At 40.3% G+C, this 72,089-nt stretch overlaps 2 protein-coding genes and 1 pseudogene across 2 annotated transcripts; 2 read left to right on the top strand and 1 right to left on the bottom strand.

Annotated features, from left to right (window-relative positions):
- The first annotated feature begins 7,763 nt into the window (after positions 1 to 7,763).
- On the top strand, positions 7,764 to 8,234 carry LOC114691278 (annotated as a pseudogene).
- An 8,978-nt stretch (positions 8,235 to 17,212) lies between these two features.
- Positions 17,213 to 49,799, bottom strand: LOC114691279 (olfactory receptor 8D4). The gene is made up of 3 exons (XM_028866541.2): positions 49,667 to 49,799; positions 20,464 to 20,539; positions 17,213 to 18,268 (listed from the first exon to the last, which is right to left on the bottom strand). Exon 3 carries the CDS (start codon positions 18,167 to 18,169, stop codon positions 17,234 to 17,236), a length of 936 nt encoding a protein of 311 aa, XP_028722374.1. The 5' UTR covers positions 18,170 to 18,268; positions 20,464 to 20,539; positions 49,667 to 49,799; the 3' UTR covers positions 17,213 to 17,233.
- A 102-nt stretch (positions 49,800 to 49,901) lies between these two features.
- On the top strand, positions 49,902 to 52,510 carry Tmem225 (transmembrane protein 225). Its single transcript, XM_028866542.2, has 4 exons — positions 49,902 to 50,280; positions 50,808 to 50,954; positions 51,223 to 51,357; positions 52,062 to 52,510. The coding sequence occupies exons 1-4, from the start codon at positions 50,100 to 50,102 to the stop codon at positions 52,289 to 52,291; spliced, it is 693 nt and encodes a 230-aa protein (XP_028722375.1). The 5' UTR covers positions 49,902 to 50,099; the 3' UTR covers positions 52,292 to 52,510.
- Positions 52,511 to 72,089: the final 19,579 nt, after the last annotated feature.

Raw genomic sequence — 72,089 nt, 5'->3', positions numbered from 1 at the left:
CCTCCCTCCCATCTTCCCGAGGTGAAATGTTCTGCTAATCTCTCTAGCAGCCCTCCATTCTTACTCTTCTGTGCCACATTAATATTTGATTACTTCAATTTAATATCTATATCCATCTCTTGCATCATGTATTGATTTCTCCATTCCTAAAAAAAAATCATTCTAATGAAGGTCTTCTGTGACATTTTCTGGGAAGATTACAGATTCTTCTAGTATGATTTTTCTGACATCAAGAAATTACTTTTCTTGGCTAAATATGTCACACTAAAAAAATCTGGGAATTAAATACAGTCAATACATGTAAAATGTCAAGAAGAAACAATGTATTTCATTTATTGTATATCTTTAATCACCTACAAAATTCATAACAGCTGCTACTTAAACTGATGGACAAATGATGCCAATTTAATGTATAATATGATCCATAGTCTCAAATGTCATCAAACAATGAGTGTTTGCCATTCTACCAACCTGCAACATCTTAAATGCAGACTGTCATTTCCAAATCAGAAAAAAAAATCTACATAACACATAAAATGATATCAATAAATTCCAAAAGGAAAGGGTTTGTGGGAGAATCCTCAGCATTAGTGAAGTAGGCTCTATTCCTGTGCTCCCTTCGATCATGCCACCCTTTCCCATGAATCTTACTTCATCACTCCAGAGATGAATCACAAGAGTAGAGGTGGAGACCAGCACTAATGAGTATTTCAATTGTATCTCATACCGATAAACTGCTAGATGAGATTTATTCTTGCTCACATGTCTGCTCTGGAATATCACAGGGTGAGAAGGTAAAATTGTCTCCTGCTTGGTTTCACTTGAACCCTAGCTCTGCTCCTCAATGAAAGGTCTCCATTCTATACATGTGTACTTCTATTTGTATGCTAAGCCTTTCTTCTTGATTCCTTAAATATTATATATACTTATCATGTTGTAGGTATTGAGTTCCTCAATAGCAATAAAATAATAACCTGACTGAAAAAAAGTAAAAGAGCACCATAAAGATTTCTCAAAAGAAGCCATACATATTGCCAATAAACACATGAATAAAATGTCTGACATCATCAATCATTAAGGAGTGGCAAATTCAAACCACAAAGAGATACTGCCTCGTTCCTGTCAGAATGGCTATTTCAAAAAAAAAAAAAGGCAAAAGTCAGCAAGCATGTAAAGAAAAGAAGTTATTGCATACTTTTGGAAGAAACGTATGTTAATAAACCTATTGTGGAAAAAAAAACTGTACTGTTTTCACCAAAAAATAAAAAGAACAAAAGAAAAAGGGAAGGAGATCTGGAATAAAAAGGCTAAAGCCTAGGCTAGGCAAGGATGAACTAGTATCCTGGAAAGAGACATGTCAGATCACCTGGCTGGAAAGCCTGGAGTCTACAATGATGGGTCAGTGGTGGGCAGGAGCGTGCCTTGGTCAGAACTGTTTAGCTATGCACAATGCTGACCATCTTCTTAAATCTAACCCTCATGCCGGGAATGTTAAAGATTGACTTATGAGGTCATCGAATCTCTTTGTTCCTTTTTCCAGTGTGACCATGTTGAATAAATATACTTTTTCTGTGTTTCACTGTGTAAAAAGATATATCTACCATAAAAACTAACAATTGGACGTCTAGCTATTGATCCAAATGACTCAAAATTAGTATGTTGGAGAGATGCCTGCATTCCTATATTAATGCAACTATGTCTGTCACAGTCATGTTACAGAAATAGCATCTACCAATGAGCTCAGGGATAAGGAAAATGTGGCACATATTTACAAGGAAATACTGTGTAGCCTCTAAAAGGGAAAAAAAAATCTGTCCTTTGCAACAATGTGGGTTAATCTAAAGAAAGATACTGTGTTTTAGAGAGCAAACCATAGTCAGACAAATTCTAAGTCTTCCCTTCTGTATGCAATCAACAGCCATTTAACGCGTAGAGTGGAAAGGTGGTAATCAGAGATCAGAGCGTGGGGGAATGGAGACAGATAGTCAGAGTTTATGAAATTTCATTTGGGCAGGAAGAATAAATTTGTGAGACCCACTGCACAGCATTGCAACTATACTGAACTATTATACATATATATCATAATATACTATTACCTCACTAAATACATGGGATTATACTTTGTCAATTTACATGAAAGTATCAACCAAATAAATTTTAAAAAGGGTTTTCTTAACATTGTGCCAGCTGTATTTCAAGTGTTCTAATGGCCCCACATGGCTAGGGGATGTTATATCAGTCAGCACAAACAGATAGAAGTGCTTCTGAGGAAACCATGCTGCAATTTCTCATGCTCCACACCACACTCTTCCAAGTTAGTCAAGTCACAATGATGTGACATCACCCAGGACCCCCTCAACACTGTCCACCTCACACTGAACAAAACACAGGCAAGAGATACAGATGACTTAGTGCCTGATGAGAAACACATGTAAAAATCAGCCACAAGCCCTTGAGAGTACCAGCCAGGGGACAAGATTGTTGTCTGGGATACCAAAGAATACACCTGTTCACAGTCGGCAGACCAACAAAAACCTCTGCTTATGGAAACTATATCACAAAACTTGAATTCTAGTTCTGGCTTCACACTCAAATGTCTGTGGCCCTGTAAAATGTACTTAATTTTCTCTTTAGATTTCCTGTGTGTAAAATGATAATGATAACAATATAAGCAGTTTGCCTCACTGAGCTCTTTTAAGTATCAAATAAGGCCAAATATGGAAAACAAATGTAAGGCATTGAGTTTTTCCAACCTCTGCCTACCAGGGCTGCCCAGCCTTTGAAAACTGTAGCATGATATTGTGTCAACAAATAACAAATATAAATGTGTTGGGCCATACTTATAGCTATCCTGGTTGCATAGTCAGTGGAAATATAAATTCATATTTACATAAACCTGTAGACTGAGGGCTGAATTGCCTAAAAAGGAAATTGCCCAAAAGTAACTCACTGTTGCAGATAAGACTAAAACAGGATGCAAAGGAATTACTGCTTCGCTCTACCTGAAACCTCCCTAGACTCCATCGAGCTTCACTGTAATGTCCTATTTTCAGAAATGTGAGTGTAGAACTCAGATTTGAACTGACTTGTCTTGAGCACACATTTCTGTGTGTAATCCTGTACACATATGTGTGAAGTGTCCATTTCTTTTACTCAGCAAACAGTTCCTTCTCTGAATCCTTTGTGTAGAGACTGCTGGCCACCAGAGGAGTAACACAACTGAGCATAGAGAGGTGCAGCTGTAATCCATCACTTGTAAAATAGGCGTTGGTGAGAGGGACTCAAGATCACTCGAGGCTGTTCACTAACATTATGACACCCCGTGCTGAAATAGTAATAATGCCTCCACGTTCTTTACCTTCTTGGATCATATTTTGGGTGAAAAAGTAAGGAAACCATCACTTTTGTGAGTAAGTTAAAAATCAGGAATAAATTTAATAACTGGTAACTATTTATACAGGATGATAGGTAAAGTTCTATCAGGGAAGAAGCCACTTCTACCTGAGCACACTGGACTCTGTTTCCTGCACCTCAGGCCCTCCGTTCCTGTCAGCCTTGGGTTCTGAATAACCGTAGCATTTGATGACCCTCATCAGCAGGTTTCATGGGGAAGCTCACACTGCCTTGGAGGCAACGCTAACTATAAGAATGCTGGTTCCGGCACCTGTGGGTCGGCGCGCGCGGCCGCGGCTCGGTTGAGAAAAAAAAAAAAAAAAAAGAATGCTGGCTCTTGAATTAGTCGTGAACATCTGGGCAAACATTCCTAATTGTTCTGGATTGGCTCTGCCAAGGGTTAGCACTGAGGTCCACCCTGCAGTTTTCAAAACTGCAGAGTGGAAATAACATTTGCTCTGTAGGGGGTTAATCACGAAATTAGGTAATATAGAAAAGGCATTTAGCCTATTGACTAGAAGAAGGTTAACCACCAGCATCTTGAACACAAGCATGTGCATAGCTAAATCTTGTAATTTGGAGAGGATAGTTGGTTGTGGAAAGAGGGTCGGAGATGGTGAGTTTCAGTTTCAAAGAGAAGAGAGATTAAGAAAGTGTTCAAGAGTGGAGAATATGCAGGAATACAGCCAAAATGTCGGACCGGGAAAAGAAATCTGGACAAGAGTGGAAATAAGTAGATAAAGGGCAGGTTGTGCTCCAGCTAAACGTTAGATTAAGGAGTCCCTGATCTAAATGAGGATTTTTGAAAAGGAAGACAGGCAATCACACCTTGACTTTAGTGTCACCTACCTGTGGCATTTGAACATTCAATTTAAGTAATGATTTAAAATTAGCTAGTCACATCACAAATACTTAAATCTATTTTAGCAAACAGGCATTTCTATTTGAAGGGAAATAGTAATGTCAATCTTATTTTTCATCCTGAAAATAGATATCACACACACACACACACACACACACACACACACACACCCCACACACACACACTGTATTATGAAATTGTTCAGAATGATGACCCAAAGAAGGGCAATGACACATAGTCTCCAGAGTCACTTAGCACAGCCTGAACTGGAGCCTTCAGTGTGCTCTTCTAGTGGGTGATCGCAGGTTCAAACCCTCCAAATGAATGAGGAAAATCTTAATACACTAAACAGCTGTGATTCACTCACCTGCGGCTTCCCACATATCACTGTAGAAATTGGTGAGGCATAAATTTGGATCAAAATGTTGCAGCAGGCCCTCAAGAGAGCTTCAGGACTTGAAGGTCTATTGCAAAGGGGTTTTGGCAAAACAGAGGTAAATGCCAGCTGTGGGGCATGAAAACCTCCCATGCTATCCTCAGCTAAATGTCACTGGGGACCACACCAGGGACAAAGGCAAGGAAGAGCAGTGACCCACATGAACCATCCCTGAAGGATAAATTAGCTACACTCCAGCACCTCCACATCACAGCTCCATAGTTCAGTGAATAAAATTTTCATGATTTTTTTTCAAAATTCTTTTCTTCATATATTTCTTTTGTGTTTGATTATTAACTGCACCAACCTACTGAATGGATTACTGATGTAATACCAACAAATAACGTAAAAGAAAGAAGTCTACTTACCTAATACAAATACACTTCAATATGGCTTTACTTTCTTGGTTGCTGTGGTTGAAGCCAGGTCCTCATACATGAATGGATGCTCTAACCACTGTGAACTCCATTCTAAGCACTATATTTTGCACCATTATCCCTGTTGAAGATTTTAATAGTCATCTAGATAACTGATGGAATTCAATGCATGTTAATAAGGTCAATTTTCTGCTGCAGAAAACACTTAAGCATGTTGATATCTTAGAAGCATCTCTCCGAAATAGGGCAAGTCGAGGCTGGAGAGATGGCTCAGTGGTTAAGAGCACTGGCTGCTCTTCCAGAGGTCCTGATTCAATTGCAGGCAGGCATGCAGACAGAGAACTTGTATATTCTGTCCAGCTTTGCCTTTTAGGTTTTTATTTCCCAGTTAAATCTAACAAGAGTTTAGATTTTTTTTTTTAACTTAAAGAGCTATCTGTTTTATTTTTTTTCTGGGGAAAATTCTTTTTTTTTTTTTTTTTTTTGGTTTTTCGAGACAGGGTTTCTCTGTGTAGCTTTGTGCCTTTCCTGGAACTCACTTGGTAGCCCAGGCTGGCCTCGAACTCACAGAGATCCACCTGGCTCTGCCTCCTGAGTGCTGGGATTAAAGGCGTGCGCCACCACCGCCCGGCCCAAACTCTCTTCTTTTTCAATCTTATATCTTTGAGTTTGTTATAAACAATAATATTGATTTGATTATTAACGAATGATTCTATCAATTCTATTATCAGTATGACCTAACATTATTTACCTTTAAAATAATACACTTTAGCTGTGTTTTTTACCTGTTTTAAATTAAATTTAATCACAAAAAATTATATAGAAATGTTGATATCAAGTAGTTTTGTCTTGTACTTCTCATTCTAATGTAAAATATGGATTTTTCTTTGTTATGATAAGATTATTTTATTAATAGAGTACTAAAATATGGATTTTAATCACTGGTTTATTTCAAATTAGAAACTGGAAGCATGAAAATATCGCTATTTTGTAATGTAATTAATACATATGAAATAAATCTTGATATATTATTTAAAGAAACATACCCTAAATTTTCTGGACTATGTTTTAGTTTCAACATTATGTTTAGTTAATACTAGTTTTAATGTTTGTGGATATGGGTGTTTTGTTTGAATGTATTTCTATACACCATGTGTGTGCCTGGTGCCCACAGAGGCCAGAAAAGGGTATCAGGTTCCTTGGAACTGGAGTTACAGATGAGTGAGAACCATGCTGAGAACTGAACCTGGGTCTTAAGGAAGAAAAGCAAGTGCTCTTAACCACTGAACCATCTCTCTAGCCCCTTGAACTAGATTTTTTTTTAAACTATTGCTTGGGGTTGTTAGGATAGCCTCTTTGCATCTACCAGGCTTTGGTTCCAGGACCCCATCAGGTACAAAAAGTGTTGGGTGCTCAAGGCCTTTATATAAATGACATATTCTTTCACTCTAGCATGTGCATATCCTCCTGCAAATTGTCAGACATCTCTAATTGCTTATACTATATACAGTCAGATCAAAGTTGATCCTGTGTAAGTAGTTGCTATTCTAATTTACTTAGGAAATAATGGCAAGAAAAGAATTTGTGCTTGTTCAGTATGGACACAGAAATTATAGACCTACTTAGTTTTTCACTGAACAGACAGCTCTATAATCACATACATGTGGGACTGATTCAGTTTCAGGGCTTTATGGCGCTATCCATTGAAAAATTGGTCTTTTCACCAAATTTGAACAATTGACCTTTCCTACTGTCTCGATGGGCTATCAGGACTATTGAAGTTGATACACATTTCTTAAGTGTGTATTTTACTTCATTTCACTAAGATTTTTATGCTATCATAGGGATCTGTGTATTTGTGCTATTAATAATTTTTATAATCTCTCATATTTCACTTTGTGCTTTGCAAAGTGGTCTTTCACTGATGAATGACAATTTGTCAAGTGAAAAAATTACACATTTTTAAATTTTGTTTGAAATTTTTGAAGTTAAAAAAAAAACTAATTTTGAAAACTTAGTTTCCAAAGAACTAGGTTTCATTACTGCATTTTACAAACAAAATCTTTGCTGTTTCTCTCCTGCCCTTTCCTTTTCTGCATCCCCCCTTCCTCCCTGGTTTCTCACCCCACCCCAGTAGCCTCTCTTCTATTTTCAAGTTTTATGCTATGGTTTCCTCCTCCTTCCTTATTTTTATATTGTCTTCTCTTTTTTCTCAGCCATCATCACAAAGCTTTCTTTATAGTTTTCTGGGTTGTTCTTTTCCCCCAAGCAGACTGGGGCCGGAGACTCTGTTGCTTTTTATTACCTGGGTCACATCTACTCAGTCAAACCTTTGTTGCTTCTTCTCTTCTGCTACTGCTTTTAATTCCATGGATGTACAGATAGGACTTCCCTGTTTATTAATGTGCAACATAAATTTAAATTTTGCATCATCCTATAAACTTTAACATATCTTACGTTTTGTTTTCTATTCATCTCAAAGTACATCCTCATTCCCTTCATTTTCTTCTTTGACACAGCAGGTACTTAGAGATACACTGTTTAATTCCCACATCCTCTTCATTTTCAATTTTTTATTATTGTTCAGTTAGTTTTATTCCACTATAATTAGAAAATACACTGTGGTGTCCTGGGGGGGCAGGGATGGCCCCCAAAGGGAGCCATTAAGAGCACTATTAAGAGGAGTGGGTCTTAGATCCAAGATGGCAGCCAGCAGGAGGCCGATGAAGGAGCTTGAAGAGATCCGCAAATGTGGAATGAAAAACTTCCGTAACATCCAGGTTGATGAAGCTAATTTATTGACTTGGCAAGGGTGATTGTTCCTGACAACCCTCCGTACGACAAGGGGGCCTTTAGAATTGAAATCAACTTTCCAGCAGAGTATCCATTCAAACCACCCAAGATCACATTTAAAACCAAGATCTATCACCCTAACATTGATGAGAAGGGGCAGGTCTGTCTGCCGGTTATTAGTGCTGAAAACTGGAAGCCAGCCACCAAGACCGACCAAGTAATCCAGTCCCTCATAGCACTGGTGAACAACCCCCAGCCTGAGCACCCACTCCGGGCTGACCTAGCTGAAGAATACTCTAAGAACCGTAAAGAATTCTGTAAGAATACTGAAGAGTTTGCAAAGAAATATGGGGGAAAGCGACCTGTGAACTAAAATCTGCCACGAGTGATTCCAGGAAGTTTGAGCAGAGCCCGGAGCAGTACTCAGATACCCCGCAAAGTAGGACTCTGTGGAAAATTGACACGGGCCACCACCTGGGTCCGCTTCTGGCAGTTACTAACTTTCTACAGTTTTCTTAATCAAAAGTGGTCTAGGTAACCTGTAAAGAAGGATTAAAAAAAATCAGATGTTCTAGTTCTGCTTGCTGTGTTTTGAAAATCACTGCTTTAGTCTACTTCAAAAAAAAAAAAGAGGTGTGGTCTTGTTGGAGTAGGTGTGACCTTGTTGGATGAAGTATGTCACTATGGAGGTGGACCTTGTGGTCTCATATATGCTCAAGATACCACCTAGAGTGTCAGTTCATCTCCTGTCTGCCTGCATGGTGTAGAATTCTCAGCTACTTCTCCAGCATTATGTCTGCCTGCATGCCATCATCATGCTCCCAGGTCATGACAATAGTGGACTAAACCTATGAAACTGTAAGTCACTTCCTCAATTAAATGTTTTCTTTATAAGAGTTGCCGTGGTCATGTGTCTCTTTACAACAATAAAAACCCTAACTAAGTCATACACTGTTAGTTAGAATTAATTTTATTAAAATTTGTTTGTGACTTAGAATAAGGTTTATCCTGGAAAACAATCTATATGTATTTGAGAGAAGTATGTCTTCTGCTGTAGTTGGATCCTGTATGTAGGTGACATGTATGCCCTTTTTATCTACCATGTTCAAATTGTTTAGCCATCATCAAAATTGTGGCTTGCAGTCTCTAAATACTATTACAAAACTCTTACTTTATATGTTCTGGGACTCTATTGTTTGGTATGTATCTGTCTGTGATTGGTATAGGTGCTTGATAAATTGACCCTTTGGTCACTATATGAGTCTTCTATATCTCCTACAATAGTCTTGATTCAAGGTCTATGCTGTCTCATATAACTGTAGCCTCTCTTCTGGTTCTTGGTTTCTATTTCCATCAGTTATTTTTCTGTTCTTTCTCTTTTAACCTATTTGTGAGATCTAGCTTACAAAAAAAATCATATTGTCTTTCTTCATCCTCTATAGAAACACTGCCTTTGGCAATTTAACTCATTTACATTTAAAGTGATTACTGATATAAAAGGCTTTCTGCAATTCTTCCATTTTATATCAGTAAGTTGTATAATTTTTATGCTTCTCATTCCCACAATTACTGTTTCTTTGTGTGTTTAGTTGATTTAATGAAGTCCTGTATGATTTGGATAGTAACCATTCTCTAAAGTAGCATTTTGTTAAAGGCTTGGTTTCCAGTGTATTGAGAGGTACTGCAACATCTGGTAGATGGGATCTAGCAGAAGGAAGTCAGTAGAGGAGATGCCTTAATGGGATGTTAAGACCTCAGCCTTTTCCTCTTTCTTTGCTTCTTGGTCACAATGATATCACAGCTTTCCTCCATTGCGCTGTCCCCACCATGGTGTTCTGCCACAGAATCCCAAGAACATTGCAGGAGCTGAGTGTGGACTGCAGCCTCAGAAAGTGTGAGCCAAAATAAGGCTTCCCTGCAGGCTGGCTGGCTGCAGTACTTTTCCCTGGCAAAGGAAAGCTAACACAGCTGCTTCTGGGTTCTTCCCTGCCATCTCTTCTCATAAACATTTTCGATATTTACCTAATGATCACCACAAGATGATAAATAACATCCCAAATGTATAACAAGTTGGTTAAAGAGATAGAGATTTGATGTCTAAAGCATGATAACACTACCTTTCTATATAGAGATATCTGTCTCTTTTAAAGAAATTTTTGTGACAAATTACATCCCTAAATATTCTGTACTCGATAGGGTAAATTTACAGTTCTTTTCATGTATGTGTCTTTAAATCTTGTACATAGTAAAAGGTATATTTTTAAAACTACAGCAACACTGGATTTTGTAGTTATCTACAGAGATACTTCCCTGAAAATATTGTGTTCATCATTTAGCTTTGTGTTTACATTTAGTCTCTTTTCTTGTCACTCCATCCTTTCTCATAGGACAGGTGAGTGCTGACAGCAAATCCCTCGGCTTTTGTTTGTCTGGAAATAATCAAATTGCTATTTGTTCACATCTTTGATTGTTTGTCTTCAGCTGATGTTTTGCCAAAGATCTTGATGGCCAAGAGCCAAAACCAAAGTAAGAAAATACAGAGAAAGAGAATAAAGGGAGCAGGGAGTTGGACGATGGGTGAGAGGAAAGAAAATATGTTTCTAAGAACAGCAGAAATCTGTGTCTTTGCAGATTGACTCTGCAGTAGGCACTGCTACTCTCCCTCAGCCACACTTCCTGCTGGCCGATCCTAGAGACCAGTCAGAGATAAAAATTTAGTCTTCTTTTTGTAGTTATTCACACATGTCTTGCCTGGGGGGTGTGAATGGCTCTCAAAACTCCATGGTACCAGGCTAGAGAAATGGTTCAGTGGTTAAGTTAAAAGTACCTGCTGCACTTGCAGAGGACCAGTGTTCAGTTCTCAGGACCCACATAGTGGCTCACAATCATCCATAACTTCAGTTCCAGAGGTTGCCCTGTTTCAATCTCCATGGGAACCAAGAACACACATGGTATACCAACATGCATGCACACAAAACACTTATACACATAAAATTAATAAATTTCAGATATATATAACTTATAAATATTTTAATTCTCCAAAAGATTTTCTTTTCAGATTTAACTGTTCAGCTTTCAATGTCTTTGTATTTGCCACACTTTCTTATTATGTGCATGTATGTGTGTGCATATGTGTGTGTGCACATGTATGTGTGCACACATGTGATGCTTGTACATTTTTTTGTCAATGTGGACACTCATGCTATGCCACATCTGTGGATGTCAGAGGATAATCTGTCTGAGTCAGGCAAAAACCTACATATGCAAATCTCAAATTATATTCTACCCTGTGTGGTGACATTTCTGTTACTTTTGGCAAAGGGGAGGAAAATATCGTATCTCCTGTCATGTGGCCCCCAGAGGTTAGGTCACATAAACATAATTATTTTATAATAAAATCTAATCTGTTTCTTCCAGGTCTGAGGACTAGGGCCCCACAGTGTGGTCACAAACTAAAGACTCAGCATCTACCAGGAAGCCCCAGGAGTACTGGCATGTTAACCTAGGGTTTAGTGCCTGTGAGGCAAGTACTTAATTGCTGAAAAACAGCCACATCTGCCTCTTTATTGGTTCATCATTTACTTGACCACTACAGACCAAATTCTAACAAAGTTGATTCTGACAGTTTGGGCAACTTTTCAATGTTCATGTAGTAGGGTGGGCCTTCTTTGCTGGTTTAACTGATGTCACTCCTTTTGGGATATTTATAATGCTTTTATTGCTTCCTCTACAAGCTTATTTTGTAACCTTACATCATTTTTACACTAGCCATTTCATGGTTCCCCCCATCCTAATTCCATCATCTGTTTTTTCTGTCCATTTCCTATTAATTTTCCCTTGCTTATGAGACATAATATGCAGCTCCTTGCATGAAATGGCCTTCATGAATTGTTAACATTGCACTGGTTCATATTCAGATTTTCTTGTCTTACTTTAATGGGTGTTAAATTTATTTTAAGGTCCAAGCATGGTGATGCACACAAGTAATTCTAGCATGTAGGAGGCTGGACTGGAGCATCACCAGTTCTAGGCTAGGTTAGCTTAAATTACATAGCATGATCCTGGAGAGGGAGAGGGCATAGACTTCAGTTATGTTTGGAAGCTATTTGCTAATGAGGTTGAGCCATTAAGAGCTTTAAGTCCAGTTTTTAAAAGACAGGTCTACCCTGGCTTCACTCCTCAGAAAATTGAGCTGTACTATTGTCATAATATTTCTGATTTCTGATTATGCTAATTGCTCAAAATAATCTCTGTCCTATTCCCTGGATGGATGGATCTGGCACAGCTAGCTGGTCACTACAAGCACTAGCAAGATTTCATCTTCCAGCTCCACAGCAGTTACTATTCTCATAGTTTCATATGCTCTCTCCCTCTCCAGGCTCATGCTATATAACTTAAGCTAGCTTAACCCTGCTCACTGGTGCATGTAGCTCTTTCTCTGGTCAGTTCCTCTCCTCATTGATATCATGGACCAAATACTGAAAGAGCCTTCACTTTCTCAAACCCTGATATCTAACTCCTCAAAGCAGCAAAACTACTCCTCTGTGCCTGGGATTTCCTTCTGAGAATTGTATCTGGAAGGTGTGTACAAGAAGAAAGCCAGGATACTTCAAGTCTCACCTTATTTGTTTGGATTTAAAAAAAAAATCTTGGGAGCATCTCAACTCATGAGTAATAGTAGGGAGCTATTGAGAGGGCAGGGGGGGAGAGATGAGCCAAAAAAGAATAAATACTAGGTAGATTATAGACAGTCAGAAAGATAAATAGGTGATAAATAGATTAGATAAATGATAGATTAGATAGATAATAGAGATAGATAGATAGATAGATAGATAGATAGATAGATAGATAGATAGATGATAGATGACAGATAATGACAGGTGGCTGCACACATATACTGATATATTCAGAGATACCTGTGCTAATGTGTAAACCTATTTTTTCTCCTGTTAAAAGCTCAAACTGCTAGCATGTTTATATATGTATATATGTTGTGTATGTATATATAAATGTGTGTATACATGTATATGTATGTATACATATAAAAACAAAGATATATGTATATATATATACATATACATACACACACACACACACACACACACACACATCTTTGTTTTCATCCCATTGTGACAGAGAGAAAGAGCTGGAGATAGTTATAACCCAGAGCTAAGGAGCTATTGACAATTGTTATCTACTGGGAGAGGGAGAACCAGTTTTCTTTCAGGGTGTCACCCCAGGTAGGTTGACTACACTCCAGTGGAAGTCCACACATGCAAGAGTATAAGACCAGCACAACTGTAATTGATGGGTTATAAAAGAAAAGAAAACAAAGTTGGGTAGGTAGAGAAGGAGGTGGATCTGGAAGGAGGTAGAAGAGAGGTGAATGCGATCAAAATACACTGGACACAGTTCTCAAAGAATTTTTTAAAATGACTAAAAGAAAACTTAGCTTTCTATAAATAATTGGATACTTTGTCCGTCATAATCGTGAGGATTATGTGGTATCATTACGGGGTCCTTCAATTCTTGTCTTCTTAAAGGATGACTTCAGTCAAGACAGAGATGATTCGAACTCACATTTGTTTGGCAAAGCAGCACAAGCAATGAATGCTAAGGAAAGTAAGCTCTCCCAAGATGGAGTGGACTCAGGAAGCACAGCATTGTGGGTAAACTAAGCTGGAGCTCCAGAGACTGAAGGGAGCTGCCCCAAGGCTGGAAGCACAGCCTCGTGGGTAAACTGAGCAAAGCCAGCAGTGCAAGGAGTTAAAGGAGTGTCTGCCCCAAGGCAGGGAGCGCTTAGTGGATTCTGTGTTGTGGGACTTGATGAATATTCATGAGGAGGGTGGAGCATTCGGAAGGTGAGTTGACACAGTTCATGTCTCAATCATGGTGGGCCAGACATTAGTTTCATAGTGTTTTGTTTTGTTTTGTTTTGTTTTCATGATCTCCACAAAAGGGAAACTGTTGCAGAATATTGGTTTACACTGTGTAAAGATGTGCCACTATAATTGATTTAATAAAGAGCTGAATGGCCAATAGCTAGGCAGAAAGAGGTTAGGCGGGACTTGTGGAGATAGAGAGGTCTCTGGGAAGAAGAAAGGCAGAGTCACCAGACAGACAGAGAGGAATCAGGATGGGCAGAACAGAGTAAAAGTAACTAAGCCACATAAAAGAATGTAGATTTAAAAATATGGGTTAATTTAAGTTATAAGAACTAGTTGGGAACAAGCCTAAGCTAAGGCCAAGCACTCAAAATTAATAAGAAGTCTCCACTTGGTAGCTGGCAGGCAGGACAGAGAAAGATTGGTTACAGGAAACTGTGTCAAAAACAAAACGTCGGATTCTTGAGGTTGAAAGCCCTTCATTAGTGCACATATCAGGGTAGGAGATGCTCCAGTGTTTTAGCTTCCGGAACAATCTAACTGCAGCTTCAAGGATGTTTAACCACAAACGGGCTTTTTTGACAGACACAGCAACCAAGGTGCAGCTGTAGTTTTCCTTGGTTCCTCATAGTTAGTTGTTAGCCTATGTGGTGGTCTTCTGTGTCTATTCCCTGGAATAGGTGGAGACCTAATTCCATCATGGTTAGTTGTTAGCCTATGTGGTGGTCTTCTGTGTCTATTTCCTGGAATAGGTGGAGACCTTTTAGGTGGAGACCATCCTTACCATTTACTCTGTTGCAGGTAAGTGAATTAGAACATGCGAAAGTTGGCAATGTCTCGAATGTGTTCCTCTGGGGAGAGAGCTGTTCCGAACCTGGAAGCCTGCCTGTTTGGAGCCTGGAAACCTGCCAAAATCAGCTTTCTTTGTCTTCCAGAGCACTGTCTTTCCTCTTATCTGGTCTGTCGGACAGTCTAACATTCAGCAAACCCTCTCATTTACTTTCCTGGGTATTCCTAATCCCACAACTATAACCCTAACATTTTTAATTGAAAATATTTTTTCATATAATACAAATCGTGATTTCCCCTCTCCCAACTCCTTCCAGACACTCCCCACCTCCTCACCCACCCAAATCCACCCTCTTTCTCTCTCTTTCATTAGAAAACAAACAGGCATCTAAAAAGTAATAAGAAAATAAAAATCAGAATAGGACAAAACATACAAAGAAACAAACTGTTTAAAAAATAATAGAGCCAAAGGAAAAAAATACAAACACAGAGACACACACATTTGCACACACAGAAATCCTATAAAAAAGGCAAAATCAGGAAACATAATATGTAAACAAAAGACCTGTAAGCTAGAAAAATGCCCAGACAAAGCATTATGAAAAAAAAAAAAAAACCTCCAAAAATACCACAGTTCATTTTGTGTTGGCTGTCTACTGCTGGGCATGGGGCCTGTCCTTAGGTGTGATTTGATATTCAGTGAGATTCCATTGGAGAAAACTAATTTTTCCTTTAAGAGAGGTAAAACCCTACCATTATAATATCTACTTCCCTAAAGTGTGTTTCCTCAGAACAATTAGATAACTAACTCTACCATGTTCATATTTATTTCAGCCCCAAGGGAAAATCACACATGTATAAACTCCACACTTATTTCAGCCTCTCATCTAATTTTGCTTTTATTTAAATAAGACTCAACTAGCGCTTGTGGTTTATATTTTTCTTATTTACAAATTTATTCTAATTGTACAAAATGATACCACTGTTGGACACAGTATTTTCTATTCAATGATAAATCTTGATTCAATAAGAAGTTTCAATCCACTCATGTTTCCATCCCTAATTTAAATCTGATTTAAATAATTTCAGTAGCCTAGAAAGTGTTCTGTACATTTCTATGCTGACCAGCAACATGTTTTACTTATCCAAACAGCCCCTCAGATGAGCATGCATAAATATACCTTTCCATCTACTATCACTTCATCCCAAATGTCTTTATTTACACAGTTGTACTGATTAAAATCCTTAGGCAACTGAAAATCATCTAAGTCAGTTTTTTCTAAATTCATGTCTATGCCTGTAAGTAAAACGTTTGCTCGTTTAATTGCTGACATTTTAGCTATTAATGTCATCCATCAAAATAAGATCCTGTCTATCATATATCCCATACTATTCCAATACTTTATGTCTGGTGTGTTCAGTCTTTTATTCAGCACAAACTGAATAAATGAATTGATGTAATAAATACATCACACCCTCCATGCAGTGGGCTCTCTTGCCTGATCATGAGTTTAAAGACACGGGGGACGAGGGATCTACAAACCCCAAATGGACCTGACAGATGTGGTTTTTCAGGCGGCAATCATGTGCACCTGGATTTCAAACTCTTGTGATCTGGTTAATTTTAACCTTTAAGATCAGTTCCTTGCAGACATACTGACGCCGTTGAATTAATAAATAACTTGGAGAATGCCTTCTTTAGCTTATCTCAATTCTTACCTGGAATGCAGAACATCATTGAATGACCTCCAGTCCAGATCTGGTGCTGTTCTTCACAGAAACCCACAGCCACCACAATTACATCCACTGCTTTGCAGCAACCCTTTTGAAGTCTTTTGTTTGTTTTGTTTGTTTTTTCCCCAGACATGCAGGATGCCTTTTCGGTGCACTTATTCTGATCCAACCTTGTTTGGGCTCAGATGAGCTCTGTTTATATTCAGTGTGTCTCATTTTACTTTTCACACTGACAAGCTCATTCTTGAAACTGTTTAATGTAACTTTTCATTCAGAACATACTATGAACTGAAAATTAAAGATGCCTAATTTATGGCATAGAGAAAAAAAACGTCCTCTCAGAGAAACCAAACAGAAAGAAGTAAAATACTGCATACACACTGTTCAAGATGAGGAAAAAGTATGACGTTTTTATTAGATTTAAATATTTCCTAATCTCGATATGCTATGTCTTCTGCTCGGATGATCAGATGCCATGTATTCTCAATGAGTTCATATTCGCTTGATTATTTGCTTAACTTTCATCCTAGAACTACACTTACATTGAGTGTTGGATTTTAATGAGCCCCTTACAGTAAACACACAGGAAAACATCCTCCACATTTGTTATAAAATGTTTTGTGGTGAATTCCATCACACATTGGTTTTGTTTTGTTTTTAATGACTATGCAGTGCACTGTGTTTTTTCTTCCTCTTTGGACTAGATTTAGGAAAACAAGGGTTAAAAAATAAAATGTTTAATTCTGGTAATGATATGAAACTTTAAATTTAAAATATATGCTACTGCTTGCTTTCATATCTACTATATTATACCATGTTAATCATATGTGTGTGTAATTCAGTAATCTGAATATTTGTAATACAGTTACGTAGCTAACCTCAGCTCAGCTCAGATTGCTTTTAGGGATCAGAGTATAGACATGATTAGGAATACATAAATACATCTCAGTATAAAGCACATTTATTATGAAGATGTTTTTCTTCTTACAAGCTTCACCAATGCATTTTTTACTTCCTTGTTTCTCAGACTGTATATCAGTGGATTTAGCATGGGAATCACTGTAGTATAAAACACTGAGGTCACTTTCTCATGGATGAGTGAACCATTCGAAGCAGGTTTCAGATACATGGACATGAGCGACCCATAAAATATAAGAACAGCTGTCAGGTGGGAGCTGCAGGTGTTAAAGGCTTTGGATTTGCCCTCTTTCGAGTGGATGCGGAGGATGCTGGCCAGAATAAACCCATAAGATATGATTATTGTCAGGCTGGTGGCTACCATATTAAATCCACCAATGATAAAAATCAAAAGCTCATCAATATAAGTGCTGGAACAGGAGAGTTGAATAAGAGGTACGATGTCACAGAAATAATGTTTAATGATGTTGGATTTGCAGAAAGATAACCTTAATATACAGCCCCCATGAATCACAGCGTCAGTGAAGCCCACTGAAAAGACAGTGGCCACCAGTAAAGAACAGACCCGAGGGGACATGATGACAGCATAGAGCAACGGACTGCAGATGGCCACATAACGATCGTAGGCCATGGCGGCCAACATGTAGCATTCAGAAATGACAAAAATACAGAAAAAGAAGAGCTGAGCCATACAATCGGAATAAGAGATAGCTTTATCCCTGCTTAGAAACCCCACCAGCATTTTGGGAGTAATAACAGATGAGTAGCAGAAATCTAAAAAGGACAAACTACTGAGGAAATAGTACATGGGGGTATGCAGTTGAGAGTTCAGCTTGATGAGCGCCATCATGCCAAGGTTTCCCACCGTAGTGACGATGTAAATCACCAAGAAGAGACAGAAGAGGGGCAGCTGAAGAGCTGGCTCCTCAGTTAACCCCAACAGCAGAAACTCAGTCACCGTGGAGTGATTTCTTAAGCTCATTCTCCTCTGAGAAATTTGTAAAGATGAGTCGGGGAGGAAATGTCAAATAAGAGCGAATCCTTGTTGTTCTCAAGTCCTCCAGAGCCCAGGTGTTTCTAGCTGTGAAAAACAAAGACTGTTGTAAAATTCAAAGGGTCAGCATATACATTGGGAAGTCAGTAAGCACCTACTACCATCGGTTTTATGAACCACCAATACACTTCACCTCCAGGGCCTCAAATTCTCTGGGCAAAGGATCAAACATTCCACCCTAGAATCTAGGACAGGAGTCATGCTAAGGATTGTGAAGGCATTCTCCTGAAGCAAATCAGCAGAAGTTCATAACTAAGAGGATGGAACCAAGACATTTCTCAAAAGACTGTGTGACTGTGGCTCACTCTGCTTTACCAACACAGCAGTTGTCATTACTATCAACTATTTTTTTGCATTCTAGATTTTCCAGCATTGATAAGAGAATACTGACTAAGTGAAAGTATTAAGAGGTATTGCATGAAATGAATACTCAAGGATCATTTACTAGAAACATCTGATGAGTTACAGAGACAATTCCTCAGTTCTCCTAAAGGACTATATAGAATAAAATATTTCCAAGTGTTTAATGATAGGCCACTTGAACACTTTTTTTTTCTTTTTGTATAGCAATAGTGTGACTTGGGAAACAAGTTCTCGTGGGTTAGCAGTATTTTCAAGTGGACTTTAAATGGTTTTCCTGCTTGAAAGTCTGTTCTCCTCACACTTACAGATGATGGGAGAATGCTGACCTCTCAAAGGAGTTCCAGGCTTCTTGATCTCAGCTACTGTCTGGGCTCAGACTTCACCACTACTGCTTCCACTATGGGAACATCAGCAACCTGGAGATCTGTATCTCTTCCTGGAGGCTTCCGAACAGCACTCCTTCTCTATTCTCATTCTCTGGTGAAGAGCCAAGATGGTAATCTTGAAGTAGCCTGCCCTCAGGTTGAACAAGGCCTTGTCTCTGAGGTCTGACTACTTTTTCCTTGGTGTCCTGCTGACCACAGAGCTCTGTCTGAACTTTCACATATGGAGTCCTTCCCAGGCTTGTAGCTATCATTTTCTCAACCTCTTCGGTTCTGGATCTGTCTCCCTCCATGACTCTTCAAGAAGCTGTTTCATTTTGGTTTCCAATCAGTTATTAACATTAAGGACAAGATACTATTTGGCTACCTGAACTTCCAAAGATGCAGGAAATCCTTATTTCCCAGAACCTTCTCTCTTTCTGAAGAAAGGGAGCTTAATGACATTCAACAGGTATTTTCTTAGGGGGATCAACTCTACAAAGCACAAATCTTTTGTATCATGAGCAAATGGGGGTACCCAGTTGCCCTTGGCCTGTTACAGAAATACCTAGGTGTCTTCCTGTCCCATTACCCCTTACCAGTTAGGGTATACATATGCAGACTAGTCATAATGACTGTACAGAAAGACAAAGAAAGGGGGTGTTCAACAGGATTCGTATTCTCATGTTTTATTTTTCCTTTAATCTCATGGATGTTTCCATACCAGTCTTTAATCTGCCCTGAGGGTCACACACACACTAACCATTCTCAGTACATATCTAATCCTCCCACACAAGCCCCTAGTCTTACCGGCCTTTTGATCAAAGGAAAATGTCTCTCATATTTCCTGTTTCTTCTTTTGTTCTAGTGTCCTATATATTTCTGACTTCTGTTCAAATCAGTTCTCTTTTTTATTTTTCCTAATGTCCATGGAAATTTTAGGTTTATGTCCTTTCTCCTCAAAATGGTCCATTGTCCATCAACATCTGCATCACTTGGGAGCTTGTTAGGACAAATCTTGAAACACATAGTGTATTTCAACTTATGGTGCATATCCAATCAACCTAGCTACACTTGAAGTGCTCAGTAGCCACTTAGAGGCTATCTTACTGTAATTTTTTTCTAAATATGAAGTCTCATTATGAATGCAGAAGGCAACAGTGAGCACACCGTTACAGCTCTGACCAAATCTCTAAGACTTGTAGGGAAGCCACTAATTCACAAAGCAGTCTTTGTGAACTTTTTTCCGTAAAACTTAGAAATACTGCAAAGCATTGTTGTATAAGCGACATAAGACCAAAAGTATGAGCGGATGCTAACATTGTAAGGTCTGCAAAGCACGAGTTAAAGCTCAGTCTAACAGCATCTTCCCTCCACTCCTGCCACTGACTCAGCGGGGCACAAGTACACGAAGACTCTAGAGCTCGTAGGGCAATCAGGAGTGGATGTTAGACCATGTTATCACAGTCAGAAGATACGACCACTTCTGAAACTCACCTTCCTCCTTCTGGTGGCTTCAGGAGACTTCTTCCTCCTGGTGGTTTCAAATAAGAATCTCTTTCTTCCCTCTTCTCTAAGAAATAAAGGTGGGTTAATATAGCTTCTTCCCTAACTAGCAAAACAACAGCAGATAACAAGAAGCTGAGAGTTTGATTCTTAGTTCAAGCATTTTATTTGAGTTAAAATAAATTTCTACATTCATTAATGTAGAAATATAAAGACAGTCATCCCCGGGGTTTCTTTTCTCCTGGGGCTCATCAACCTGTGAGTTTGTAAGACCTGGTCCCAAGCTGCATGATACATCATTTCATGCATCTAGTATAGATGAGGCACACTGAGCAAAGCTTCCAAACACTCCCTTAGAGCTTTTGCAACCCACTGGGTCTGAAGGCCACTCAACACAGACCCTTCTGGGACATGCTGTTGAATTACTGGATCATCCTAGGAGGCACCTACATGCTCATAGGTGTTGTTTGAGCTCAGAAATGGAAAGCCTCGTTACTATAGAATATGTTAGATTACAAATTATGCCTTTAAAAGGTGGATGAATTTACTTAAGCTGAAGGGATGTGATGAAATATTCAATATTTAGATAAGGATGTGAGCAAAGAAACTAAGACACAGAAAATATAAGCTTATATAAAAGTCATCAGGAATGGTTTGTACTTCCTGGGTAAAGGAGCCCCAAGAGTGTCACGGAACTGGCCTCTGGTTCCTAGGCATGGATCCCTGGGATATCTGGCAGAGTGCCTCATGATCTTTGGATGAGCCTCTTTCTAGTGACCTTAAAACAGTATATGTACTTGAAACTTCCAAATTTCAGGGAAAACAACCAGATCTTGCTTTGGGAATATTTGTAAGTTATCTCATAATTAGTTATAAAGTATATACTACATTAAAACTAGTAACTCTAGTGGGTGGAGAAAAAAAATATGTGGCCCTCATTTATATCATTTTGGTATTAAACTATGTCCTCAAATAAACCTATATTTTTAGAAAACACACCCTTGGGATCGTCCCTATCCCCCTGTCTACCCTCCCTTTGAGGGGTAAGCCATTGTAGAACTTCTTCTAACACACACACACACACACACACGCACGCACGCACGCACGCACGCACGCACGCTCGCTCGCTCGCTCGCTCGCTCGCTTGCACACTCACGTGTTGATCTGTCCTACCATTTTAGAGCTTGTTGAGATAAAGCATAATTTCTTATTTCTCAATGTGTTCCCACATCTGGCACATACAAGTATGTATTCTTTCAATAGCATGTTCATCCCCAAATACTTTTAAAAAACAAATTACACTTGTTTATTTGTTTGTGTTTGGGGGAGACATGTGGACACATATGGGGGCCCATGGATGACTTGTAAGAGTTGGTTGTCTTCTTCCACCATGTGGTTCTAGGGGGAACAAACTCAGGTTGTTAGGCTTGGCAGCAGGCACTTTATTTGGTCAGCTATCTCACCAGCCCTCAAGAATCATTTTCAATCAGACTATATTGTTCTTGCCTGTTTAAAAATATTATTTTTGGTTGTGAGCCTAGCCAGGCGGTGGTGGTGCACGCCTTTAATCCCAGCACTCAGGAGGCAGAGCCAGGCAGATCTCTGTGAGTTCGAGGCCAGCATGGGTTACCAAATGAGTCCCAGGAAAGGCGCAAAGCTACACAGAGAAACCCTGTCTCGAAAAACCAAAAAGAAAAAAGAAAAAAAAAATATTATTAACCAAAAAATCAATGAAAATGGGCTCCCAGAGAAATATTTTTATTAATATTTGCCAGGAAAGTGACAATATGAATCTGATTCTTTTGTTTTCATTTTATTAATAATATTTAAAAGAATACAAAGTAATGAGTTTTGTTATGGTACTTTATATACTTACGTCATTTTGTTTTTTCTTACACTGCATCCCTTGCCTGATGCATAATTGGAAAAGTTTTTTTTTCCATTCTGTAGTCTGCCATTCCACTCTGGTGATATTTTTCTTTGCTATGCAGAAATGTTTTTAATTCATTCATCAATTTTGGGCTCCCATCAATTTAGAATTATTTCCTGAGCTAATGATGTGATTTTCAGAAAGTTCTTGCCTCTATGTGTGTCTTGAAATGCTTTCCTCTAGCAGTTTTGATGTTTCGGGTTTTACATTAAGGTCTTTGACCCACTTTGAATTAACTTTTATGCAAAGAGAATGATATCAGGCTAGCTTTATTCTTCTACATGAACATACCTAGTTTTCCCAGCACCTTTTGTTAAGGAAGATCTTAATTTCCAAAGTTTGTTTTTGATGATTTTGTAAAAAATCATGTGACTATAGCTGTGAGAATTTATTCCTGGGTGCTCTGTTCTACTCCATTGGTCTACATGTCTGTTTCTGTGCCAGTGCTTAGCAATGTTCATTACTGTGGCTCTGTGGTATAATTTGAGATCAGATATGATGATGCTTCCAGAATCATGGTTTCTGCTTAGGGTTGCTTTAGTTAGTCAAAGTTCATATGAATTTTAGGATTTTTTTCCAGTTCTGTAGAAGATGTCATTGGAATTTTGATGGGGACTGTGTTGAGTTGGTAGAATATTTTTAGTAATATATCCATTTGTATAGTATTAGTTCTGCTAATCCGTAAGCAAGGACAGTCTTTCCATCATCGAGTTTGTCTTGTATAGATAGATCTTTCACTTCCTCAATTAGGTTTATTTATGGGTATTCTTAAGCTACAGTACATGAAAATTTTCTGATTTCTTTTCAACAAGTCATGATTGGTATATAGAAAATCTCCCAATTTTGTACGTTGATTTTACATCCTGCTAGTTTAATGAATGTATTATCAGCCCCAAGAGTCTTTTGGTCATGTCTTTAGGATCTTCTAAGTATAAGATCACATTATCTGACAAGACTACTTTTTTTGGACTCTTCCTTTTTTATTTATATTATTTTTAAGTCTTTCTCTTCTCTCACTGCTCTAGCTATGACAAGTACTAATGGGGCAAGAGCAGAAAGGGGAGGCACCATTGTTTCACTCTTGATTTTACAGCAAGTGTTTGTCTGTCCTCATCTAGTATGATGGAGGATGGAGATAAGTCTATCAACTAAACACTTTATTACTTTTAAATCTGTTATAGTTTCAAGTTTTCTTTTTATTCTCTAATGATGTTTTAGAGCAGAATCTGTTGTAATGTCTTCTTTTTATCTCTCATTTATTAGTGTGTGTCTTTTTTTCTCTTTCCTTTAGTTACTTTGTCTCTGAAGTTCCTATGTTGACCTTTAAAGGTCACAGTGAGGCACTGAAGTCACTCACTGCTATCATGGCTTTGGTGTTTGTTTTATGAAATTAGAAGTCCCAACATTTGAAGTATGTGTATTTGCAATTGTTATAAATCCTTAAGGAATTGCTTTCACTATTATGATGTAGTGGTGGGTTTTTTGTTTGTTTGTCTCTTACAGATTTAGTTAGAAGATTACCTTATCAGATATCATGACAGCTTTGCCTCTTCTATTTGTTTGATAGATTCACTATTAGCCTCTGACATTTGTTTTTACTTTTATTTGTATGGATGGATGTGTGCCTGCCTGAGATTATGTGTACTTTGTATGTGAAAATGCCAAACTATTGAAAGTCACCTCATGTGGGTACTGGGAAACAAACCTAGGTGCTCTGCAAGAGCAGTAAGTGCTCTTACTCTTAATCTATGGGTGACTTTGTCTCTGAGGTATCTTCTTGGAGGCAATAGACAGTTGGATCTTGTTTTTGTTTGTTTGTTTTTCAAGTCTCCATAGTCCATTTTTTAATTGAGAAAAATTTTTATTCATTTTACATACAATCAAAGATCACACTCTTCCCTCCTCCTGACCCTCCAGCCTCCCCCTCCCAACCCACCCCCCATTCTCTCCTACAAGAAGGTAAGGCCTCCCATGGCGAGGTACGTGTAGTAAAGACAAATCCAAGCCCCTTCCCCTGCCTCAAGGCTATGTGAGGTGTTCCATCATAGGTAGTGGGCTCCAAAAAGCCTGCTCATGCACCAGGGATGGATTCTGATCCTACTGCCAGGGGTCCCTTAAGCAGATCGAGTTACACAACTGTCTCTCTATGCAGAGGGCCTAGTCCAGTCCCATGCAGGCTCCACAGCTGTTGATCCAAATTTCATGAGTTCCCATTAGTTTAGTTTGGTCGTCTCTGCAGGTTTCCCCATCATGATCTTGATGCCCTTGCTCATAGAATCCCTCTTATCTCTCTTTGACTGGACTCTTAAAGCTCTGCCTGGTGTTTGGCTGTGGATCATCCTGCATCTGCTTCCATCAGTTACTGGAGAAAGACTCTATGATGACAATTAGAGTATTCACTGATCTGATCACTGGGGTAAACCAGTTCAGTTCAGGAACCCACTACACTACTTCAAGTAGTCTAAGCTGGAGTCATCCTTGGGGATTCCTGGGAACTTCTCTAGCACCTGGTTTCTCCCTGTCCCCATGATGTCTCCCTCTACCATGGTATCTCTTTCATTGCTTTCCCACTCCATCCCTGTTCCAGTTCAACCATCCCGTTCCCTTATGTTCTTGTCCCCCATCCCCTACCTTCCATTGTCCACCCCTCATCCCCAGTTTACTCATGGAGATCTCATCTATTTCCCCTTCCCAGGGCGATCCATACAGGATCTTGTTTTTTAATCCAGTAAGTCAGTCTGCATTTTTTTATTCATTAGTTGGGGCTATTCATGTTTAAACATATTATTAAGAAATGTTAATTAATTCCTTTAATTTTATCAATTGTTTTTCTTGTTTTTTGAATTATTGTTCTTTTTTTTCTTTTCTATTAATAATAAGCAAAATAAAATTAAATAATTAAAGAAAATGACCAAGAAGAATCTTGTGGACTGGAAAAGAGTGAAACATTAGAAAAGGGAACAAAAAATGGGAAAATAAAACAAAACAAAAAATAGCATCTCAATAATTAAAGTGGTAAAAAACAAAATTAGATAAAGATAAAAAGTACCTTACAAAATAAAAAGTTTTTCAAATTAGCCAATATGATAAATGCAAAATACCACTAAAAGCATAACAGAGAGGAAAACAGGGAATGGAGCAAAAAAAAGGGAAGAAAGAAAGAAATGAAAAATGTGAAGAAAACAATATTGAAAACAATGTGTGAACAATTATATGAATGTGTGAAGGAGAGTGAAAAAATAAAGGTAGGCAATAAAGAAAAATTACCACTAAAGGTATAGTAAAAAGAAAAATGAGAGTCACAATAGCAAAAAGAAAAAAGAAGGAGGGAAGGGAGGAAGGGAGGAAGGAAGGAGGGAAGAAGGAAAGGAGGGAGGGAAGGAAGGAAAAAGGAAGTAAGGAAGGGAGGGAGGGAAAAAGGAAGTAAGGAAGGGAGGGAGGGAAGAAGGAAGGAAGGAAGGAAGGAAGGAAGGAAGGAAGGAAGGAAGAAAGGAAGGAAGGAAGGAAGGAAAGAAGGAAGGGAGGAAGGAAGGAAGAAAGGGAAGGAAGGAGGGAGGGAGGAAGGGAGGGAGAAAGGGAGGGAGAAAGGGAGGGAGGGAGGAAGAATTGATGCAACTTCCTCTCAGGACTTTGGAACTTGGAGAGTGCTGCCAGCTACATGCTTGAGATGGGACAGAGAGGGCATAGGTTGGACTTGGGAGCCCCTGTCTTTCCCGTGGCTTCCGCAACATTGGAGACTCTATTGAACAAGTGGGGGCTTCTCTTCAGGCTTCCCTTCGCACACCACGGCTCTGGGCTCCCATGCTCAGCTTTACAGTCTGTGAGCTGGTCAGGTTCTGCCATCCGCTAGCCAGAGTTTCCCCGGGTCAGACTCCCTGGAGTCTCTCAGATTCTAGCTCGAGAGGAACTTCCAGGTGGGAGGGAGTATGTGGAGCAACCAGAGCACTGGGACCTGCACCTGTGGAGCATCCTTCTTAAGATTTTCAAGATTTTGAAGTGCTCAAGTATTAATCACCCTGCTGGAGGATTGCACTTCAGTGTTCCTGGTTCCACATCAGGGGCTGGCAGAGAGGTGGTTCTGGAGGCTGATCTACTTGCTGACCCGAGGCTCAGCCCTTTCATCTACAATGTCATTCCCAGCCGATCAGACCTGCTCCAGGCCACTGAGGGCAGGGCTGTATGCTTCACTGCCCAGATTGAGTCTCATGGAGTCTGCATGCTTCAACTTGTCAGTGTTCAACACTCCTACTCTCCACAATTGCCTCCTTGGGCTGTGTCTCACACAGGTACTGTGACAGATTAAATTCTAGCTCCCTGGTTTGTGTGTGTTCCTTGTTCCCAGGGCTCAGGGAACTTGGTTTTAACAAAAAGATTCCCTCTCTTAATGGCCCCCAACTACAGTGCTCTGACTGACATGACATGATGGAATGGCTCTCCACTGACTTGCCTTCTGAAGGAAGCACTGTTCTATCAACTTGATTTGAGGTTTGTGAGGGCTGTGAGCTTGCTCTATACCACTGGTTCTCTATCTGTGGGTCACAATCCTTTGGAAGTTGAATGACCCTTCCACAGAGGTCTCCTAAGCCCAATGGCAAACACAGACACTTACATTACAGTGCATAATGGTAGCAAAATTACAGTTATGAAGTAACAACGAAAATAATTTTATGGCTGGGGGGTCTCCACAGCGTGAGGAACTGTATTAAAGGGCCAGAGCCTGAGAAGCACTGTTCGAGGACTGCCGGTCTCTTCACCAGAGATGCCCAGCTAACTGTTTACATGAGGCTTCCACTTCCCTTCCGGGCTGTGTTGCTGCACAGCCGCAGGCAGCCGAGGCTCACTTGGCTGATTCCTTTTCCGTGAGTCATTCATCCTTTTTCTCAGCTGTGACAGTTTTGTGTCACTGCTTTTGTGAACTTCTGAAGCGCTTCCCCTAGCTCTCTTCGGAATCGAGTCTAGTGTTTCTCATTCTCCTCTTCTCATTAACTGGATCCTTAGAGGAAGCTTCTAGTCTGTCATCATTTATTTAGAGTGTTTTCATACAATTTTTTTTGTTTTTTTGTTTGTTTGTTTTTCTACTTTTACTGAACTTTTTGTGGTTTCACATCATGCATTCCGATCCAACTTATCTCCCCATACCCTCCCATCCACCCTCTGCCCTTGCAAACTTCTCCCAAAATGAAACCAAATTTAAAAGAAAAACCAAAAACAAAACAAAGAGATAAAACAAATCAAAAACAAAAACAAAAAGAAAAGAAAAAGAAGAATCTGGTCATGGAAGAATCTGTTGAGGCATACAAAGTTGACCCTTTAGTCTGTTCATCTTTACCTGTAAGTGTTCATTGCCACAAGTCATTGGTCTGGCACGAGGCTTCTGAATTCTGCTACACCCCTAATAATGAGTCTCACTGGGGCGCCTCTTGGATATCCTGTTGTCCTGTGTCATGGAGATCCTGTTGTTTTGGATCTGTAGGTTCGTCTCCATATGTTCCAACAGTTTATGGATTCAGTGGATGTTGGGGTGGGCCACCTCATAGCCCTGGTTCTGGGCCTGGGTGGCAACTGGATTAGTCAGCTTGCTAGCTTTCCCTCATCACCACTACTCAGATAAGCTCTTCAGCACTGCCTCAGCCAGTGCAACCTACAGCAAGGAGCCAGGCCAGTTCTCCTGCTCAGATCCAGGTCCCCCTCACCCATATCACCAGGTCCAGCTCTACTGCTTTTCCCAGGCAAGATACAGGACCCTCTCTCCCAATTGCTGTAGGGGATAAGGGGGTGGAGGAGGGAGTCAGGTCTCTTGCTCTCACACCCTCAGGGTTAGCTCATCTGCATCCCTGAAAGCAGGGTCAGCTCTAGTGTGCTGCCCAGATGGGAAGCTGAGGTTGCGTCCTTGTGCACTGCAGCCCGTGAGGGTCAGGGCTAGCTCTCCCACTCTTGTGACCCCAGGGACAGCTCTCTAATCTACAGCAGGTGGTAATGGGTAAGGCAGGGGAGAGCATCTTAATCTTGGTAGTCTGGGGGCGGGGACGAATCAGCTCTCTTGCTCTCATGTCATCAGGGTTGACTCACCCCCAACCCAACCCCAGGATCAGCTCTGGTGTGCTTTCCAGGTGAGGTGCACACCTGTATGAGAAATGAGGTTAGGTAGAGCCAACTCACCTGCTGAAATATTCAGCAGGGGCCAGGACCAGTGGTCCCAAGGCTAGTGAAGGATGGGGCCAGCTCAACACAGTGTGGTCCCAATGACCCCCACGCTAACACAAACCATGGACATCCATGCAGACCTGTGGTAGGACCATGGATACAGACATGGTCCTAGGCAACAGCCCAGGCCTGGATGTCACCATAGTCCCAAGTGGCAGTGCAAGCCATCCAGACTGGGATGGCCCCCTAAACAGCATGATTCTTGGACACCAACATGTCCTCAAGTGGCAGTCTAGACCCCCAGCATCAGCATGTTCTTTGATGGTCTCAGGAGCCACAGACATCAACATAGACCCTGGATGAGCAGGGCTATGGAACTAGACATGGCCCTTGGCCACAGCCATGGTCCTGACAATACCATGGCCCCAGTTGACAGCCATGGCCACCCACATCAGCCTGGCACCAGCAGTGGCACAGTCCTCGGACACCAACAGGATCACAGGTTGTAGCCCAGACCTCAGGCATTCACATGGGCCCTGGCAGCAACATGGGCCAGAAGCATCAACACAGACCCCAGCCTTGGCAGGACTATGGACCCAGACATGGTCCTCAGCAGCGGTCCAAGCCAGGTTGTCACTATGGCCCCAGGTGGCTGTCCAGGCCACCCAGATTGGAATGGCTCCCATGGCAGTGTGGCCCTCGGACATCAACATGGCCCCACCACAGAACTCCATATAACCCCCCAGGGACAACAGGAGCCACAGACATCAACACAGGCCCTCTTGGCTTCTCCAGAGGCCTATATCAAGACCCTGCCCTTGGTGATACTCCAGGCCCAGACATCTCCCTGGACTCAGATAGTCCAGGCCCAGACATCTCCCTGGACTCAGGTGGCCACCTGGCCATTTACATCAGCCCATTCCTCACCACCCTCACCTCTCAAATCCATCTCTCTTTTTTTTTTTTTAATATATTTTATTTTACAATACCATTCAGTTCTACATATCAGCCATGGGTTACCCTATTCTCCCCCCTCCCACCCCCTCCCCTTATCCCCAGCTTACCGCCCATTCCCACCTCCTCCAGGACAAGTCCTCCCCCGAGGACTGAAATCAACCTGGTAGACTCAGTCCAGGCAGGTCCAGTCCCTTCCTCCCAGACTGAGCCAAGTGTCCCTGCATAAGCTCCAGGTTTCAAACAGCCAACTCATGCAATGAGCACAGGACTTGGTCCCACTGCCTAGTTGCCTCCCAAACTGATCAAGCCAATCAACTGTCTCACCTATTCAGAGGGCCTGATCCAGCTGGGGGCCCCTCAGCCTTTGGTTCATAGTTCATGTGTCTCCATTCATTTGCCTATTTTTTTCAATAATTGAGTAAAACTGAAATTTATTATAAGCCACAGTCGAACTAGGGACCTCCATGCTATATATATATAGCCTCCATGGTTCTATGGGTTGTGGTCTGATTGTTCTTTAGAATCCACCTATGAGTGAGTACATACCATGACTGTCTTTCTGGGTTTGGGTTACCTCACTCAGGATGATTTTTTCTAATTCCATCCATTTGCCTGCAAATTTCATGCTTTCATTGTTTTTCTCTGCTGAGTAGTACTCCATTGTGTATATGTACCACATTTTTTTCATCCATTCTTCTGTTGATGGGCATCCAGGTTATTTCCAGGTTCTGGCTATTACAAATAGTGCTACTATGAACATAGCTGAGCATGTATCTTTGTGGTATGAATCAGCGTTCCTTGGGTATATATGCCCAAGAGTGGGATGGCTGGGTCTTGAGGTAGTTCGATTCCTAATTTTCTGAGAAACCACCATACTGATTTCCACAGTGGTTGTACAAGTTTACATTCCCACCAACAGTGGAGGAGTGTTCCCTTTGCTCCACATCCTCTCCAACATTGGTTGTCATTGGTGTTTTTGATCGTAGCCGTTCTAACAGGTGTAAGGTGGTATCTCAGAGTCGTTTTGATTTGCATTTCTCTGATGATTAAGGATGTTGAGCATTTCTTTAAATGTCTTTCAGCCATTTGTAGTTCTTGTTTTGTGAATTCTCTGTTTAGCTCTTTGGCCCATTTTTTTAATTGGACTGTTCAGTACTTTGATGTCTAGTTTCTTGAGTTCTTTATATATTGTGGAGATCAATCCTCTGTCAGATGTGGGGTTGGTGAAGATCTTTTCCCATTCTGTTGGCTATCTTTTTGTCTTATTGACTGTGTCTTTTGCCCTGCAAAAGCTTCTCAGTTTCGAGAGGTCCCATTTATTAATGGTTGTGCTCAGGGTCTGTGCTGTTGGTGTTTTATTTAGGAAATGATCTCCGGTGCCAATGCGTTCAAGAGTGCTTCCTATTTTCTTTTCTATTAAGTTTAGTGTAACTGGATTTATGTTTAGGTCTTTGATCCACTTGGACTTGAGTTTTGTGCATGGTGACAAATATGGATCTATTTGTAATCTTTTACATATTGACATGACATCCAGTTATGCCAGCACGATTTGTTGAAGATACTTTCTTTTTTCCATTGTATAATTTTGGCTCCTTTGTCAAAAACCAGGTGTTCATATGTGCATGGATTAATGTCAGGGTCTTCAATTCGATTCCATTGGTCCGTATGTCGGTTTTTATACCAGTACCAAGCTGTTTTTATTACTATAGCTCTATAGTAGAGTTTGAGGTCAGGGATGGTGATGCCTCCAAGGGTTGCTTTATCGTATAGGATTCTTTTAGCTATCCTGGGTCTTTTGTTTTTCCATATAAAGTTGAGTATTTTTCTTTCCAAGTCTGTGAAGAATTGTGTTGGGATTTTCATGGGGATTGCATTGAATCTGTAGATTGCTTTTGGTAAGATTGCCATTTTTACTATGTTAATCCTACCTATCCATGAGCATGGGAGATCCTTCCATTTTCTGATATCTTCTTCAATTTCTTTCTTTAGAGATTTAAAGTTCTTATCAAAAAGGTCCTTCACTTGTTTAGTTAGTGTTATCCCAAGGTATTTTATATTATTTGTGGCTATTGTAAAGGGTGATATTTCTCTGACTTCTTTCTCAGCCCTTTTATCATTTGTGTATAGGAGGGCTACTGATTTTTTTGAGTTGATCTTGTTTCCTGCCACTTTACCGAAGGAGTTTATCAGCTGTAGGAGTTCCCTGGTAGAGTTTTTGGGGTCACTTATGTATACTATCATATCATCTGCAAATAGTGAAAGTTTGACTTCTTCCTTGCCAATTTGTATCCCTTTGATCTCCTTTTGTTGTCTTATTGCTCTAGCTAGAACATCTAGTACTATATTGAATAAATATGGGGAGAGTGGACAGCCTTGTCTTGTTCCTGAATTTAGTGGTATCGCTTTGAGTTTCTCTCCATTTAATTTGATGTTTGCTGTTGGCTTGCTATAAATTGCTTTTATTATGTTTAGAAATGTTCCTTGTATTCCTGATCTTTCTAAGACCTTTATCATGAAAGGGTGTTGGATTTTGTCAAAGGCTTTTTCAGCATCTAAGGAGATGATCATGTGGTTTTTTTTCTTTCAGTTTGTTTATATGGTGTATTACATTGACTGATTTTCATATGTTGAACCATCCTTGCATCCCTGGGATGAATCCTACTTGGTCGTGATGGATGATTGTTTTGATGTATTCTTGGATTCGGTTTGCCAATATTTTGTTGAGTATTTTTGCATCAATGTTCATGAGGGAGTTTGGTCTGTAGTTCTCTTTCTTTGTTGCATCTTTGTGTGGTTTGGGTATCAGGGTAATTGTAGCCTCATAAAAAGAGTTTGGTAGTGTTCCTTCTGTTTCTATTGTGTGGAACACTTTGAAGAGGATTGGTATTAGTTCTTCTTTGAAAGTCTGGTAGAATTTTGCACTGAAACCATCTGGTCCTGGGCTTTTTTTGGTTGGGAGACTTTTGATGACTGTTTCTATTTCTTTAGGGGTTATTGGTCTATTTAAATGGTTTATCTGGTCTTGATTTAATTTTGGTATGTGGTATTTATCCAGAAAATTGTCCATTTCTTCCTGGTTTTCCATTTTTGTGGAGTACAGGTTTTTGAAGTATGATCTGATGATTCTCTGGATTTCCTCGTTGTCTGTTGTTATGTCTCCATTTTCATTTATGATTTTGTGAATTTGGGTGCTCTCTCTTTGCCTTTTGGTTAATTTGGCTAGGGGTTTGTCTATCTTGTTGATTTTTTCAAAGAACCAACTCTTTGTTTCATTGATTTTTTATATTGTTCTCTTGTTTTCTATTTCGTTGATTTCAGCCCTCAATTTGATTATTTCCTGGTGTCTATTTCTCCTGGGTGAGTTTGTTTCTTTTTGTTCTAGAGCTTTCAGTTGTGCTGTTAATTCATTGGTATGGGATTGCTCCATCTTCTTCATGTGTGCATTTAGAGCTATGAATTTTCCTCTTAGCACTGCTTTCATAGTGTCCCATAAGTTTGGGTATGTTGTACTTTCATTTTCATTGAATTCTAGGAAATCTTTAATTTCTTTCTTTATTTCTTCCTTGACTCATTGATGTTTCAGGTGGGCATTATTCAGTTTCCATGAGTTTGTGGGTTTTCTATAATTTTTGTTGTTGTTGAGGTCTAACTTTAAGGCATGGTGGTCTGATAAGATACAGGAGGTTATTCCAATTTTTTTGTATCTGTTGAGATTTGTTTTGTGGCCAAGCATGTGGTCAATTTTTGAGAAGGTTCCATTGGGTGCTGAGAAGAAGGTATATTCTTTTGTGTTAGGATGGAATATTCTGTAGATATCTATTAGGTCCATTTGAGTCATAACATCTGTTAGGTCCTTTATTTCTTTGTTAAGTTTCAGTCTGGTAGATCTATCTTTTGGTGAGAGTGGTGTGTTAAAATCTCCCACTACTAATGTGTGGGGTTTGATGTGCGTTTTAAACTTTAGTAGTGTTTCTTTTATGAATGTGGGTGCTTTTGTATTTGGAGCATAAATGTTTAGAATCGAGACTTCATCTTGGTGGATTTTTCCCATGATAAATATGTAATTTCCATCCTGATCTCTTTTGATTGATTTTAGTTTGAAGTCTATTTTATTAGATATTAGGATAGCTACACCAGCTTGTTTCTTAGGTCCATTTGCTTGGAAAGACTTTTCCCAGCCCTTTACTCAGAGGTAGTGTCTGTCTTTGAAGTTAAGGTGTGTTTCTTGTATGCAGCAGATGGATGGGTCCTGTTTTCTTATCCATTCTGTTAGCCTGTGTCTTTTTATAGGTGAGTTGAGACCATTGATATTGATGGATATTAATGACCAGTGATTGTTAATTCCTGTTATTTTTTGTGGTTGTGTTGTGTTGTCCTTCTGTGGTGTATGTTGATGTGGGATTATCTATTGCTTGATTTTTCATGGATGTGTTTAGCTTCTTTGGGTTGGATTTTCCCTTCTAGTGCTTTCTGTAGAGCTGGGTTTGTGGACAGGTATTGATTAAATCTGGGTTTATCCTGGAATATTTTGTTTACTCCGCCTATGGTGATTGAGAGTTTTGCTGGGTATAATAGTCTGGGTTGGCATCCGTGGTCTCTTAGTGTCTGCATGAGATTTGTCCATGATCTTCTAGCTTTCATAGTCTCTATTGAGTAGTCTGGTGTTATCCTGATGGGTTTGCCTTTATATGTTACTTGGTCTTTTTCCTTTGCAGCTCTTAATATTTTTTCTTTGTTCTGTGTGTTTAGTGTTTTGATTATTATGTGGCGAGGGGACTTTTTTTTTGGATCCAGCCTATTCGGTGTTCTGTAAGCTTCTTGTATCTTCATAGGTATTTCTTTCTTTAGGTTAGGAAAGTTTTCTTCTATGATTTTGTTGAATATATTTTCTGTGCCTTTGAGTTGGTATTCTTCTCCTTCTTCTATCCCTATTATTCTTAGGTTTGGTCTTTTCATGGTGTCCCAAATTTCCTGGACGTTTTGTGTTACGACTTTTTTGTCCTTAATGTTTTCTTTTACTGACACATCTATTTTCTCTATCGTGTCTTCAGTGTCAGAGATTCTCTGTTCCATCTCTTGCAATCGGTTGGTTATGCTTGTTTCTGTAGTTCCTGTTCATTTAGTCAGGATTTCTATTTCCAGCATTCCCTCAGCATGTGTTTTCTTTATTGTCTCAAATTCATTTTTCAGATCTTGGAATGTTTCTTTCATCTGTTTAATTGCTTTTTCTTGGCTTGATTTGATTTCTTCCCATTTTTTGTTCTTTTTTCTTCCATTTCTTTAAGGGAGTTTTTTATTTCCTCTTTAATGGAGTTTTTCATTTCCTCTTTAAGGAAAGTTTTTATTTCCTCTTTGAGTGAATGTTTTATTTCTTCTTTAAGGGCCTCTATCATCTTCTTAAAGTCATTTTTAGGATTGATTTCTTCTGTTTCTTCTGTCTTGGTATGTTCAGGTCTTGCAGGTGTAGAATCACTAAGTTCTGATGTTGCCATATAGGTCTTTATGTTGTTGCCTGTATTTTTGCACTGGCGTCTACTCATCCCTTCCTCTGTGCGGTGCAGGTGGTGTCTGTGTCTGAGAGTGCCTCTCTTGTTCTAATTTTTAGTCTTGGTTTAGTAGGGGTTCTTGGTTAAATTGGTGCTATTGGGCTATTTCTTCAGGGGCAGCTGATTTCAGTCGGTGAAGTATATACTTATGATTCTGGTGATCTGGTTTGGTGGTTGGGTAGCGCCTTCTTCTGTGTTCCCAGGTCACGTTTTGTTCATTTGTCAACTCCTCAGCTGATCTTGTTTCTTCAGACTTCAAACTGTAGGCATCTGAATCCTCTCCCAGATGGGTTTCAGCTGAGTGGGGTAGTCTCACCAACACCTCCAAGTTGTTGGGTTTCACAGGATCAGCAGCTGGGCCCTGGGTTGTCCTCAGATGGAGTGTTCAGATTCGTTCTGGTTCTGTCCCACGGAGATAGCTTCTTCCCAAGGTGTTGGGGTTAGAGGTGTCCCTGTTCCAAGCTGCGTCTGCTTGTCTCTGTCCCTGGGCCTGTCTACCTCTGCGATCTGCCGCTTGGCCTGTATGTCCCTGTCAGCTGCCGCTGGGTCTGTCTGCCTCTGCGGTCTGCTGCCAGGCCTGTATGTCTCTGCTGGCTGCCACCGGGCCTGTATGACCCTGTTGGCCGCCGGGCCCATCTACCTCTGCAGGCCACCTCCGCGGGCCTACCTGTGTCTACTTGTCTCTGACGCCGGGCCTGTCTACCTCTGCAGTCTGCCACCGGGCCTGTATGTCTCTGCCAGCTGCAGCCGGGCCTGTATGTCTCTGCCAGCTGCCGCCGGGCCTGTATGTCTCTGCGGGCCACCACTGTGGACCTACCTGTGTCTGCTTGTCTCCGCTGCATGGCCTGTCTACCTCTGTGGGCCGCTGATGGGCCTGTATGTCTCTGCCGGTTGCCGCAGGGCCTGAATGTCCCTGTTGGCCACCGCTGCCGGGCCCATCTACCTCCGGGGGCCGCTGCCACAGGCCTACCTGTGTCTGCCTGTCTCCGCCGCCAGGCCTGTCTACCTCTGTGGGCTGCCTCCTCGGGCCTATCTGCTTCTGCTTGTCTCCGCAGCTGGGCCTGTCTACTTCTCAAATCCATCTCTTGCCCCAGCCCATAAAGCATTCTCTCTCTCTCTCTCTCTCTCTCTCTCTCTCTCTCTCTCTCTCTCTCTCTCTCTCCCACCTCCCCACCCTGTACTCTCTTACTACAATTATGCCCAATCACCCAGCATCAGGGCTCTTGGTTGGGTCATAAGTGGCACTTGGTTGAATACCGCCCGCTCCAGCCATAGAGATGGTGTGGAGCTATTGCCTTTCTCTTTCCCATGCCTAGAGACCTCGAGCAGCACTTGATATGATGGTACCTGATTTCCAGCTCTAGAGGCACCAGGCTGACTCCTGGTGGGGCTGGCGGCTCCTGGTTGACTGTGGCCCCCACAGATCCAAAAGTCTGGGGGGCACTATCTGTGTCCATCATCAATTCAGGTCCAGGTGGGGCCAATATATTTTGAAAACTGCCTTTTCAGGGTTCTCTAGAGGAGAACATAGTGTGTGTGTTTTTTTTGGGGGGGGAGTTATTAAAATGGCTTACAGGCTGAGCTCCAACTAATCTAAAGATGGCTGTCTACCAATGGAAAATCCGTGTACCTAGCAGTTGTTCAATTCACAAGGCTGGATGTCTCAGCTGGTCTCCAGTACACACCAGAATCCCAAAGAAGTAGGCTCTAATGCCAGTGAAGGAATGGACTTGCAAACGAGAGTAAGAGCAAGCAAGGGAAGAGAGCTGCTTCCTTCTTCCATGTCCTTTATATAGATGTGCCAGCAGAAGGTGTGGCCCAGATTAAAGGTGGATCTTCCTACCTCAACAATCTGAATTAGAAGTGGGTCTCTCCACTTCAAATGATTTAATTAAGAAAAAAATCCCTCACAGGTACACCGAGTCACCAGGTTTTAGTTAATTCCAGATGTAGTCAAGTTGACAACCAGGAATACCCATCACAATCACATAACTTCCCTTCCCCCAGCTCCTCCCAGATTCTCCCCACTTCCCTACCCACCCAACTTCATGGCCTATCTATCTGTCTATCTATCTATCTATCTATCTATCCATCTATCTTTTAAAAAATTGAAAATTGAAACAAAACAACAACATAAAACACCATAAGATAAAAAAATACCAAAACAAAAAGTGCACAAAAATCTTGAAGTCCACTTTCTATCGGCCAACTACTCCCTCCTTGAAGTGTGGTTGATATACCTAGTGACACTCCATTGGAGGAACCTGGTTTTCCCTTTCCCAGCAGATACCAACTACAAATAGCTTATCAGTTAGGGGTGGGACTTTGCATTCATGTCCCCTTTGCATTGCTGGGGACTCTTTTGAACCTGTACAGGTCTTGTGCATACCCACAGCATCTCTGTGAGTTCATTCATGAATCAGTCCTGTTGTATCTGGAAGACACTGTTTCCTTGGAATTGTCCCCTACCTCTCACTCTTACACTCTTTCTACCTCCTCTTCCACGTAGATCCCTCAGCCATGAAGGGAAGGAGTTAATGAAGACATTCCATTTGGGACTGGGTGCTCCAAAGTGTCTCACTCTCTGCACATTTTCCACATAGTTGTGGATCACTGTATTAACTCCCATCTGCTTCAAGAAGTTTCTCTCTTGAGGGTTGAGTGATATACTGATCTATGGGTATAGGAATATGTCTGTAGGAGTCATCTTATTGTTATGTTCCTTTAGCAGAATAATAGTAGTATGTTTTCCCCTAAGGCCTACAACCTATCTAGTATCAGGTTCTTGGCCACTTTAGCAGTGTCATGTATAGGTTCCATCTCATGGAATAGACCTTAAGTCCAAGGTAAAAGAAAAGTAATTTGTCATTCCCTAATACTTTGTACCACTATATTGCAGGTAGGTCACTGCTGTAGGTCACAAGCTTGTAGATGGGTTATATTGATGGTTATTTTTCTGTAGCTGGAGTTATCTCCAGTCCTGCCCAAGCCCTCAGCCACTCAGACCCACATAAACACACAGAGTCTTACATTAATTAAAACTGTATGGCCTAATGGCTCAGGCTTCTTGCTATCTAGATCTCACATTTTAAATTAACCCATTTCTATAAATCTATACCTTGCCATGTGGCTCATGGCTTACTGGTATCTTTACATCTTGCTTCCTCTGTGTCTGGTTGGTGACTCCTGACTCAGCCTTCCTGTTCCTAGAATTCTCCTCTCTGCTTGTCCTGCCTACACTATACTTCCTGCCTGGTTACTGGCCAATCAGCGTTTTATTTATCAACCAAATCAGAGCAACACATTCACAGCATACAGAGCAATATCCATAGCATTTTTCTCTTGCAATAGCATACAAAATACCTTAAGCACTATGAACATTAGTCACTAAGGATCAAACTTCTAATTGGACACCATCATGATTTCTCCATGTTCAATGACATACATAAATGATGTCTTCAACAATAAGAGCCTATCATTGGGTTGTGGAGGGTAACTGATAGCCGTAGCAATTGTCTGTGATTTGGGGGTGAGTGAGGCAGCTGCAGGTTCTCTTTGACCAATGATGCAATAAGTTGTAACCTATTTCTGGCACTGGAGGTTTTACTTGGTAGCATAATATGTCTGTTTGGGGCATTGTCTCCTCCATTATGGTGACTCTATTTAAATTACATATATATGCTGTGGGATGTCTTTCTGTATGCTGTGAATATATGTTATTCCCATTGGTTAATAAATAAGCTGCTTTGGCCTATGGCAAGGCAGCTTAGAGGTAGGCAGGAAATCCAAGGAGAGAGACAGGAAAGAGAAAGGTAGAGCTGAGAGAGACACCAGCCTGCCACCCAAGGAGCAGTATGTCAGCAGACCAGTAAAGCCACAGAATACATGTCAAAACATAGATTAAGATATAAGAGCTAGCTAGCAAGAGGCCTGCCATAGGCCATACGGTTTGTAAGTAATATTAAGTCTCTGAATAATTATTTTATAAGCAGCTGTGGGACCACAGGACCAGGTGGGACTGGAGAAAACTTTAGACTACACACACACACACACACACACAAAGACCTTTAAAGTTAGCTGTCACTCTGTCATATTCCCTTCTCTCTCTCTCTCTCTCTCTCTCTCTCTCTCTCTCTATATATATATATATATATATATATATATATATATATATATATATATACTTCTCTCTCTTTTGTTTTTGTTTTTGTTTGTTTTTCAAGGTAGGGTTTCTCTGTGTAGCTTTGCACCTTTCCTGGGACTCACTCTGTAGCCCAGGTTGGGCTTGAACTCACAAAGATCTGCCTGCCTCTGCCTCTTGAGTGCTGGGATTAAAGGTGTGCACCACCACTGCCCAGCTATATTCCCTTCTTTACCTTGCACTTTCATCCCACTCTCTGTTTAATCTTCCTATTCTAGTTTCTCCATTGTGTCTTTATACCACTATATACTATTTACTCTTTCTTGGAAGATACCCCCACCCCTGGTCCCTTACTAACTGCCTAACATCTTCAGTTATATGTATTGAACCACATATGTCTAAAGCTGAAAAGCTAACATCCACATAGAAGATGTGTTTGTCATTTGGGGTCTGGGTTACCATACTCAGGGTAATTGCTTCGAGCTCTATCCATTTCCCTTCAAGTTTCATTTTTCTTAATAGCTGAATATCATGCAAATGTTCCACATTATCATTAGCCATTCATTAGTTGATGGACATCAAGACTGTTTCTAATTTCTGATTATTAAGAATAGAGCAGCAATGGGCACAAATGAGCAAGAATCTTTGTAGTAAGATGTGCAGTCTGGTTATATGCTTGAGTGGTACAGCTGAATATTGTAGTAGCTTGGTTTTCAGCTTATTGAGGAACCTCCACACTGCTTTCAATGGGGGATGTACCAGTTTGCACTCCCCTCAGCAATGACTAAGTCATCCCCTCCCCTTAAGTCACCAGCATGAGCTATCATTTGTTTTCTTGATCTTGGTCATTCTGACTGGGATAGAATGAAATCTCAAAGTAGTTTTAATTTGCATTTCCCTCACAGCTTTGGGTGTTGAACATTTTTAAGTGATTTTCAGTCATTTATGTTTCATCTTTTGAGAACTCTCTGTTCAGTTATATACCCTATTTTTAATTGGGTTATTTATTCTCTTAATACTCAGGGTTTAGTTTTGTTCTGTTGGGGTTTTTTGGTTTGTTTGGTTGGTTGGTTGGTTTGGTTTGGCTTGTTGTTATTGTTGTTGCTATTTTTACTTCTTTATATATTTTAGATACTAACCCTCTACCAGATGTATAATTTATAAAGAATTTTCCCATTCTGTGGGCTGCTGCATTGCTTAATGATGGTGTCCTTTGCTGTACAGAAGCTTTTCAGTTTCATGAGGTCCCATTTACTAATTGTTGGTGTTAATGCCTGGGCTATTGGTATCCTGTTCAGAAAGTTCTTCCTATGTCAAAGAGTTCAAGAAGTCAATTATATTTTTATAAACAAACAGATGATTTATTTAACATATTTAAAATACAGTTGAGAGCATGTTGAGAAAGTCAATTATTGTAAGAGCATCAAATAAGATTCATAGTAGCATATATAATGTTTGGGCAAATATGAAAGCCTCCTTCTCCTGCTCAGCTTGGTGTCATCTCTGTGACCTCCAAAAGCCAGTTGTTTGGTGATCCCAGTAAATAAAGTGCAAAAATTGTGATGTAATTGTCTAAGTCTTCATCAAGATGCATGAAGCTCCAGTTCCAGCAGGAATGTTCTCACATGGACTCCTCAAGAATAGCTCCATCTAGTATCCACTTATGAATGAGTACATACCATGTTTGTCCTTCTAAGTCTGGGTTACCTCACTCAAGATGATATTTTCTAGTTCCATCCATTTGCCTGTAAATTTCATGATGTCATTGTTTTTTACTGCTGAGTAGTACTCCATTGTGTATATGTACCACACTTTCTTTATCCATTCTTCAGTTGAGGAGCAACTAGATTGTTTCCAGGTTTTGGATATTATGAATAATCCTGCTATGAATATAGGTGAGCATGTGTCCTTGTGGTATGATTGAGCATTCCTTGGATATGTGTAAAGCAAAGGAAAACCAGGCTGTAACCTACAGCTCTAGAGAAGCTAGCTAACAAGGAGGACTCTAAGAGGGATGAATGGATTGCCCTGGGAAGAGAAAATAGATGAGATCTCCATGAGTAAACTGGGGATGAGGGGTGGGAGATAGAGGGTAAGAGATGGGGGATGAGAACATAAGGGAATGGGATGGTCGAGCTAGAACAGGACAGGAGTGGGAAAGCAATGAAAGAGATACCATGATAGAGGGAGACATCATGGGGACAGGGAGAAACCAGGTGCTAGGGAAGTTCCCAGGAATCCCCAAGGATGACTCCAGCTTAGACTACTAGAAATAGTGGAATGGATGCCTGAACTGAACTGGCTTACCCCAGTAATCAGATCAGTGAATACCCTGTCATCATAGAGTCTTTCTCCAGTAACTGATGGAAGCATATGCAGGATAATCCACAGCCAAACACTAGGCAGAGCTCCAAGAGTCCAGTCAAAGAGAGAGAAGAGGAATTCTATGAGCAAGTGCATCAGGATCATGATGGGGAAACCTGCAGAGATGACCAAACTAAACTAATGGGAACTCATGAAATTTGCATCAACAGCTATGGAGCCTGCATGGGACTGGACTAGGCCCTCTGCATAGTGAGACAGTTGTATAACACGATCTGCTTAAGGGCCCCCGGCAATAGGATCAGAATCCATCCCTGGTGCATGAGCAGGCCTTTTGGAGCCCACTACCTATGATGGGACACCTTGCACAGCCTTGATGCAAAGGGAGAGCCGTGGACCTGCCTCTACTAAATGTACCTCCCCATGGGAGGCCTTACTTTCTTGTAAGAAGGAATGGAGGGCCAGGCAGTGGTGGCACACGCCTTTAATCCCAGCACTTGGGAGGCAGAGCCAGGCAGATCTCTGTGAGTTCAGTGCCAGCCTGGTCTACAGAGTGAGATCCAGAACAGGCACCAAAGCTACGCAAAGAAACCCTGTCTCAAAAAAAAAAAAAAAAAAAAAAGAGGGAATGGGGGATGGGTTTGGAAGGGGAGGCTGGAGGGGCAGGAGGAAGGAAGAGGTGGATCTTTGGTATGCAAGGTGAATTTAAAAAATTTCTTAATTAAAAAAAAAAATAGCTCTGATTCAGAACAGGGGCAAACAATCTAGACATTTAAGGATGTGGAGCAAGTTATCTTGAGAGTAATAGAGTTCCTAAGGAGAAAGATTAAATGCGGATACCCTGTTAGTTCATGGACTCAAGTAGAAAATAGCCCTACAGCAGGGGAAAAATCTATATCTGTACTTAACAAAGATGATATCAGATATGAACAATTAGGTTTATGGTATGAGGATGGTAGGTGGTTATGGGCAAAAAAATCTTTAAAATCAAATGTCCTAAGTAATCAGCCATTCTATTTCCATTTGTTCTTTCAGCATACTACACAGAGATCTATTATAGAGTATTAGTCAATGAATTATACATGTTATAAATGATGGTTAATAAAAAGAATTTCTTATCAGCCTATCATGATTGCATGCATATGTGTTCCTTCATTATGCAAGTAGTTGATTTGTGAGATAAAAATTATTCATGACTTGTTGTACAATAGCATGCAGGAGCCAGTTTACTGGGAAGAATAAGCATAATCAAAAGCATAAGTATTCACTGAATTACAGAATCAGGAAATATTACAGCATAGCAAAGTCTATCACCTACTTCTGCACATAAGGAAATTCTATCCTAATGGACTTCGTTCACATCTCAGGAAGATTCTTGAATAAGGGAGAAAAGAATATAGAGACCAAGAAGTATAAAATGCATCTGATTGCCGGTGTATACATGCTCCATAAACATGTGCAGTATGGATACTGTTTGCCCATTAACACTTTCTTCACTTAGACCCAACAGGCGGAGAGGAAGGTCCTTCATGTAAGTCTCCAGGATTCATGTTGAATCTTGGTGCCATTTTTTTTTCAGATGTCAGGATTTCCAGCTACAGGAGACCTTGAGTAAATAGCCTTGGATACCTATTCTTTAAGCTGGAGTCAGACTACCCAGACATCATCAAAAGATGACTGCTACTATAGAGCCTCTCGTCACCAGGCCAACGTGCATTCTTATTGAGCCAATGAAGGTAGACATCACCCTTTCACTTAAGGTGAAAGAAAACAATATCTAGACAGGAATCACAGAAACAATACAATTAAAAACTGCCACAAGATCCCAGGGTTGTGAAAGTTCAGAAGTTCGTTGTAATTTACTAGGCCTTATGATTATGACAATTACCACTTGGATCACAGAGGCACCTACACAACCTACTAAGAAGAGAGAGAGTAATTTAGTAATCATTTCATTTTTCTTACAGTCTCTAGAGCTAGTGTTATTTGGAAAGCCTTAATTGTCTCAATGGGGCAATCCAATTATTTCAAAGTGAATCCTGCAATCATTAGTGCCACACTGTTATCATTTCTATTTTCTAAGACAACTATGGAAGAAAACATTTTTACGTGGGGATATATTTAAAAATGGATTCCCATTTTAAAAACTAGCTCCCAACATTTCGTTGGTATCTTAGTAGGGGTTTCTATTGCTGACAATATACCATGACAAAAAGCAACTTGGGGAGAAAGAAGTTTATTTCATCTTACATTTCCAAGTAACAGTCCATAATTGAGCTAAGCCAAAGCAGGAACTTGGAGACAAGGAATGAAGCAGAAACCATGAAGGAACATTGCTTTTGGGCTTGCTCCTCATGGCTTGCACAACCTTTCTTGTGCCCAGGGCCAGCAGCCCAGGGGTGGAATGACCCCTAATAGGCTGGGCCCTCCAAAATCAATCACTCATTAAGAAAATGTCCTACAGGCTTGCCTATAGCCAGGTCTTACCGAGACATTTTCTCAGTTGAGTTTCTCTTCTCTCAGCCGACACTATCTTGTGTCAAGTTGACATAAAACTAGCCAGCATGGTGAGTTTTGATCACAAGAGTGAGAAGATTCATTGTTCATGGCATGTTTATCTTGTGGACCTTAATAATCTTGACATCTAAGTAACTGGACAGAGCACATAGCATTGAGAGAAAAGGAGGGAGAGAGAAGGAAAGCATAGGAGACTAGGGAGGTAGAGGAAGGAGAGCGAGAGAGACTACATGTGTAGACATTTTCATTTTCAAAACTGATTAAGATTTATTTCTGCTAGCCGGGCGGTGGTGGCGCACGCCTTTAATCCCAGCACTCGGGAGGCAGAGCCAGGAGGATCGCTGTGTGTTCGAGGCCAGCCTGGGCTACCAAGTGAGCTCCAGGAAAGGTGCAAAACTACACAGAGAAACCCTGTCTCGAAAAAACCAAAAAAAAAAAAAAAAAAAAGATTTATTTCTGCTAAGCTGAATGTGATGACTCATGTATTTAACCCCAGCACTCAGGAGGCAGAGGCAGGCAGATCTCTGAGTTCGAGGACAGTCTGGTCTACAGAGAGAATTCTAGTACAATCAGGGATACACAAAGAAACCCTATCTCAAAGATAAATAAATAAATCCATTTTATTAACTTTTGTGTTCTATGGTCAAGTTATCTCCCCTCTCTGAGCCAATGTTTCTTTATTGGCAATATTGATATAAAATGGAATTTTTCTAATTAAGTTTTTGTATTTCCGAAGGTCACACAAGAAAAATGTGAAGAATTATATAAAGTATATAAAGAGATACACATAAATATGCTGCTATTAACAGTAGTCATTTCTTCTAGGGAAGAAAACAGTGAGAAAATAAAACCATCTAATTCCTCATACTCCATCTTATTTCAGGATACATTGCCATAAAATATGTGAATGTGAACATGACCAGTATATTACAGGAAAACATTACCACAGACTTGATACAATGGACTGTGGTTCTATTAAGATTGTTTCTAACTGCTCATGCTACCAACTACATGTAATATGGACATTTTTATTGCACCTGTATTTGAAATGTATGCATATAAACAGAAATGGGAAAATAATATGCAAAAGGAAATTGGTTGCCTCAGTAAGACAGTATTTTTATAGCTTTTTAAAAATTTCTTATATCCCCACCTTTTCCAGATCAAGGTCTCCCCCGAGGACTGGGATTGACCTGATAGACTCAGTCCAGGCAGGTCCAGTCCCCTCCTCCCAGATTGAGCCAAGCGTCCCTGCATAAGTCCCAGGTTTCAAACAGCTAACTCATGCAATGAGCCCAGGACCTGGTACCACTGCCTAGATGCCTCCCAAACAGATCAAGCCAATCGACTGTCTCACCTATTCAGAGGGCCTGATCCAGTTGGGGGCCCCTCAGCCTTTGGTTCATAGTTCATGTGTTTCCATTCTTTTGGTTATTTGTCCCTGTGCTTTATCCAACCTTGGTTTCAACAATTCTCGCTCATATAAACCCTCCTCTTTCTCACTAATTAGACTCCCAGCGCTCCACCAGGGGCCTAGCCATGGATGTCTGCATCCAGATTCCTCAGTCCTTGGATGGGGTGTGCTGGGGGGAAGGGGAGGGGGGCAGGAAGGGAGAGAACAAGGGAATCTGTGGCTATTATGTAGAACTGAATAGTATTGTAAAATAAATAAAAAATAAATAAATAAATAAAGTTGCCCGGGGGTCAGAGCTATTAGAGCCATAGACAGAGCGTGGCGGTGGTGGCGCATGCCTTTAATCCCATAGATCTCTGTGTGTTCAGGGATACAGCCAGCATTGGAGACATACGCCTTTAAGACCTAGAGGGCTGTACATACTGACAGTGATGAGGCAGTCACGTGTTTGGGTTTACAACCAATGAAAAGGCAGAACAAAAGACTATGAAAACATAGGCACACAAGAAATAGGTCTCTTTCGGGAAGCTAGAAGCACCGCAGGAGGAAGGGTGAGATTTTAGCTCTGAGCTCTAACCTCTTGGCTTTTTCTTTAAAAAAAAAAAAAAAAAAAAAATCTTATATCCTATTATTCTGATAATTTTTCTTTTTAGTGGTGATTTTCATTACTTTATACTACTCAATATTTAGAGTTCTGTGTTTTTCAGTAAAGATAATTTTTTGTCAGGTACTCACCAACTAGAGTTTACTGTTTCAGAATTTCATGGGTACTGTATTTACATCAGTTTTCACCATTCTCTCCCCCTCCAATTTCTCCTATGGCCCCCCTCCTCTCAATTCACGACCTCTTCTTCTATAATTACTGTACACACTATATATATATATATATATATATATATATATATATATATCCATACATACAAATATATATTCAGCCTATATATATGAGGCCATTTGGTGTTACTCATATGTGTATGCTGAGAACTGATATCTTAAGATTGGGTAACTTATCAGAGGGTTCACCCCTGGAAAAGATCAGGTATCCCTCTCTCAGCAGCTATTAATCGCCTATAGCTCTCCATCTAGAGGGAGGACTTTGTAAGGTTTTCCCCATCTGCATTGAGCTGTCAACTCATTGTGAAGGTCTTGTTTGGGTAATCATATTATTGAGAGGTCACGGGTGCAGCTTTTCTGTGATATATAGAAGACACCATCTCACAGCAGACACACTGGTCCTCTAGTTCTCAGGAACTTCCCCTCACATTTTCCATACTGTTCCCTGAGCCTTAGGTGTGGTTGTGTTGTGGATATATCAACTCAGGTTGAGCATTCCATAATCAGTTGTTCTTGGCATTTTGGTCAGTTGTAATGGTCTCCATCTGTTAAAAAGAAAAAAAGGAGGAGGAGGAGGAAAAGCAGTTTCTTTGATGAGAGGTGAGAGCTCGCTGTCTTTGAGTGTAAGAACACGTATTTAGAATACAGTTAGAAGTTGTGCTCAGTTTAGCAAAGTGACAGTAGCAGGTTGTCTTTAGGGTCCCTAACCTCACCAGACACAGGAAATTGGCTAGGTTTATAGTACCAGCCATGAACTCCCTTCTGCCGAGTGGTCTTGAAGTCCACTTAAATAGTTGTTGGCTGTCCTCAGGGTAGAAGTACCACTACTGCACGTTGAGGAGTGTCTTGCCAAGCTACTCATTGTTGAGGTTCGCAGATTTTATAGTGAAATAGAATTGTTGATTTCTTTAGACACAAGAGTGTCAGTTTGAATAATGCCTTCAGACACTATGAGAGTTAATTCTCAGGGTAGAAGCTCTTTTAATCAAATGTCATAGTAATTCAGGGATATCTTTTAATCAAATGTCATAGTAATTCAAAGCAGTCGTCAAAATTATTTTATCCCCCGAGTTTTATCCTACATTTCTTCTGGTACAACAGCTTAGAAAATAATGTCTTTGTGAAAGCCAAGGATAAAATAGAGGACCACACTGAAGAAATGAGAAAAGGAAAAAATAAATGGGAAATAGAAATGAGAGAAAAAAAACTCACATGAAAAAATATAAATGGCCAATAAATATATGGGGGGCAACATCTTTAGCAATGAAGCAAGTGTAAATCCAAACTCTGCAGAGATTTCATTTCACCACAGTCAGAGTGGGTACCTTCAATAGGACAAATAAGAGTAGGAGTCCAGGAAAGGGGCCTAGAGAGATGACTCAGCATCTAAAAATAGTGGCCAACCAATATCTGATATGACTCAAGGCCTACTCCATGAGATGAAACCAATACCAGAGACTGCTTTGGTGACTAAGAACCAGAGACAAGATAGTCCAGGAACCTAGAATAAAACCAAATACTACTGTTCTGAAATATATACATATATATATTCGGTGGTGAGTGGCTTCCTGATAACCTTCTGCTAGACTCATAGCCCAATGCTTTGTTCAGCCACCACCAGAGAAGCTTCCTCCTCTGGCAGATGGGAGAAAATAAGGAGACCCATATCCAGATATTATACAGAGAATGGGACCTTGGAACACTCCGCCCTAATTGGGATGTCTTCATTCTAACCCTCCCCGTAGGGCTCAGGGAACCCTGCAGAAGAGGAAGTGGGCATGGAGGACACCGAGGAAACGAGGTGATCTAAATAAACAGGATCCAGGCACACATCAGCTCACAGAAACTGAGGCAGCAAGCCCAGGGCCTTAACAGGTCTGCAGCCTGCAACAGATGGAGTCCTACAGCCTGAAAGGAGATGTGAACTCAAGCCCCCATCCTTAACTCAGAAGCAATCTCCAATTGATAACCACTTGCAAATAAAAATGTAGTTTCCTCCAAAGGAATCTCCCTGGGAAAACAAACTGCTCTTAAGGGTAGGTTGCCTGGCCAGCAGTAGACGGCCCACAGCAAACAAACTCAGCAGCATCATTGGAAGTTCCTTGTCTCATGACATGCTAGGGCTTGTCTGTATTTTGGTTTATTTTTTATCTTATTTTGTTGTTGTTTTTATTTTTATTTTGGAAGTTTCTCGTCTCATGACATGTTAGGGCTTTTCTGTATTTTGGGGTTTTTTTTCATCTTATTTTTTATTTTTATTTTATTTATGTGTTTTTCTCTCTTTTTATACTACAGGTCCTTTGCATACATAGTATGGCTTTCAGTTTACTGTTTTTATGGGGTTCCTGAATGTGGGAAGAAGTGTGTCTCTATGTCTATATCTGTTCCTTGTGCCTTTTCTTCACCTTTTTTCCTTCTGTTTGTTTATTGTGTCCTATTCCAGTGTGTTAGTTTTTATTTTATTCTATTTTAATTATCCCCTAGAAACCTGTGTGTTTTCTAATAAAAGACAGAAAAGGAGTAGATCCAGTGGGAGGGGATGTGAGGGGAAACTAGGAAGAGTAGAGGGAAAGAAAACATAATCAGAGACATATTATGTAAGAAAAAATTCTATTTTCTTTTTTTATTTAAAAAAATTTTTTTTGCTTTTATATATCAACCCTTTTTCCACCTCACAAAAGGGAAAAAGAAAAGATGTACACACCCCTTTATGTACTGCCTAATTTTATGTTGCCATGTCTAACTTTGATACGATAGTTTTTGCTTCATCTATTTTATTTTGTCATGTTTGGTTGCTTGTTCTTTACTAATGGAAACATTAGGGGAGTGGATTCTAAGGGAAGAGGGGTGGGGAGTAACTGGGAGGAGAAGAGGCAGGGAAACTATAATCAGGATACAGTGTATGAGAAAAGAATATTTTCAATAAAGGGAAAAAAACAGAAGGAAAAGTATTTGGAGACAGTTTTCTTGGCTCCCAGGAAAAGGCATTTAAGGAGTTTTTGAACATCCCTTTGGATCCAAACCTAGTGCGTACCATAGTTTTCTCCTCAAGGACTCCACAAAATGTTTTCTCTGTCAAGTTACAAAGGCAGTTCTAACAAGAAATGATTCTTGCACCTTATGGAAGATAGGGGACTGAAATAACCCACTATACCAGAAGATTTTTTTTTGTTTTTGTTTTTGGTTTTTTTTTTTAGATTCAGAGCTTTAGTCTCCCTAGAAGCCTAAATAAATAGGCTTCTTTGAGAAACCGCATTGAAGACCTGAGTTTCTACAACACACCCCAAACTTCTAATGGGCATTCCCTTTTGTGGTGCCAATTAACTGAGCACTCATCCAAAAGACCTGGGGATTGTCTGCTTCACAGACTCCTCCCAGTGCCAACTAACCCCAGCACACGTAGATCTGACTGCAACCTGGAACTCCTTCAGTTACACCTGTCAAATGCCTCTAAGGTCCGTTTCTGACATCTCTTTCTATGATATCAGACTTTGTTTGCCACATGTAGCTCTCTCAAAGAACCTTCCCACAGCTTGGTTGCTCCAACACCTTATGTTCCAAGGTCAAGGGTCAAACCAACAGACAAAGGATTCCACGGTAGTTTGTTGCTCTGACAACAGTCTGCCCTTTATGTAAGAACGGTAAAGGGAGGAAGTCATCTTTTCTGCTCTACAGGTTACTTCAGCTTTTGCCTCTGTTGATGTCTGTGGCAACACCTCTGCAGTCAGTGAACATTCAGATTTCGTCCTTCTTCCTGTGACTGATGAAAGAAAAGACATGTGAAACATTGGTGATAGTCTCCGATAGAAATTTTTATCCACAATGATGCATCTCCCAAACAGAAGTATCCAGAGTGTCAACATAGTCTTCTCCTCTGGGGCCATACTCATGTTGGTAGTAGGATTAATCATGGAAAACTGGGTGGAACTGATTCCCAAAATAAGAAAGGATAAGACTACCCACAGTCCATGGCTGGGTTGCTGTCCTGCTTTTTGGCCTGAAGGTCAGAACTATACTATGGAAAGTGGTGGGTGGAGAGGAAAATTTCATGGTTCCTTGACTTTCATCATCTGATCAACTTACCCATTATTCCTGGGAGCAACTTTCTCAGGCCACAGTAAATCCATTTGCAAACATAACATAGTGGAGGAAAACTAAAATTTCACCATTTAGATTTCGGGAGAAAATATTAGGATCTCACTGGTTTAAGCACTGGACTTTTGATAAAAATGGTAAGTAGCAGTAGGGTTACCAGCACAACTGGACATGAGGGGTATGACAATACGACCGGCCAAAAGGCAAATGGATTTTAGCATCCCTAAGAGAGAATGGGTGGAATAAGGTACTCAGCCTATGAGTTATGAAGGAGCTTATAAAATCACTAAGTTTCTGCTGGGTCTCTCAGCTGTCTCAAGCACACACCTTCTGACTTTTTTAGATCCTCACGAAAGTTTGACCTCGACAGTTGTGGAAATGAGTCTAGAAGAAATATCTTACCATTCTCTCAATACAGCTTCTATTTCCCAACAGATAGCCTGGGGACGATCAGTAGCATCATGAAGATGAGTCTCAACATATCCATCTATCTTAATTTGATCTTAGGTCTGCAATTCACCTCTATGATTTCTCAAAATAAGTGTGTGCACCTCCTAATTGGTTTCCTGAGTTTCTTCACAGGTAACAGCTCCCTGGCTCCACTGGCACAGATGGAAGTTGAAATGGGCTTTTAGGTCCCACCCGTAATCCTTAAATAGCTGGTCTTTCCAGTTCTCTGATTCAAGGGTATATACTGTTCCTGAGTTAGATCTGTCACTAACTTATGATCACTCTATGAAATGGCTGTCCTGGAAGTGACAGTTTGGGAAGTAAGGTGAATTGGGGGTGAAGATGTGACTAATGAGTTTAAATTTCTTGAGAAAAAAAATTTCTTTATTTTGGACAATAGGTTGCCTTTTGTTCTATGCAGTCACTGTGTATCATCACAGGCTAAATAAGGGTCAACAAATGTACTTCGTTACCTACAAGGTCAAGTGGATCGCTTTCACTGTCTACTTAGCCATCGCACTCTTCCTTACCTGTGGTGAGTATCTCCAGGGCACTAGAAGAGAGACAAAAATTGGTTAATCCATACAGAGTGAAGTAAGAAATGATGAAAATGGAGAATCGAGGGGAAGAGGCCAAACCCATGGTTTAAAAGGTGAAAAAAAAATCAGCTGGACAATCTAAATACAGTTCTTAGAAGCAGAAAGCTGAAATTGGACGTGGTAGGCTATCCCTGCCTCTAACAGCACTCCTCATCTTCTCCTTTTCAATATTTTTAGTGCTTTACAACTTCAAGGGAGAGATAAACCATGAAGGTCACCGCCAAGGACAGTGGCTGAAAACAAGGTTCAATTATGTTAGAGGGCCAGAGAGCCAAGGAAAAGGGCGTGGTGCCAAAGCAGTGACAAGACAAGCAGTGTCAAAGCGAATATGAGAGGGACCCACCAGGACAAGGGGTCCCCTTCTCCTTCTCCTGGGGAGTCTTTAAAATTTCATAAGAATTGCACCTCCTCAAAGAACCCATATCGAAACACATCTTCATTCAGAATGAACCCTCCACAGGTTACTGTGGAGAATTCCACTCCCTCTAACTAAATCACTCCTTCTCCAGGATGACTCCAGAGAGGAGCTGGGAAGCATTCGCAAGGCTCAGTGGTCAGAGTCTTCTAAGAATTTGGAAGGCAGTGGTCCCACACCTCTTCCCAGTACACTAATCCTGCTCCCTTGTGTCTCTGTCCCTAGGTATCTTCTGTTTCATGCAGTGCACAAATAAATGTGCCTGCCTGAAATTCTGTATACCATCCAGCGAAGTTAGTAGCAGAAGGCTGTCTGGGAGTTCAATCCAAGTTATTTCACTTCCAGAGCGCACCACAATGCCTCGGAGCATTGTCCATGTGCACTCTATGACCTCAAACGAAGGTACCCTGCACAAACCACATGTACAATCACGTCGTGTAACCTGGGCTGTATGAGTTAGCTGTGTGTGTGTGTGTGTGTGTGTGTGTGTGTGTGTGTGTGTGTGTCCCCAATAATTTCATCTGTGTATGGCATTATGAATATGTATGAATGCATTGAGGTCAATGAAAATATTCCAAAAATGTCACTTTTTAAATCTTGGCTTTATAAACAATTAATATCCTCTATATTTGTTATTAATGCAAAAAACTTTAAATAAATCGTATTTGCTGCACTGTTAACTCTATAACAGTATAGAATACTTTTTTGTTTTACTGTGTAGTATTTTGACCATATTGATGGGAAGACACAGCAATATGATAAACACCTGTAGATACATCACTCCACTTTATGAAATTTTAACATTACATCCTTTCTTATTATTTCCACTATTTCTACTGGAAGTTTTTTTTATTCAAACTTGCATTCCTCTAGACATTTTCCTAATCTCATCTTTACTTACTATGATAAAAACACTTTTCAGAATGGCTTGCTGGTGATTTTACATCATGAACTCATTTCTACCTCAATGCCTCTGGATAAATGATGTCCAACTAACCTTTCGAGTGTTTGGAGAAATTGTGTAGGAGTAGGACACAGTGGCAAACATAAGCTAGGACAGAACCAGGAGGAAAAACAAGAGGAAGTTTATCACCTCTGTGAATCAGTAGCTATTCAGTTTTCCTATAGCAATGGGGCAACATCACATAATAGGTCAATGATGGCAGCGATTCCTGTTAGAGTAAGCATGCAAACATGAACCGAACTTCCCTAAAGACGCTTCACCTGTGTTAAATGCAGGCTTCCGCTAGGTAGCTAGAGCATCACATTATGTTGGTGGAGATACAGACTGTTTTAAGATAAGTGCTAAACTGTTTGGGGCTATTTTACACCCCCATTAATCACTAGTTACACCAATGTTTGTATCAAGCTTAACATGTTTGAGACTATAAGGCAAATCTCACACAATGTATTAGTAAGCTACTTATAAAACAATTAGTTTCATGATATACAATGAATAACTCAAATGTCTTGTCATACATATATGTATGTATATTTATAATACTTATTTATATATGTATTTTTAAACAAATTTCTTAAGAAGCCTTGTGGAGAAAGCATTGGTATGTTTCTCCTTGTTCTCTACAGTCTGCAGCACCAACCAATTGACTAAGCATCCTTTTCCCCCATTTCCCAACTCATTCTTAAAAAGTCTCTCAAATAGACCTCAAACTGAATACTCTTGTACTCTCTCTAGCCATTTGAAAAGCAGGCCATCAACAGTAGTGTGAAACAGCGGCTCTCTATAGGCATGTTTGAAACAAGTTTCTTTAGCCTCTGAGCACTGCTGACTGTTGTTTGTCATCTTCTACTGGGTATCTCTCTAACTTGATGCATTGTGCTTTGACTGTATTATTTTGTTTCCAATGACTGTTCTTTGATGTGTTGTTTTATAGCTGTTTTCTACTACTTAAGAGAACCAATGTATGACACTTGAGCTGGGGATATTTTCATCTTCAAGTTTATCCTACTCCTCTTTGAGGTCATTTCCCAGGCTTGCCATCTAGGAAGAGATTTTTCCATCGGCAGTTTTCATTTTTCTTATTACTTAAAATATTGATTGTTTTAGGTACCAACTATGCCTTTTGAGCAAATGGCAGACATCACGCCAAGCTTTGGGTGCTAGAGCTACATCACTGGAAAACCAAATGTAGCAAAACAGTAGTTACCAGCCTGGTGAGAATAGGTGAAATTGGTACAGTTTTACTTTCAGGGCCATAAAAAAACCCACATAGACAAGAAGAAAGGGGTAGGATATTAAAGATGATTTGAAGTTAGCAAGAGCATGGCTGAAAAACATGGGAGAGAAAACAGGCAGCTAAATGTGAATACAAAATACTTGACCTGCCTGTCAAGTCTTAGTATTAGTATGAAGAAGGAAGAATGAATGTGAATTCTAATGCATTTGTCCCATCTGTATTGTAGAGTATGCTGTTTGTGCACCAGTAAATAGTATGGATGTTTATTGTTTCGGCACAGAAACTTTGGAAGGAAAACAATATTCAAATATTTGTAATGAAAGAATTTTATTAGTGCCTAAACCTTATTTCAATAGTTAGAATCCTTTAGGTTTTCATAAGAAGTTCTAGGGTATTATAGTGCAGTAAAGTGACTGGATAACTTTACTGTGCAGTTCACAAACCTAAAAGAGACACCATATCAAACCTCTCTACTCAGCCAGATCCTTCATATCCTTCCCCAAGGTCCAGCTCAGTAAGTCTATTACTTTCTCTTTCACACACCACCACAAGCTCCCTGATCCAGCCCAGGCCCACACCCTGTGCCCCAGCTTAGTGTGGCCACCGGTGCCTGGGCCCTCTCATTGTACATCCAACCTCTTCACCCAGCCAGATCTATTCTCACACTCCAAGTTTGGAACAGGATGCACACCTTTCACACCAGCTCAGTTTTATCTATCCACCTGACTTCATTCCAGAATCTAAGCCCAACCCAACTAAATATCCTTTCTTCTGCCACAACCTGTTCTGTCCATATCAGACACAGGACTAATGAAGTCCAGATGTCCAGATCTCATCGCAAAATGCAAACAATATTAAAGATCAAGGCAGAATCTCCCCTCCAAAACATACAAGTCCTGTAGAAATGCTTGCCAGGGAGAATTACATAGATGAACTACAGCACACAAAGTTTAAAAGAACATAAACTTCATCAAAGAATTCAAGGAGTTTAAAAGACACAACTCAATGAAATTAAAGAGAATCAGCTTAAGGAAAACAACCACCTAAATAATGCCCAAGAAAATACAAACACAAGGATGATAGAATGATAAAGACAATCCAGAATTGAAAATGGAATTAAATAAGAGAGAGAAACACTGATGAGTATTATGATATATCACGCAGGGGACCCTAGCTGGCCAGGCCAGGGTATCCCACACATGCAGGGAAACATGGCGGGCAGATGCAGCAGTGGGAGACAGTGCATGGAACAATCACTGCAGCCATGTGGCGGGAGTTTATTACAGTAGAGAGATGAAGAGAAAAGATAGGAAAGAGGGAGACAGGGAGAAAGAGAAGGGAGGGAAAGCAGAGGGGCAGGTTTCCAAGGGGCAGGTCAGAATACTAACATTCCTCCATTTTGATTATTATAAAAAGGTGAGTTATGAGTAGCAAGTGGGGGAACAAAGGCACTGAATTCCTGATTCTGCTTCAAGCTGACATGGTGCAAAGTGGAGAGGGGGAAACCGGGAGTCATGCACAATGCCGGGATCTCATGCATCTGTTCCTTGAGGGAGCTGAGAAGGCAGGCTGCATCAGTGATGTTCTAGGAGCTTGAGGAATAGCACACCAAATCAGAAGTATAGAAGCCACAGCATCTGCTGTTTCTCTAGAGGTCAAGTAGGAAGAGTGAATCTGCAAAATATGCTCGAAAAATAGGCGGGGTCAGAAATGGTCTCTGGAGGTTGTTAGTTTTCATCAAACCAAATTTTTTGATACAGTAGCAGAACTTTTCCCAGGTATCTGTAAGACAGCTGGAATAGATTTACATCATAACAAAAAAGTTAAAATTCCATAGAAATTTAGGGACTCTTAAGAACCGTTTGTAGTCAATGTTGTATTAGTTTATCAAAACTGCATCAAAAACTTTGAACCTCTGGAGTTATATCTGAAACCTGTACCATGAAGTTTGTGAATGAGGCACAATGTATTTTTAACAGGAAACTTATTAATGAGCTATGAAGGTGCATGTAGTCTTGAGATTGGGGTTGTTAAACTGATACATCCTAGTCATCAAACACCATCAGATCTGAGAAGGATAAACTTAAAAAGAAGTGAGACAACTTTCCTAACTTCATATAAACAAGCCAGGATATACTGAGAGCAGTCAATAGTAAAAAGCTATATTGGAATCTGTTCTGTGAGTTTATCTGATCTGGTAACAAGATAAATTGTGTCTAGACCTAGCCATAGAGAAAAAAAATAATTATGTTTGGCTGGACTAATCTACATCAGCCTTCAGCAAGTCCATGTGTCCACAGGTTGAAGTCAGTAGTCAGTGCCTGGATGTGTCAGTCAGCCAAATGGAAGTCCACTGAAACAGATACAGACTAGAGGCAGAGTTAAAATTTATGAACTTATTTGGAATTTTCAGGCCTGTAGTTTTGGTAATTGGAGACCAGGAGGGAGAAAATGCCATCCTCAGGAATAGACTCATACCTATAGGTTTCCAAGGGGCAGGTCAGAATACTGACATTGGTTTCCAAGGGGTGAGTCAGAATACTAACAATGAGAACTCAAGCTGGATGAAGATGAAATTGAATAGCCCAATAATTCAACTAAAAAATGCAAAGGAAAGCCTGACAAATAGAATGAATCAAGCAGAATATAGAATGCCAGGAACAAAGCACCATTTAGACCAAATAAGGGAGGAATAGGAAATTTCAAAAACAGGAAAGGGACATACAGGAAATGAAAAAGACAAAACCTTTGAATTACGGGCATAGATGAGAGAGAAAAATCCCAAGTCAATGGCATTGGCCAGATCTTCAACAAGATTAAAAGAAAACTTCCCTCAAACTAAGAAAAGCCATGTGAATAAAGATACAAGAATCACACAAGACACCAAATAGACAAGAAAGAATATCCCCACAGCACACCATACTTAAAATCCTAAGCATACAGAAAATGCTTTGAAAATTGCAAAAGTAAAAACACAAGTCATATAAATTCCTTATCGGTCAGATAAGATGAGTAAGTTCAAGAAATGTGTTGCAACATAATATGGAATTAATAATATATTTATTATACTCTTTAAAAAAAAGTGTTAAGATGGTGAAAGTATTCTGACTCTCCCTGTGCCAAAAACAAGGTGTCTATGTGGATTAATGTATACATTAATTAGCTAGAGTTAGTAATTTTCCAACATGTGCATACACATATATACATATTTCAAAATGATATGTTGTACATATATGGTAAATACAATTTATGTCAAATTTTAAACAATGTTTTTAAAAGAAATGTTTGGAATTGGGTTGTTTTGTTTTGGTGTTTCTGACTTTAAAAAAGGGTAAAGCAGTTGGAATTTGGAAGGACTGGCAAGAAGGCTTAGCAAGTAGAGGCGTTAGCCACCAAGCCTGATAACCTGAGATCAATCCCCTGTACTCACATGGTGTGAGATGAGAACTAACCCCTTCAAGTCTCCTCAACCTCCGCATGTGTGTTATGGCCTACAATGCACACAAGAGGGGTGGCGGGGAAGAGAGGAAGAAGAAGATGAGAATAAACAGATAAATAAATGGTTAAAAAGTGATCTTTGCATTGTCTTTTTTACTGCTAGACTGTAAGAGAAACATAACCAAGACATCAATGGTATAAGGTCCTTCTTACTATAGGCTAGAGGCTCTTGGTTTGGGGCACAAATGTTCTATTTCTTTGAGAGGTTTCCCCTTTGTTTCTTCATGCCATCAGAATAGTAAGATTTTAAGGAGTCATGGAACAAATGTGACCCTAAAGTGCCTCTAGTCATACAAGTACCTCCTCTAATAGGAAGAGTCATGGTGTCACTCAAATCATCCAGCTCATCAAGGGAATACATTGAGGTTGTGCTTCAAGCTCAATAATAAGCAATATTGTTTCTCTGTCTGTGTCCTGCACAGACTCAGGAGACTGACTGCAGCTGCTGTAGACAGCTGGTCGCAAAACTAAGAACTCAGCTTCATGGGTCCCAGCCATCTCTCTGTTGGTTTCTGCCTTAGGGACCAAGTTTGAAATTTTGAGAGAAATGTATTGTGCATAAGTAAGTAATTATACTTTTTATCATGCATAGGTTATTCACTTGATAAATTCGTTGAGGAGAACTTTAGTGAGAAGTTGGCATCTGCAAACCTTAAAAATTCAGTAGCAAAAAAATAAATAGAATTCAGTAGCAATGTATTGCCAACTTTCAAACCGGAAGGGCATCAGGTTTTGAGCAGAATCAAGCTCATGCAACAAAAGACTGAAATTTCATCTGGCAAAGAACAGCTTTTTCATAAAATGGGGGCAAAGGAATCCCCTGAGGTGTGGCCACAGTGTATGAATGGCACAGTTCTCTAAATCCTATACATGTATTCTTGTATCCATAAATATTAATATGGCATGAGTAGTATAAATTTGTAATTAGCGTTTGAGTCCTGTGGCATGTTAAAGGAGCGTGTTATTAAACTCATTATTCTTCATGCATGGAAGCGAACTACAAGAACACAAAGCCAGAAAGAGACACTGGCAGTGGGAGCAGACAGCTGTTTCCTGAACAGTGGCCACATAATAAGTGATAGAAATAAGAGCAGCTGATGGCAACAGCTGAGGATAATGCCAAATGACTATGGATTAAAGAAGTAAAATCTAGACCAAAACGCTTTCAGGAAAACCTGGGAGTCAGGGAATCTGCTATCGGGGAGACCTAGTCCTTGCATAAGAACCAAATGCCTTGGGTACCAGTCATGCTCCATTTCCTGTTAGTGAACTCAGGGGTCACAACTTGTGCCCTAAGTCAAGTCCAACCACCAGTCCTCCATAAGTCAATTTAAAAAGCCAAATTAAAAGTGGAAAGCAGAAAACAGAGATATATTCCACACGGCTACATTGGGAAGAGAGATAAGGAGATCCAGTGAACAATCCCAACTCTCCCTCATCCCACCCACCCCTCCCTACCCCCTGCCCACCATTGACTCATTGTGTGGACTTCAGTCCCATCCTCTGAGGTGGTCTGACAAGTTGTCAGAATTGTGCGAAATCTTTTTCAGGGAGACAAGCACCCCTCTAGTTGGTGCCCTTTCCTTCTCCCATCCTGAGATTCCTGGGGAAATTTCCATTTGGGACCCACTCTTTCAACAGTCTGAGAGTCAGATTGAGAAACATGTCTTTTTATAATAGCCTCCGATCTGGGAGGCCTGTTCCACCGCACACCACAACAGAGTCCAGCAAGTCAATATATTTCTATCTTTTCAGTGGCCTCGTTTATAAAATAAAGTAACTGTGCTGTTGTGTGACAGAGACTGGAAGATTTGAGCCAGTATGTGCAGCACTTCCAGGGGAATTTTGTTTGTAAAGTAGATGCACTGCTCTAATACTTAAGGAAAAGCATTTACCACAGCCCAGGGAATCCTGAACAGCCTGATAGCAAAGCATCCTTCAAATCATCCAAGTTGATGACAAAGCTCTAGGTGCCCTTTTTGCTTTTCTTTTCTTTGTTTTGCTTTCTTTCCTTCTTTCTCCCCACATCCATTCAGAAAGAGATAATTATGAAAAGCTGAGTCAAAATGGAGGCCCATGTGCAAAACCCTAACAAATGTGTGTACGTGTGTAGAGCTAGAAACCATGAGAGAAGCATGACTTTCTGCACCTGTGCATGTAGGAACCATTACACACCCTTCCTGAAGACTTTTACAAGCAGATGCCTACAATAAGAGCTTTTCCTAAGAACTTTCCAAGCCAGAGCTTGCTCATGAGTTATGGGGTAGCTATCCAGATGTACAAGAATACTTATATAACATGCTTTTAATGTTCTATTCATGAACAGGGGATGAGAACTCTTGCTATAGGACCTTGTCACCAGCCTTCTTTTATTTCAAAACAAATTATCTGGACTCCTTCCTCTTGCATTTAAATGTTTCCCTTTGTCTCAACCTCCTTAGATATGGTTCAAGGTAGACATAATCTACATTGTAGTATTTCTTATTGTCTTTGAAGAATACTTTTCTCTCTCCCTCTCTTCCCCCTCTTCTCTCTCTCTCTCTCTCTCTCTCTCTCTCTCTGTCTCGTTATTTAGATTGACAAAATTAAGTAAACCGTACATCTCAGGCCAAGATAAAATATGAGTATTTTTCTATATGGGACAAAATCCTCATCTATTTCAATCTTTTTTTTAATCTCTCTACTCCCTAATGCCTTCCCCTGCCTCCTCTGAAAGGCAGTACTCATTTATATGGAGTCTTATATCATGTATATTGCTGTTTAGTGTTGACTAAAAGCAGCTCATCAGTCTTCTCAGCTCAACTAAACTTTGAACAAACATAGCAATAACCCAGAGCGATGGCAGGTCATGGTAGAGGCAGCACTCTCTGAGACAGGCTAGAAAGACAGACAAAGAGAACATGTGAGGAAAATCAACCCTTAACTCAAGAGTCTAGTTGAAGTCTCTCAACAGATAAGAGTAAAATATCTTGGCACAACTAACAAAGATCACTAAAAAGATTTTCTACATAAAAATATTTCTTTTCGTGTGCAGATAGTTCAAATAAGAATGTTAAAATAGCAATGGGGACTAGCGAGATAGTAGGTAAAGTGATTCTCATGTAAAAGTACGATTGATTAGAGTTTAAATAACAATTTAGAAAGTATAGTCATTGTAGGGTTAAAGTGGACAAAAAAGCAATGGGTTGACAGATCACATTGAAGGGTCCTCACAAGGTTATGGGAAAAAATTACAGGACAGTAGGGCAGCTTAGAAAGTCAGAAAAAAATTAAGGGAATGTGGGAAGGGAGAGAAGCCCTTCACCCTAAGGCTGAGAATCAAGAAAGTTCAGTTGAACCAGTAAGTCCAGGTTTCTCTGCAGATATAATGCTGTGTGTTTAAGATATTTCAATGAAGATGTCAAAACAACAAATGGACCATGCTTACTTAGACAGCCAGAATGTCTGTGACCAAGTTCAGCTGTGTTGCATCCCTAAATCTAAACAACATACTACATAAAACTACAATTTCACTTACAAAAGGAAATTAAAATAAAGAAATGAGTTCATAAATCTCTAGTTAATTTTTAAAAATTTGGTTAATCTTTTAAGTGTAAATTATATACTTTGAGCAAAGTAACTTACAAAGTCGTAGGCATACACACACACATATATACATGCATACATATATATATATACATATACTCATCAGCTATTATATATATACATTCCTTTACTGTAATTTACCATTCTACTATCTTTTTCATTCAGTTCCAAGTGTTTCCTAATAGTGTACATTATAATTTTTTTATCCAAGAGTTTATTCAAGATGATTTTAAATTTCTAAGAAGGAAGTTATATCTACTTACATGCTGTTTCTTTTAGCTATTTCCCTGTAACTTAATTTTATTGTAATACAAGAACCCACAGTATCCTGGCTGCATACTACTTCTTCTTTGCTTGTGTTCTGTGTGAATACCCTGTGGCCATTTGATGAACACGTGGTCTGATTTGAAGGTGAAGAGCTTTATTCATGTCTGTTGGAAGGCCTTGATAGTCAGAGGTTGCGGTCTATCATGGCCTGGCAACTTTTTCCAAACCTGAATGACACTGGGGACTCCCTCCCCCACTGTGAGACTTTCTCCTCTCTACCTGCCCTTATCTGGAGAATGTCCTTGGGCCTGGAGGACTGACCTTATCTGAAAGCTGTCTCTAAGCCTGGATTCGTGATTTATCTTTAGCGTGACCCTTGGCACAGTTTCCCACTAGAAGCCTTCCCCCTGCTGTACATATGGTAACTAAGACTTATACTAGGAACTTTGCTATAGGACCCTGCTGCCACATAAGCCTTATGATAGGAACATGCCACTTAATGCAAATTAGGGTTTGTCCCCAGGCTTCCCAATCCTATACAGTCCTTATACTCTGGAATAAGGTTGAGCTGATTCATGGAAGTAGTCTCCCAGAGGGCTATCTCATACCCACAGCTGTCCAAACCTGGTTCCCCACTTCTGCTCCCTCCACCCTCGTGGACCAATGCAGCCGACAATCCGGAGGAAGAAGCAGAGCCACACAATCTGGAGGAAGAAGCAGAGCCACACATGTTCACTAGATCAGTGCTTCTTAAACATCTTCCACTCACAGCCCTTTTTATCCTGGAAATTTTTATGTGACTGGTATACAAGCATATAAAATGGCTATAAAACTCAAATATCTATGATAATGCATCATAAAGAAACTCAAGTTAAAATAATCCTTTGGTGTGCATATAATTTTACAACTCGGTGATGATGAGAACAAGTGTGCATATTGAGGTGGATGTGCTTGTATTTAGACATAAAGAATTCAGCCTCACCTGAATATTGAACACAGCAGGATACAGAGCACCTCCAATGTTTTTCATAGTTGATCGAGGTTTAAATTGTATAATCACCAAGGCTGAGAATGCTGCCTTACATAAACAGACACCCCAAAACAGAAGAGATGTGTTTAGTGCTAATGTTAGAAATTGCCAGAAATTCTGTTCTAATCCCAGGTTAAATTTTAAATAACTATTAGTTATGCAACTCAAGTCAGCAACTCAAACAGCAAGTTTTAAAATCAGACATCCTAACAGTACAATTCAAAGATATACTAATCTGACATATGCTGAGGAACGTCAGTAAAAGCCTTTGTTTTCTGTGAGTAAATCACTATGCTTCTCTAAAGCAGGGAACTTTGTGTACCAAGAAAAGCATTCATCGCAGAGTCTCAGTCCGAGTGAGGTGTTTCAAGCAGCATCTTTTGGCACTGCTTCTCATGACAGCACCTACAATGCAAAGCACACGTTTCATGTTCAGAACCAACACAAAGTAAAGGTAAAGTTGTGACACTGGGATGGGGAGATGGCTGAAGGGGCAAAGCCCTTACCATGCATGCACACAGTCCTGAGTTGAAATTCCCACATAAAACGGGACATGGTAGCACATACCTGTAATCCCAGTCTCCTACAACAAGATCGGCAGCAAAAACAGCAGAATTACTGAAAATTCAAAAAGTCTAACCTGGCACATGCAGAGGTGAACAAATAACACATCCTGTCTCCAGATGGAATGCAAGGACCAACACCGGTGGTTGTCCTCTGACTTCCACATACATGTTGTGGCATGCGCATGTCTGTTCTCACATATAAACACACATATGTGTACACAGCCCACATACACAAATAAAAACCTTGTGATGCAACATAGGCAAAAGCTGCCCAAACACCAATGATACAATAAATGCCTTGATTCTGTATTACAGAAACCTTTACTGTAAAGGCTTTTCTGCCAAATCTCTTGTAACCCTTATATTGGGTAGGGCACACAATTTAAGTGAGGCACACTAGACTAAGTAAATTGTTGTTATTTTATACTCATTTGGAACCTATAGTTCATTGAGAGCTACCTGTTAAAGGCTCTCACAAGCATGATTAGCTTGTCAATATCTCTATACTTTTTAACTTTTGTTTGTATAGTTTGAAGCTTTTAATTCAGTGCAAGACAGTTGATCTTAATGCACATTCTTCTGGTGAATTCAACATACCTTTTCATCCACAGTAATATATTTTCCTATAAATTTTGTCTTATCTGATACTGTCACCAGAGTATACAAAGTCTGTTTTGCATGCTCTTGGCCTCCTAGATAAAGAAAATTTTAAAGTGAACTCAGAAACGGATTCAATGAGTTTACTAGGCTCAGAGTGTGAGAGGGTACCCTGAATATCAGGACACGCGATATTACAGTCTCTACAGATACCTGGAGGAGGGAGATAGAAAAAAGGAGGCAAAGAACAAGTTATGCTTTCAGAACCAAGTCAGAGAGCTGGAAGCTCAGCAGGGGAAGTCTGGATGCTGCTGCCTGGCAGGGTGGGAGTCTTAGAAATCATACATGCTAGCTCATTAAAAAGACAGCTGTCCCTCATTCAGATTTCTCTGAACCATTTGGTTTGGGTAGATCTTCAGGAAGTAACTTCATCTCTAATACAGTCAGGACTTTTGCTCAAAAGAGGCCCCCATCTTGTCTGGACAGAGCATGGAATTGCCCAGTGATTACATTTAAAAGGGTGCTACCAACCACCACGCATGCCATTTGTGCCAGAAGACTCCCACGTGTTGATATCCACGTGTCCCAAGTGATGCCCAAGAAGTTGATGACAGCCAAGAACCTTCCATCATTTGCTGCCTTAGTAAGAACGAGGCTGTATCTGCTTTCCTTGTGTTCACATCTGCCTGGTTCATCTCAGCTAATGTTTTCACTTTTCTTCCTTATAATATTGGTATGCTTCTTAGAAATGTCATATAGTATGGATGTCTGCTTTCCAATTACTCACTGATTTTCAATCTCTCCACTGAAGAATTTTATCCATTTCCATTTCTTCAACCTATTGGAAGATGCAGATTTCTTTTCTCTTTCATTTCCATCTTTTAGCTTCCCGTTGTTCCCCTGCTTGCTTTTACTTTTTCTTTTCCTACTTTGATGAGTTCTAAATTTTTATTTGAGTGTTATTTTTCATTTTTCCTGTTTGGTTTGCAACTTGCTGTCTCCAATCTCTATTTCTTCATAGGGACTCGTAACGTTTTGTAAAGCACAGTTTAAGATGTCTCCAATCTCCTTCTCCTCACCTCCACAATGACACAGAATCCCTGGGATGCTTCATCTCCAGCATCCCCTGGCTCACAGACCATTATTGTCCCCATAGTTTTGTCATTTTTAAGCCCTTAGTTTAATCTTGTTGTTGTTATTTTTTAGAATCTCTGTTAATGGGACCCAGTGGGTAGAAACACTTTCAGTTTCTGTTCCTTTGAAAATATTTCCATTTTTTTTTCCAAAGAGTTTTCTAGCTGTGAACTAATAGGATGGACGGCAGTATTTTTTCTAACAGTCTGGCCTCCGTTGTGTTGCGGGAGGGTCAGTGTGTTGCTTCTGCCCCTTTGTGTATAATGTGTCCTCTGGCTTTTGTTATGCTCCTGTGTCACTGATGCTATACCGTCTACATGTGATATGTTGGTGTCTTCTTGTTTATTCCCCTTGGGATTCAGCAGAACTCCTGAATCTGTGAATCGGTGCCATTTCAAACTCCAGTTTCATTTTTTTCCCCTTTCCTTTGTCTCTGCATTGTGACTAATTTCCTCCCGTCTTCCATAACTAATCTATTCAGGCTGCATAAAACCTCTCATTTGAATAAACCAGTACATTAAATTTGCAAATTTTAACATACTTACATTTTTCAAAGTCTCATAAATGTCTTTTTCAAACTTTGACTATTTTTCATGCATGTTCTTTACTCATTTTAATGCTTTTTTTAAATTTTTGTACTTATTTCTTCTATTTTTGAGATTATGATTATATCATTCTCTTCTTCCCTTTCCTCCCTCTAATGCCTCCCATATACCCTCCTTGCTCTCTTTCAAATTCAAGGCCTCTTCCTTTATTAATTGTTGTTACATGCATATATGTATATTTAGGAACATGTATATAACATATTCTATTATAACTATATATAATATAGATTATAGCTATATATAATATAATATACACATATTCCTTAATGTAACCTGCTCCATCTGTATAATCCTATTTGTATGGATGTTTTCAGGGCTGACCATTTGGTATTGCATAACCAATGGTGTGTGCTTCACTTTCAGCATTCCTTAGTTGCCTCTAGTCTTTTGTGTAGGGTTGAGACCTCACGGTTTTTCCCCATCCCCACTTTAGCATGTCTACTGCTGCCTTTCATTTTTAAATAAACCAAGCATATGCTACAGTAGACCTCAGTCACAATGCCTGGCTCTGGGTCCAAATACTCACCACCATTAAAAGAAGATGACACAATAAATGTGAAAATGACAAAGGATAAATTTATTTATAATTTTGACCAAAACCGCAGAGAGAAAAATTGTCAGTCTGTCCCTGCCTTTCACAGTTTACCATAGTAGTGTCAGGATTTACAGAAAAGATCAAAGTAAGGTCAAGATAGGTCTGGGGACATAGCTCAGCCTCAATGTGCCTGATGTGCAAGAATGAGGAGCTGAGTTCAATCCCCCAGAGCCACATCAAAACCCACACATCTGTGCATACTTCCATCATAGCACTGGGGAGGTGGGGACAGGCAGATCCCTGGGTCTCACTAGCCTGCCAGCCTAGCCTACTTGCCTGGTGCCAGGCCAGTGGGAGACCCTGCCTCAAAAAAACAAGTTGGGTGCCATTTCTGAGGAACAACATCCAGTGTTTACCTCTAGCCTTCACATGTTTCCATGCAAGCTCACCACACACACACACACACACACACACACACACACACACACACACATACACACACACACACACACACACACACACACACACACACACACACACAACTTTTCTTCTTGTCTCAGGGCATCTGTGAGCAGCTCATCATTACTCCTAGAAAATTTCCTGGAGGAACCTTACTTTCTAGCACCTCCACTACATTATAATCTTCAGGACCTAATAATTTTAATACTTTAAGTTTTTTTAACAGGTATGCATTTGTGTCTGTGTGAGTGCATAACATTGTGCACTAGGTACCCATGGAGTACCAGAAGAGGGTGTCAGATCCCCTGGGTCTGGATTTACAGACACCTGTGAGCCATCTAATATGAGTGCTGAGAAGCAGACTCTGGTACCCTGAAGAGTAGTAAAGCACTCTTCACCCCTTACGCCATCTCTCCAGCCCCCATTTTAATAGTTGAATTATGAAGTATTTATAGATTTGATTCAACTGCTACCTGCTTCTGCTTCCTCTTGTTTATCACACCTTGTGTGTTCATGAAGTTATTGCTTTCAATTCACAATCAGGCTATAGTTTTCATATGTGTCTAGAGAGCTCTTTCAGGCCCATTTTGACGGTGTCTCCCTCTACTCAGGGTTGATAGACATTTCCCGCTAGCTGCCTGAGTCTAGTGGGCCCACCTTAAATTGACATCTATGGCTTTTAATTTTTCAGAGAATAAAAATGATGGTAGGTGTTCACAAAGAGATTGTTTTCCCTTGATCTATATAGTAAAATAGTAATGTAAGATGGATTTCTTCTCCAGTTCACAATTTTCTTGAGAGCATAGCACTACCTGTCTTAGAAACCTCAGGAGATGATCTTAATCCTGTCTCCATCCCTCACTCAGATGCAAAACTTCTGCCTTCTGTCCTTGAGGAGAGTAAAGCCATTAGCCAAGCCTGACCCACCCTCTGCAAGTACAGCTGGCAGCATCAGACCCAACTGACCTGCCACACTGATGCTCCCACCTCTTCCTGGAATCAGATGGCTGCCCTGTTTTTGGAAGGTTCACTAACACAGGTAAATGGGTGGGGTGTCTGGGTTAAGTTTTTATGTTTTTTTTTTCATAATTTGTACAGCAGAATAGTTTCCTAATATCTAGGTTGCAATATTGTCAGAAAGAGTAATCAAAGACTGAAAATTTTAATTTTTAAATCTAAAATTTCTTTTTTGTATCTCAAAATATTTATTGTGAGTAAAAAAATTCAGGTAAGTGTTTGGGTTTTTTTTTACAATCATAGATACATTATATATTTAAACAGGTCAAAATTACACTTCACATGATACAATTATCTCTCATGGTAGTTAGAATTTTTGATATTTTGACAAAAAAATTGGTTGCTTTCTGCCCTTGTCCAAAAAAATCTACATTTTCATTTTCTTTTTTTTCCACTTTTCTTTATTAAAAAATGTTCTACTCACTCTACATACCACCCACAGTTTCCCCCCTCCTCCCTCCTCTCACCCCCCAGCCCTCCCTCCCAAGCCACCCCACATCCCCACATCTCCCAAATCAACGTCTCCCACAGGGAGTAAGCAGAGTCTGGCACACTGAGCCTAGGCAGGTCCAAGTCCCTTCCCACTGCACCAAGGCTGTGCAAGACGTCACACCACAGACACTGGATTCCCAAAAGCCTGCCTTTGCACCAGGGATGGATCCTGATCCCCCTACCTGGGTGCCCCCCAAACAGTTCAAGCCAAACAATCGTCTTCCATATCCAGAGGGCCTAGTCCAATCCCATGGGGGCTCCACAGCCACCAGTCTACAGTTCATGGGCTTCCACTAGTGTGGCCGGTCATCTCTGCAGGTCCTCCCATCATGATCTCCACGTCCCTAGCCTGCAGAATCCCTCCTCTCTCTCATCAATTGGATTCCCAGAGCTCAGCCTGGTGCCTGGCCATGGATCTCTTCATCTGCCTCCATCAGTCACTGGACAAAGCCTCTATGATGACAGGGTATTGGCAAGACCAGTCACCAGAGTAGACCAGACCAGGCACCCTTTGGACCACTGCCAGCAGTCCAAGGTGGAGTCATCCATGTAGATTCCTGAGAGCCTTCCCAGCACCCTGCCCCTTCCTATTCCCATGATGTCCTCATCTAGCATGGTATCTCCCTCCTTGCCCTCCCACTCTGTCCCAAAAAACTCTGAGAAGAAAGTGCTGGGGAAAAAATGGAGATTTCTACAATGCAAAAAATAATGAATTTATATGCAGTGTTGAGGATAAACACAATTCTTGCTTCAAAATAAAGAAGAAATAGCTTATTCTGTACATCTTCCAGTATGGAAGTGATTATGTGAGCTTCTAGTCATGGGGGTGGGGGGACCAGACAGTTATGAATCAATGTGCTTGCAAATACTTCAGTGGAGACACCAGGAGGCAAAGTGGAAAGATATTAGAGATTCTACATGCTATCTAGAAACATTCCAAGCTTTGTGGTTGCTGGAAGAGAGTGACACATCTCAAAAGTTTTGCCTAATAGCCAAAAGGATGCTGGGTCTGAAGCAGATATGGATGATAAAAATTGCTCTTCAGGGGACTAAATGTAACCTGTGGCAGCTTGAATGAGTAATGTCCCACAACAGGCCCAGGTATTTAAACACTTTGTACCCAGCTGGTGGCGCTGTTTAGGGAAGTTATGGAATCTTTGGAAAGTTCAGGCTTGTTGAAAGAAGTACATCAGTGAAGACAGACTTAGAGGTTTTATAGCTTCACCTGATTTCCTGCTCACTCTCTCTGCTTCCTCTTCCCTGTGGATGAAAAAAATGTGATTGTCTCCTGACGTCCATGCCTCTCATACAATATGAACTCCAGCTTTCTTGGACCACTCACTTTAACAAACTTTCTTCCTGAAGTTGCTTTTAGCCATTGTATTTTAGCAAAGAGAAGTAAGTAACTAGTACAAAACCCAAAATAATTCAGGCCCTGGTCCTGCGATAATGTACCTCCCCCATGGTCATCAAGTTCCAGAGAGCCTGCAGAATCCTCAGCATAGGTATGGCTTTTTCAGGAAACTTCTACTCACAACAGATCATAAAAAAAGGATTAATTTTTATTATCAAACAACTTCATAGGAGAAAAATTATAAATTAGCCTACTTAAGGATATATTTTATATGATCAATTGTCTCTGTTTTTAACTGTATGTGCAAGGCACGAATCTTTCTGTGCTGATATTATTTAAAAACTAATACTTGTTCTCAGGTGTGTCGATATTTCATTTGTGTACCCCAATAAAGCTTATCTGAAGATCAGAGGGGAAAAAACAGCCACTATATTAAACATAGAAGTCAGGCAATGGTAGCACACGCCTTTAATCATAGCATTCAGGAGGCAGAGATCCATCTGGATCTCTGTGAGTTCAAGGCCAAACTGAGAACAGAGCCAGGTGTGGTGGTACATGCCTTTAATTCCAGCACTAACCATGGAGGTCTGGAGATCTGTACAGACAGACAAGAAGTGATGTAGCTGGGCAAAGAGAGGAAGTAAGAGGGCAGGGATGGAAAGACACATAGATATGGGTATAAAAAAAGTAGGTCTCTCTTTGGCTGAGGATTTCTAGTGATAAGAATGTGGCTGGCTTCTTTCTGCTTCCCTGATCTCTCAGTTTTTACCCCAATATCTGGCTCCCAGTTTTTTATTAATAAGTATCAGGACTATGGAGGTCCAACCCCTCCATAGTCCCCTCCCAGGGTCTGGGAAGAATCTACAACCAGCTGATAATTAATCTTTGAGGATAGGACATGAATCTATGTACACAAAAATCTTTAGTCCATACACTTTATTGTTCTGAGTCAGTTCTCTCTACACAGCTTCTATTCTGCTCTCATGCCTAGCTTCTTTCTTGCCTGATTTCTCTTTACATTTATCTGCTGTCCCCTCCAAGTTCTGTCTTAATTCTCTTATCTTAGTTCCGGCCCATCTAGGTTCTCATCCATCTAGTTCTTTCCCCTCTTAGCTCCTCTCTCATCTCCTTTTTTCTCATCTTGTTCTTCCCCATCTTGTTCTCTCTCATCTTGTTCTCTCTCATCTTGTTCCTCCTCATCTGGCTCTTTCTCATCTTCCATCTCATTCCTCCAGTACTCTCTTCTGTCCCTTCAATCTAGTTCTTCCCCATCTCAGTATGTTCCTCTCCAGTTCTTACTCATCTAGTTCTTCCATTCTCTTTTCTCCATCTAGCCCTGGTCTGAAAATAAAACTGCCCTTTTATCCCTTTGACCCTTATATCTCCAAGCTATCTCTGCTCCTGCCATTTCTGGCAAGTGTGTTCTGTCGCTAGGCAACTTGGATAGGCAACTTCCATCACAGCTAGATGTACCTATAAGTTGTAACCCTTTAGTTCTGAGATAATTGTTAAGGGTAAATCTAAAATTAGAGATAAGACTTTGGAAAGGAGAAAGTTAAGCTTAATTATCACATCTGCCAGGCCTTCTCAAACAGGTAATCTGCATGCTTAAGTCTGTTCTTAGAGAGTACAGAGGTATCTCTGATAAGGTACTTTCCTCCATCTGGGGATGGTCCTGGCCAGATGCTGCCATTGACAATAATTACAGAGAGGCTTGAACTAGGGTTCTGGCTGTGCATAGCTGTCAGCTCAGGTTATCTAAATATTCCTAGAAGTGGTTAGGTTAGGAGTTAGAAGTCTATAAAGTTAGTAAGGCTATAAGAAAAGGAGGGTCTGAGCTAAATTGTGCAAAGCTATTACTTAAGTCCACCTGGCCTAAGCAGTATCTCCATATGGAATTTACCTTAATTCAGGAGACTTATTATGTAGTAGTTTGGACTGTTATTCCTGTTAGTCCTTGAATGTGGCTAAGGGAGATATCTGATTCCAGCACTGAAAGGAGAAGAAACAGATGGGCCTGAAGAAAGGAAGCAAGGAAGCCTTTCCGGAGGCTGTTCTCCAAGTACCTCAAATGTATGTGTCCAAATAATGATCAGTCCACACTATTAGTAATTCTTAGGAAAAAAATCAATTGAGAAAGCTATGAAGGAACACATGATTTTCATAACAGAAGACAGCTCATATATAACAAGTCAAATAACACCAAAAGCTTCATGGAATTTGACTTCCTCTGAAGGAATTACTTGATCCCTTCAGATAGTGGCTTTGCCATAACCAGCTGAGTTCTTATCATATATTCCTGCGGCCCATAGCAAATAAGATCATTTAGCAACTCGTCTTACACTCAGGAGACACATGATACAAAAATCATGAGCAATAATGAACAGGGTGAGGGAACAGAGAGCCAGCTATATTAGAACTTACTCTGAAACAGAAAAATTTGATATTGTAAGAAAATAAGAGAACTGAATTTAAGCCTCACACACTAGACAAGTTCTCTCCCTCTGGGCCTCAGCTACACACACACACACACACACACACACACACACACACACACACGCGCGCGCGCGCGCGCGCGTCTTGCTGCTGCTTCTTCTTTCTTCCGTGCTTCTTTTGTTTTCTTTCTTTCCTCCATTTTAGAAATTATAATATGATTACATTTCTCCCTCCTCTTTCCCCACTCCAAACTCTATATACCCTATATAGCTATGTACCCCTGCCCTCCCTCTCTCCTTCAAATCCATGGTCTTTTTTCACTGATTTGTTACTGTACACATGTATGTATATCACCTGTTCAGTCTGTATAATGTTACTTGTATGTACGTTTGAGGCTGACCATTTGACACTAGACAACCAATTAGTGTTCTCTTTCCTGGGAAGACCATCTCTTCTGCTCCCAGCTTTCCTCAGTTGCCT

This window comes from Peromyscus leucopus, chromosome 7 (assembly GCF_004664715.2).
Source record: "Peromyscus leucopus breed LL Stock chromosome 7, UCI_PerLeu_2.1, whole genome shotgun sequence".
Lineage (NCBI taxonomy): Eukaryota > Metazoa > Chordata > Mammalia > Rodentia > Cricetidae > Peromyscus > Peromyscus leucopus.
This window is presented reverse-complemented; position numbering and strand designations above follow the sequence as displayed.

What these genes read in the sequence shown, in the direction of transcription:
- LOC114691279 (XM_028866541.2), bottom strand. Translation starts at nt 18,169, where the DNA reads ATGAGCTTAAGAAATCACTCCACGGTGACTGAGTTTCTGCTGTTGGGG.
- Tmem225 (XM_028866542.2), top strand. Translation starts at nt 50,100, where the DNA reads ATGATGCATCTCCCAAACAGAAGTATCCAGAGTGTCAACATAGTCTTC. An exon ending in TCCTGCTTTTTGGCCTGAAG is followed by an intron (nt 50,281 to 50,807) that starts GTCAGAACTATA and finishes ATTTCCCAACAG; the next exon opens with ATAGCCTGGGGACGATCAGT. An exon ending in TTTCCTGAGTTTCTTCACAG is followed by an intron (nt 50,955 to 51,222) that starts GTAACAGCTCCC and finishes TTTGGACAATAG; the next exon opens with GTTGCCTTTTGTTCTATGCA.